The sequence below is a fragment of the Colletotrichum acutatum genome, assembly GCF_030867785.1.
Source record: "Colletotrichum acutatum strain CBS 112980 chromosome Unknown BDZ83scaffold_107, whole genome shotgun sequence".
NCBI classification, from domain to species: Eukaryota; Fungi; Ascomycota; class Sordariomycetes; order Glomerellales; family Glomerellaceae; genus Colletotrichum; species Colletotrichum acutatum.
The window spans coordinates 9438-74183 of NW_026849101.1; the positions used below are offsets into that span (position 1 = coordinate 9438).

Genomic DNA, 64746 nt, shown 5'->3' on the forward strand with positions numbered 1-64746 from the left:
CACAGAAGCCCAGGCCGCCCAGAGATCTGAAGGGTCGAACTTCCGTCAAGATTGGGGGTGCGTAGGATTGATGCAGATTGGCGGGACCGCCTACACAGCCTCGATCGGTCGAGGCCAGCACTTGTTTCCCGATTGCGACTTTATTCTTTTCGAGTCAAGGGAGGGTGTTGGCCCGGAGCCCGGCAGGTAGGGGGAGGGTGTGGTAGTTGATAATTTGATGGGGTGGTAATCAATCAAAGAAGGTTGGACTAAGGTTATATAGCGCTATTAACCTCCACGAAATTTCCCATGGCGTCTCCTATTCTTTCGATAGTGTCATTAAACTTATCAGCTTGGTCTCTCCATCCATCTCTGTGACAGCACACAGCTAGCCTCTCTTTTATCGACAACATTCGCTCTCACACAAAGCTCTTTCAAAATTCGACACGTCGCATATACACAAAAGTGCTCATATACATACAAACACGCTCTCTACATACATCCAACACAACCAATACAGCACAACACTCAACCGATATCATCTTACACAACCGATACACCTACAACACACGCAATCAAACACACAACTCACAAAACTCCAAACACCACATACACAACACACAAACCAGTCAACATGAAGTTCTCACTCCTCACCCTCATCACTCTCGTCAGCGCCGCGTCCGCAATCAGCGTCGACGCCGGCCTCATCAAGAGGCAATGCATCGCAGAAGGAGGTTAGCTCTTCTCTCTCTTCACTCCACACATTCACCAACGAACCCTATGCTAACGAATATTCTTTCAGGTCTCTGCTTCACAAGCACCACAGAAGTAGACAAGCCCTGCTGCGGCGGCCTCATCTGCAACACCGACCCCGCGCGCAATAATGCCAACGTGTGCGGCAAGAAGCCCGCCGAGAAGAGGGACGTCCCGGAGCCTCTGCCTGTACCGCGGGCAATGCCTGAGATTCCTCGCGATGAGCCCATCTGGGGATAAGTGGGAAACGACAAGACGATCAGGAGGGAAACAGTATGGCAGGAGAGGGACTTCTACCTAGGCCGTTGTTCTGGCCAACAAGCGTACGATTATGACTTTTATATTCTTTCTACTTTCAATCTTCTTCGATGACTCAACCATCACAACGGCTTGGTTGCTAGGGACGGGGACAACTTTAGACTTGATACCACATTTCTTAGCGTTTTTTTGAGATACCAACTTTTCGATATCATTCAAAGAATCTATTTACTTTGTACTTGCTCCTGGGGTACTTCTTGATGAGTCTTGTGGTCTGAATCGTGGACATGCCCCAAAAGCTAGATGACGAGATCGCTCTTATGCCTGCCATCTTGGAACACTACATGTGTTGAAGAAAATCATCTCACTTTGTCTTGGTACTTTCACTCCAGTAAACCTTTCCATTTGGCAAATATGACCTGCACACCGAAGATCCCCTCACCGCGTAGACGATAGTATTCATGTTGGATATAGGCCACATTTTGACACGACAGCTTTGCGTACGAATAAAGATAAAACTTAAACGTCGCTGTCAAGAGCAAAAAGAACAAAAGGGGGATGATCAAGTCACCACACATCCGTGTCCCAAGCAACAGATATAAACCACTCAGCCCCGTCTACCCACTCCCATCACACAAGCCAAGCCAAACTCAAGAACAAACATATAATTAAGCTAGTTTCATTTTTTCGTTGACACGTATAGAGTAGAGATGATATACTGTTCGTCTCATATGAAGGTATTCACCGAGGTACCTACTCATCTACATGTAACACGTAGGGTCAATGCCCACAACTGAGAGACGGCCCAGGCTCGGTCCAGGGACCATGCTCGCTAGATATGAACGATCCAGCGAATATCCAGTAGAGTCCAGTCGACGCTGATAGCCTTGCGTAAACGTATAGCTCTGAGAATCAATCGACATAAAGTCGAGGTCAAGCATCGGCGGCGATATCACAAACTGTGTTATAGGATTGACTGGTAGATAGTCTCACAGAGGCATGAGATGGGTGGGAATCGTATGCCTGCATCCAAGAACTCATCACTCCCAATCTCACACACATACAAGAGAAAATAGTGACATACGCCCGTCGACAGCAGCAGAGGGCGAATTTCTATAGAAATACTGGTACATGTTCATACATTGGTAGGTAGTCTAGTACAAAGTCCCAGGACAGGACGATTCTTCTCCCTCATCTTTTCTCTCTTTTCCCATCTCCATCTCCTCAATCCTCAACACTCACTTCAACCTAATTGCCCATCGGAGAACTTCAAAGCTCACCATCAACAGCCTTGCTCCGATCAACCTGCAACATCTCAAGCAACCTCGCCTCCTCGCCCTCCTCCGCATTGTGCGCCGCGTGCGAGGCCGTCGACTGCCACTTCTTTATTTCCCTCTCCCACGCGTTCCCCTGGGCCTTCATGAATCGTTGCGTCTCCAGCGGGGTGGTCCACTCCGACTCGCCATTCTCCGCGGCCGCGAGACGGCGCTTCTGGCCCGCCTCGCCCGCACGTCCGAGGACGCCCGCGATGACGGCGACGGATCGGTAGCTGTTTGGCGGACATTTTGTTAGTCAACGTTGAAAAGGAATGAGGTGGTTTGTGATTTTGAATGGGAAGTTTGACGTGAGAGAAAGGAGGAAGAGGAGAAAGAATACTAACCTGTCATCGTTGGCAGGAATGGCATACGTGACCCAATCCGGGTTCGCATCCGTATCAATAATCCCAATCGTCGGCACGTTCGCCAACCCACACTCGTACAGCATGGTATAGTTCTCCCTCGGGTTCAAACACACAATCAGATCCGGAACCAGCGGCCGCCCCGTCCTCTGCAACCTCTCAAACCCCTGCAGCGTGATATCCTTCTCGTCCACGATCCGCACCTCCTTCCCCTGGTTAATCACGTCGCGGTTCGTAATGTTGCCCGGCGTCCACTTGGTAAACAAGTGACACCCGCCCGCGAGCTTCGCCGCTCCCGTCACGATGTCCATCTGTCCCTTGCGCGTGCCCGCAAACAAGATCAACCCGCCGCGGTACGCCACCTCTTCAACCACACGCGCCGCACGACGGAGGTACGCAGCCGTAGTCTCGAGGGAAATAATGTGAATCCCCTGCCTCACACCGTAGATGTACTTTGCGTTGGCCGGGTTCCAGCGGGACGTATGATGTCCCATGTGCGTCTGACTCGCCATCAGCAGCTCCAGGCTAATGTCCTTCGGGTGAGGCGGGTTCTCGATGAGCTGCGAGGGCACGTACGGCCGTCCGACGGCGGCGCCGACGCGGGCGTTGAGGTTCTGCTGCCGGCGGAAGCGGTTATAGGCGTTGGGCACCGTCTTGGAGCGGGCCTCAATCGCCTCGGCGCGCTTGGCTGCCGCATCCGGGTCGTTCTGCAGTGAGGCAGCGGCAGCGTGGGGAATCTGGCCGAGGGCCGCGGAGGTGGTCAGATCTGCAAACGTCTCGGGCGTCATGGCGCCAACGAGGGCGTCGGTCGTGATGCCGGCGCGGTGGCATGATCGGGCAACTGCTGGCGCCAGCAGGGCTCTGCTGCCTGTACGGGAAAGATGATGTCAGCTACAATTCAATTGAAGACTTTCAGAGGCTTCACGTACCATGCCGGCTGACTATGCTTCTGACAATCATGGCGTTTTGGCGGGCGGCGTTGGTTGCTCAGGAGTCGTTACGCTGCTGCAGTTTCCCAGGAACAATTTTTGGAGCTCTCAGGGAAGCTGGACGGAAGTCTCCGCAACGCCCCTGCCGATGCGCCCCACATGTCATGTTAGGTAAGCACTCAATTGACAGCAAGAGGATCAAGACAATTCCAAGGCACGTTTCAAGACTAAGATTCATAGGTAGTCCAAAGGTTTAGATTTTCAGTAAATTGATAAAACGGATGTGCGGTGTATTAGTTTAACGTCGGGGTACTCAAGTCTAGTAAAGACAACAATACTCGATACATATTTACAATGCTTCGCCAAGGACTCTCGTAAAGTCGTGATTGAGATCCTCCTCTTTCCTGTCTCTAGCTTTCTCTCTCTGTAGCGCATCCCTTACCTACTACTGGTCAGGCGAGAGATCGTGAAAACACCGACAATGACAACCGCCAACGTCACAATGGCACCGGGGAGGAGCAGCTCGTTGGGAACACCGGCAATAACCTCCTTCTCCGCGGGTGCGTGGTGTTTCGCGCGACGCGACCTCCGGATCGTAGACTCATCCTCATCCTCATCCTCTGCCTCGTCGTCCTCGTCATCATAGGCTCTTCTCCTGCGCAGGTCGGGCGTGGCGGAGATGGGAGGGGTGGGGAGCGCAATAGTCTCGATGGTCGGGGGTGCGGCGGAAACGGGGGGCTTCTCGGGGTCGTGGACGAACAGGTCGACCTTCTCATGGCGGCTCTGGCGGGCAAGAAGAATGGATTCGAGCAGATCGTTGTCCGTCGTGATGGAGACAGAATCACCCTCATCGTCGAGGTAGCTGAGCGCAAAACCACCCGAGATCTTGCCTTCGTCGGCTACGGGAGCACCGCCAATGGCATCGACTTCGCTTCCCAGTTTGGCAACAACATTGGCAACCATCGCTGAGATTCCCTGGGATGCAATGACCTGCAGGCGGTGAACACGGCCGGACGGTGCCTTGAACTTGAAGGGGAAGGGCAACTCGGCAGGTGACTGCTGAGCTGGGCTATTGCCAGTGACGGCGGAGCGAGGCGGTGACTCCAAGCCAACGTGGGAGGCAGAGTCGCCGGGAGCCACGCTGTCGCCGATGCGCTCCCGGGTGATATCGGGAGACATGATGCGTGAGCCCAGATTTGTGTGGTGGGTGTGGCTTCCCTCGCCGGACATCATGGACTCGGTGCCGTCGTCGAGCGAGAGCCAGAACTTGTTCCACGCGGGTCCTTCGCTGTCTGAGGTAGACATGGTGTTGATCTGCTCGAGGGTGGCGTAAGTGAGCTTGAGAACGTCGACCATGCCGACGATTTCGCCGCCTTCGTTCATGACGGGGAGGTTGAGGTAGTGGCCGTCTACATGGAACGTTAGTTGCTGTTGCTTTCACTGTATCAACACGGGTAGCTTACCATGCATCTTGCGGAGAGCAGCCTGGATGCTCATCTCCATGGGAGCAAAGTCCGGGTGAGGCGTCATCACGCGGACAACGCTGCAGGTCGCGGGGTCGAGACCCGGGGCAATGACACGGAGGACGACGTCCTTGCTGGTAAAGATACCAGTAATGGCACCCTGATCTTGCACCAGGACGGCCGTGGTTCGGTTCTCCTTCATCATCTGTGCGGCCTCCTTGACCGAGGTTCTCACGCTGACCGTCGTCGGGGGGCGTCCGTCAAGGACCGACTCGAGAGTCGGGCCCGACATCTTGGAACGCAGAGCCTCGACGTACTGGATAATCTGTTGCGGCTGGCTCGTGCCGAGCTCGGACTGTACACCCTCGAGGGCATCGTACAGGCGTCTCGACGACGAGTAGGCACGCTCCAGCTTCTCCATGGCATCGTAGAAACACTTTGTAATATCGAGAATACCGGAAATATCTTGGTTCTCGTCCATGACGGGCAAGTGACGGAAACCCTTGCGGACCATGAGATCGAGGGCGTCGGTGGCGCTGGTATCGGTGCGGGCGCAGAGGGGGTTCTTGGTCATGATCTCGGCAATGGTGATGTGATTGGGCTTCTGGCCGGCGCCGACAACGCGGAAGGCGAGATCCTTTGCGGTGAAGATACCGGCGATGCGGTCGTCGTCGTCGGTGACGAGGACGCAGTCCTCACGCTTGGCGGCCATGAGCTGGGCGGCCTCGGCGACGGTGGTGGCGGGCTTGATCTGCAGGGCTTGACTGGGCTTCAGGGCGAGGACGGTGCCCGGCGGGGCCTTGCGGGAGTGACGGGCTCGGCTCGTGAGGTGCTTCTTCTTGGAGAGGTCGCTCTCCATCTTCTTGCGAATTGCCTTGACGTAGTAGTCAGTATCCATTGTGTCGAGCAGTCTGGCCCTTTCGAGCTCGCCGTAGGTAAGTCTGGCCATTTGGAGGTAGCGGGAGCTTCTGGAGGTTCGACTGTGGTAGACGCGATCGGATTGCCAGGAAGATTGGAGACGCGACGATGACGACAACAGAAGATGGACAAGCGGCGGTCTGCGTATCTTTCCTCCAAAGGCAAAGGAGCAGATAGAGGCAAAAGGTCGTGATCGTGGGGTACTATCAGAAGGAATGAAATAAAAAGGGCATCATACCTCATCTCTCTTGGTCTGCTTCTGACGACTGGCACTGACTCCTGATCCACCACCGCCGCCGCCGCCAACTTCGCTCTGGGTGGCCTGGGTTTCTAGGACAGGGCGCGGAATACCAGAGGATACGGCGGCGGGAGGTGCAGAGCCTGTGACAGAGGGGCTCTGGGTGAAGGGGATGCCTCCACGGGCCTGGCCGCGATTGGGCGTGCCTCTAAGGGTGTTGCCTGACATTGCATGAACTTGTCAGATTGCGATTAATGGGAGGTGTTGATGCGTGGTGTGGCTATTTTTTTCTCCTTCGTCTGCGCTTTTTGGCTTTTGGGGGGCGGAGAGCTGCTGGGGTGGGTGCCGAGGACGACGCGTGCGAGCGTGCGAGCCGGCGGTCGGGGGTCAATAACGGGGCGCAAGGTAAATTGTCGTAGCTCCGAAGTTCTGCAGGAAGAGACGAGACGAGACGTGGGATGAAAACAGGTTTCCGAGACAGGGTGAAGTGAGATGGATGAAGAGAGTGAGAGAGAGGGACAAAGGGAGGGCCGACAAAGAGGGACCAGATGACAGCAGATGGGTATCCAATGTAGCCTGGTGTCTACTGGTCTGGCGTCTGTCTATTCGTGTCTTGCAGCCTTGCAACCTGGGTGAGGGATAATTATCCGTGGATAGACGATAAGATGATAATATCAACCGTTGGAGAAAGCTGGAATTGGTTCCTTTCAGAAGCTTAAGCCAAAGATATTATTGATGGGAGATGGGAGGAAACCGGCTGGGGTCGGGGCCGGGTTAGTTATTTCCAGGTCCCAAGATCCACGTTCACTGGTCCAGCAGCTGTCTTGGTCCAGTCATTTACAGCAATCGTCAACCTAAATGGAGCAGGTATGATGTGGTCATGGGGCCTCACAATTCTCCCCTTTCCTTTCTACCTCGTACCTTTATCGGCCCCGATACTTTGGTTCCATCTTCTGCTGCATCTGCTGCTACTGCGCGCTGCAAATTGTCTCCAGCCAATGTCACCGCTGTGAGCTGTGAAGAATGGACGGCAAGAAACATTGCATCGACTGGACAGCAAAAGACACAAAAAAAAAAAAAAAAAAAGACCCTGGTTGTCGCGGTGACAGGGGAGCACGATGCACGGGCCAGAACCGGCACCCGCGACGTCGCTGACCGTCGCCTTCAAATCTCGTAAGCTCCAGTTCACATCGCTTCTCTCCAATCACGTATCGTATCCGATCTAAGTGGATCCCTAAAGCCCACTTGGTCGGTCCCTGAAGCTCCCGAGGCCGTCCAGAACTCCTCGGTGACCTCACTCCGCCATTTCATCTGACAGCTGTAGCTTTATACCATGAGTGATTTCTATCATCAAGTACACGTGTTTGATTGAGAGATGAAATACAAACTCTTATTTTACTTACCTACGAAAGCTCATCCGATGCTGCCAGCTCATAGAAACTCAATCATCATCAAAGCCTGCAGAAAGATTCGGTGGAAACGTCCCGACTCTGGCCCTTGCATGAACCTACCGGGCGGCGGTGAATAGCAGTCTCGATTAAGACAGCTGAACCCTGTCGAGTCCAAAGGTGCATGTCATCTGATCTCTGCAGCGCTGTTTTCTCCAACCTGTGCCTACCTTACCTGTTGCCTTTTCTTCACATAAGACCACAAGCACCCAGTGGTGGTAGCTGGATTACACAGCTCGAGTTTAAACAACCACATCATTATCGACCGATTCTTACACCACTCACTCCCCGTCCTTCCGGATTTCTCCTCGAAACCAACAATGTTCCCCAGCTTCTCCAACATTGTGCAACGATGCCTGAGCATGCTGCGCACATGGACCTGACCCAAGATGGCGGGTCTTACCGTGCGGTGCCCCCTTTTTTAGCCTCACCTGAGAGTCAAATATCGCCTGACCTTCGCTAATTCACCAGTGCCACCTCCTATCAGGGCAGTGAGGCACTGATGAGATTGGATCCGAAATTCCGCTGGCCTGGTCCCGAGGCTTTCTTTAGAAGTGCTGCACTTGTGCTGTGTAAAGCTGTTTAAACCTTTACTGTGTGCTATCGTGCTATGTAGGTGGTCAGGCCTTATTCGGCCCCGGACTTCCCTCGGCTCCGATCATGAGCTTGCGACGTGAACTGCATCCCTGATTTTTCATGATTGCCAGGCTGAGTTTACATCATGTGATCACACGCAGATGGCCTTGGGACTATGAGACAATTCGCTCTGCATATAATAGGTAGTGCTTCACGACGATCCTGAAGTAGCTCCAACATGACCTCATGCCTTTGCTTTGTGACGGAATGTAGGGCTTCAGAATCCCTGACAACCCCTCAATGAGCCCGCACAAGTCCAGTTGCATATGTATATCATCCTATGATACCGCCGGCATTTACTATACACCTTAACAGATCTCCGTCTATGCGTGTCAACTTTAGAATCTTTACAATGTATTAATACTGCACAAAGAAGAGTGTTCTACTGAATCCCTTCTGAAAGGTTCCGAAGCAACAGTCTTACGACTTGAATGAGTGCTCAAAAGAGCAATCTCTCACTCGAATGTATTCCCGGTGCGTCGGCTATGAACAGGACTGCAGAAACCTTCAAGATACATTCTTGACAAGGCTGAAAACGGTAGGAGGTGCTGGATGCAGGATACCTAGGTCAGACAAGAAGATTGTGAGTCTAGAAGTAAGTGGGTCAGCGAGTGCCACGGCTTGTCCATGATTCCAGGAGAGTAGTTCACAGGTATGCTCCAGGTATATTTACTTGTAGGGCTCCGTTCGTGGCACAGAAGCCAATTACATAGCTCTTATATGAGCTGCTTTTGACTTTCCTAGAGACACCATCACTCGATCACCCATTATGCGACCTCATTGTCAATGCAGCAAAGGTTCTTAAACCGCCCATATGATTTTTTACAATTGTTGAATCCCAGGAGTAGGAGGAACGATGACATGCGAGGCAGTCTCAACCCAGTTTACTCCTGATCGGCTACGAGAGGTAGAATCAGTCAACAGTCACTTGGTGGTCTCGCACAAGCTCACTTACAATCGTTCACCTTGTGAACTCACAGCATCATCCGATGAACCTTTGAACCACGAAATAGCTGATGGAAATGTGATGGCTAGATAATGAGTATTAGTACTTGAAGCCGACACCTGGTATCATCCAGTCTGGATCCTAGAGCTTCTAAGGCCAGGTACGCGTCTCAAAAGAGATATAAAAGCAGTGCTATTTCCAATGCCTCGCTATTTCGAATAGTTGCGGAGATCGCCATAAGGTTCGCGCGGAATGCGGCGTGCTAGAAGAAGTTATCAGAGATAGATCTCAGATGTTGGTCGAAAGTCTCGTAGGCAGCACATTGAATGCTGGTAGCTGGGCCTGGCTTCTACCAAGTCCTTGGCCGCTCGCTGATAACACCGGCCTCTGCATTCAATTGTCCGCAACGCTAGATCTCACTACCTCTCTCGCAAGACTGCTGTATCCAAATGCCAATGGCCCGGAACCTTATCTTGCGCGTATATAAGAGGCCGTCAAGATTCTCAAAAGCGGCCGATTCGTGATGCTTCGTGGTTGCTTCGCTATAAAGGGCAGCCACGGAACATGACTGTTGACTTCGCTAGGCAGAGTTGAGGAAGCCAATCAGGTTGATTGGCGTCAACCTGATTGGCGTGAATTCAAAGACCAAATCATAAATACGTATTCGTGCCGCCTGTCAAAGCTGCTGTTACTTCGTAGAGGTTCCAGCAAGTTGGTTTCGACGCATCCGTGCAATGAGCCAGCTGAACGGTAGACCTCGAGAAACGATGTGAAAGTGAGTTTTGGTAGATGGAGTACTCGAAGCTCAAGAACTTAGCCAGCAAGTCTTATCCATTTGGCATCCATCTGGTGCTAAATCTTGTCTTGAGAACAGTGGGAAGAAGTGTTGTCAGCTTCGCGTGAATGGCGCAGTAAAGAAGCATGGCATGTTACATAACAAGCTCATTGATGAACACGGGAACAAGACGGAAAGAGATTCATCGAAGAAGATGGTGGGAACAGTGACTAAAGGAAATGAGAATAGACTTCTGTGTGGCCTCTTGAAAACATGCTGTCTTTGGTGGCAAGCGGCGGGTGAAACATAGACTCTCAAGTGTGGCTGCACCAACGCACGACGGCGGCTGCTGCTGTGCATCGTCGGTACCGCGTGGTTGGCAGCCGGTGGGAAGGTGAGACGTCGCGCGCCTACACCACAGCACTGCAAGCGATGGCAGTCTTGGGTGATGGATGGACGGGCTATCGGCTGTCCTCCACACGTCGGGCTTGAAGTCCGGTTGCCAGGGTTGTGCGATCGGTGATCAAATCGAGGTGCTGGTTGGACGAGTCCGGGAGGAAGCACGCACGTCCTTGGTTCGACTTCTTGACTGCGGAGACGGAGGTTTTTTTGATCTGGGCGGGGATGTTTGTTTCTGTGCCCACTTTGCGTCAGGTATAGCAAGGAACGACACGACGACATTGTTGCGGTGTAAGCGTATTCTGGAGCTCGTGTTGATATATCTGGATGGGAATTATGGGATTATGCCTCGACAAGGTTGGCAGCGACGGCATTCGCACGGAATGGTGTCCATAAACTTGAAAGAAAAATAAAATCGAAATTTGGATACGCTGCACAATAAGCAACTAACTAGCATCAGACTTCAGTAGTCAGACTCGACTTGAAGAAAACCTGGCCTCGATGCGATGCGACCGCGAAGTGCGGCAGGGTGCAGGACCAGGAGGTCCTTGTCTTTGAAAGACATGTTTTAAAGATTGCTCATGGCCGTGGCCGTGGTTGATGGGCCATCTGGGAGGAACCCGCAATGACGGGATCCTCACGATGGGGTACCTCAGGGTACGTGATGGCGCTATATCGAGATGGGAGGAAACGTGGGAGACAATGTATCAGAAGTACAGAAATAGTAAGCTTGGAAGAGAAGGAGCGTGGGAGGTCAGCTTGGGTACGTATCGGAGCGCATGCCTTTTCTTGTCGGTACGTACGGATACGTACTTGGTAGCGCCGTCGCAGCTGAGAAGGTGCAGCACTGGCACATAATTGGATTGGGTGGCAAGAGCAGGTGCAAGGGGGGGCACTGGACAGACAGGGGGAAGGTGCCGCTGCCTTGCAGGTGCGGGAGAGAGAGTACCTGCCCTGGGGGAGCTTGAGGCGCAAGTTGCTCGTTGCTGTGGAGACGACGTCAACAAAGCCCATGACGCCGGCGGACGCCTTGGTAACCACCACCACGGCCCATCGCATCGCCTGTCGCCTGGTCTGAGATGGTTTCCTCAGTTACAGCTCCCCCCTCCAACCCGCCAAACCCACCAAAGGCCAGGCTTATACTCCCTTGCCTGTGGTCTGTGTCTGTTTGACTGCCGCTCTCCTCCCTCGTCTTTCCTGACTACTACTACCTCTCCTACCCACCCAGATTATCTCCAGAGTGGAATCTTGAATTTCCTCCCCTCCCCTCCCGTCAAATCCACTACTGCAGGAAGACTACCATCTATCAGTCCATCGCGCGGCTGAATTGCCAAACTTCCTCCAAAACCACTCAAACCAACAAACTCTTACCGCTTACAGCTACTCAAGAAGGTCCAAAAGAGCTTCTTGCGTATCTAACCAAAAACTTCTCTTGTTGCCAATTGACAATTTTACCTTTGCCTAGGTAGAGAGCACGCTCTCCGAGCTCTCACATCTTTCTTACCTCGCCTGAATAAGGCGTATAGACCAGATATCATCTGTTTAACCCGCAAAGTCTACCAAGACTGAGCACAACCTCTCTTACCCCCTAGCCCGGCACTTCTGCTTGCGCTGCGTGAGGTGAGTCTCGCCGTGCTCTCGCAACAACAATATCACAACCAAAGCTGACTTACACTCCTCCCAGTTTCGGACCCATAGGTTCCCATCGACAACAACCGACCGACGACAATCCCTTCCGGACTCAACCTTGCGACACAATGCTGTCCAATAACCCCCAAACCAGCAATCTTCATGCCCGTCACAGAGCACACCGACGCCAAAATTCGACACCGACGGCATTCGAAGCAGTGAAGATCCAGCCCTTGCCCCCAAATGTCCAGCGTCAACGAGCTCTCGGCCACCGCCGAGGCCTCAGCCTGGACACAAGAAGGCAGGACTTTGCACCGGTAAGTATGACTACTAACACAGGACTAGCACAACCGCAGCATGTACTGCGAGAAGCGCAGCAGCAACGCATTCAAGCACGCCCGGGCCCCCGCCAGCAGGCACACCTTCGACAACACTCACAACAACAAATTCACCGGAGACAGCAAATGTACATGGCCTCCAATGACCATGAAAACTACCTCATGTCCCCCCATGGAACGCCTCAGGCTCAGCGCTTCGACGCCACATGCTTCGACTCATCGCCCATACAGTACAACCAGTATGGCCAGCAGATGAACAACATGATGGCCAAGGGTCAGCAGGTCTATGGCGCGAACATGGGAGGCAACAAGGACTTTGAGCTCTTTGGCTCTGACAGCGCTCTCTCGACCCCTTCTTTCATGAACTTTAGCGACACTCCCAACACCCCTCAGGGCTGGATCTCTGAGGATGAGACTGCAAGCACAAGACGGTCTTCGCGGAGAATTAGCAATGGCATCATGGACAGAGTCAACAAATTCGAGACCATGGGCGTTGAGCAGATGCAAAGACCAATGACGCCACCACACCAGGATGCAAACAGTACGTCTTTCCGAATCTCACCTCCGCTCAGTCACTTACACGATCTAGACTACTTCCCCCCGACACCAATGGAGACACCCCACGACAGGGCCGTTAAGCACGAGCCCATGTCTGCCAGGCCGAGTCGATTCGCTGAGGGATACGACGAGTCCATGGAGGAGACTCTCAAGCCCGTGAGGAAGTCGAACCAACGCACCCAGAACATCTTTGAGGAGATGCGCAAGCAGTCGGAGCAGAACGTCATGACGGTTCCTCAGCAGCCCTCTCAGATCCCCCACGGTCTGTACGACCAGGTTGTGCCGACTGCCGACTTCATGAACATGAACAACTTCAACAATGAGTTCCTGAAGATTCAGGAGGTTCCTGGCTACGACGGCCTCTCTGATGATCTCCAAGTCTCTTCCGACATGTCCCAGCACTCGACTCCTCACACTCCTCTGATGAACTTCCACAGCGCTTTCGATAACCGCCCTGATCTCCACCACCCCAACATGACCATCGGTTCTATCTCGCCTTCCAGATCCTTTGACGACAGATCCTTTGATGATTCTCGCCTTTCTTCACCCCATCGCCGTACCGAGTCTCTTGCCAGCATTGCCAGTGCCGCGAGCATTGCAAGCATCAACATCGAGGAGACCAAGACTGAGACCGGCGTCACGCTTGATGACATTGCTACTTACATCACCGGACCCGATCCTGCAGATGGCAAATGGACTTGCACTTTTGAGGATTGTGGCAAGAAGTTCGGACGCAAGGAGAACATCAAGTCTCACGTTCAAACCCATTTGAACGACCGACAGTACCAGTGCCCTTCTTGCAAGAAGTGCTTCGTTCGCCAGCACGACTTGAAGCGCCATGCAAAGATCCATACCGGTATCAAGCCTTATCCCTGCGAATGCGGCAACAGCTTTGCCCGCCACGATGCTCTGACCCGCCACCGCCAACGTGGCATGTGCATTGGAGCGTTTGACGGCATCGTCAAGAAAGTTGTCAAGCGCGGCCGTCCCCGCAAGCACCGCCCCGAGATGGACGAGCGCGTCAACAAGTCGGCTCGCACAAGGACCAAGAACAAGTCGACCGCCTCCACATCATCGCAGTCCGGCTACTCAGATAGCTCTGCAGTCAACTCTCCCGAGAACGACTTCATGATGTCGGATGACCAATTCGAGATAGGCGATATTGACGAACGTCGAAACTTCGACATGCCCCTTCAAATCACCACAAGCTCATCCGCACCTATGCCTTCTTCGCCTCCACGTCTTCACCGGGATTCGCACTTGGAGACTTCCCCGGCTGCGAGCCACCATTCCGAGTACGTCTCCCCAGAGGCCCTGATGGAGGCACCCGTCTCGTTGCCCCAGCAACCAGAATCACCAGCAAAGAGCGAGTACAACACCCCACCGGAACTTTCCCAGTCTTCATCGCCACCACCCAATCAGTTCTTCGACGCCGAGCCCAATCACTCTGGTTTCAGCGACGATTCACTGCTGGCTGGAATGAGAGGCAATGCTGGTCCCATCGGCAGCACCAGCATCTCGAGCCTGGGCCTGGTCGATGCTGATGATGAATTGCTCATGAACATGAAGGCTTTCACAACCGAAGATGGTCTAGTTCAATTCGACCGTGAGTCCAACATGCTCATGATGAGCAAGTTTGACGAAGAATTCGAAGACCCAGTCAACATGTTCACCAACAACGATGATATTTTCTTTGGCAGCTCATGATGGATAATATTTTCTGGTGAAACGGTTCCCTTTCCGAAAGGTGTAGGACGGTGTCACGACTTCTTCTCTTCAGCAATGTGTACGTTATGACGCTTTACGCTTGTGCTTGATCTTGGTCTTTCTCAGCACCCACCACGGGACCATGTAATGACGACGGGTTATCGCGACGCTCTTCGTTCGCTGGACGGATGTACTATCACAATGGGGTATCAAAATGTTCGGTCTATAGGTGTTTTCGGTAATGATTCGGGTATTTTTGGCGATCAGCGGCGGGTTCTGGCCTTTATTTTTCTGGTATACGGCAACGGGATTTGGAATGAACATGAACCCGATGTCTGGCGCTGGGCGACCGCGCGTGTGCCTTACGCCTCGGTTGGGTTCTGGGATTACGCGATAGAAGAGATAAGATGAATTGAATTTGGGATGGATTTCAAATTGTTTGATTTACTGTGACTGTGACTATGACTGTGACTATGACTGTGACTATGACTGTGACTATGACTGTGACTATGACTGTGAATATGAATCAAATGTGTTCGACGTGTGTGACTGCTGAGACCATGTGTATCGCCAACAGCGGCTATGAGGCTTTTGCTTTGAGACTTTACTTTTTCTTTTCTCCCCGATTTTTACATCACATTCCTGAGTGGAGGAAAACTTCGTCATGGGAGCCGGTGCGTGTGACCTCGGGGTTCCACCTGTTGGAATGCAAAACATCTTCAGCAAAGGTGGCAGCGTCGAGAACAAGTCGGCTTGCCGTCGTGCCGTCCAAGTTCTAAGGACGGAGAATTACGGATACGTAGGTACTCGATGCTGAGACTGGCTGCTTCTAGGTTCTTACGATTGTGCTTGCAGCGTTGTATAGCTGAATCTGTTGGGGGTGTACATTCCAGTTGTGGCCCCGAGTGACGGGCGTTGAGGAGGACGGTGCTTGGATGATGGATACATGACTTTCATATTCTATTTTAATAAAGGGACAGCCTGCTCGGCCTCTGAGGCCTCCATCGAGATCAGATGGCGGTATCTTGGTACTTGGGGCTCGTGATTGTTTCAAGATCTTGAAGAATTCTAGTCAAGGACTATTCTCTAGGGATTGAGGCACGGCAAGACGGCGTTCATCGAGAAAGCTGAGGTATCCCTATGAGGGTCTTTCCGAGCCCTCGAATGCTCCTTGGATAGGAAGAGGTGAGGTCCACCTGTGAGGTACCTGAGCCACTTTCTCCCTCTCTCCTGCAGTTCTAACCACCCCCAACGGCTTCGATTGTCCACTATTGCGGCGCCACGCATGGAGAAAATCGAACCAAAGCCCGTCTTTGCTGCGTGTCCACACCCCTCCAGGCTGTAGCTGCCTTCCCTCTTCCAAGTTAAGCCAATGACCGCTACCTTGTAGAGTAACTGAAAGCTTAGCGCCCATGATCACGACCTTCACTGCATTTTGAGGACCTGTCAGGGCTTCAACATGGCGCATGGGTCTGGGCATTTTCAAGTGACAGCTGCGCTTACAATCACACCAAGTGAAATCACACACAGAAGATTAGAGAGCAGGTGTTCATGACAGACGACAAATGACCCAGTCTATTCGGACTTCTTAAAGCCAAAGCCCCTGGGGGCCAGTTCTAGGTATCATACAGACGCCATTTCATCGATTCCTGAATTTTGATTTCCTTTTTTGATTCTCATTCATTTAACCCGGTCATAAAACCCCCCTTCTTTACCGACGAGGCATACCCCGTCCTCTTCCTCTCAGAGCGCGCTGTGCGGCGCCCGGGGGCAGCTGCTGACCAGGGGCCTGTGGCTGCGCGCTCTCCTCGTTGCGGATGGTCTCGTCGACGCCGAGGATGAGGCAGCTGGCCTCGGTAGCGGCCTGAATGGCGTTGATCTTGACCAGCGCCGGCTCCCACACGAAGCGCTCCATCATGTCGGCGATGCCCTCGTTGATGAAGTCGACACCGGCCCAGGTGCTGCCCTTGCGGTGCTCCACGCGCAGCTTGTTGAGGATGTCGGTCGCGTCAAAACCGGCATTGTCGCAGAGCTGGCGGGGGATGATCTCGAGAGCCTTGGCGAAGCTCTTGATGATGGCTTGTTGCTTGTGGGGGATGTTCTTGTCGGCGAAGCGGTGGAGGTATGCGGACACCTCCATCTCAGCGGCACCGCCACCACCGACAATAGTGTGGTTCTTGATGGCGCGCTTGACGATCATGATGGCGTCGTGCAGGGAGCGCTCGACTTCGGCGATGAACTGCTCAGCACCGCCACGGAGGACGAGTGTGCAGGTCTTGGCCTCGGGGCAGCCCTCGAAGAAGTTGAAACGCTCGCCTCCGATCTGGCGCTCGTCGAAGCTTCCGCAGGTACCCAGGTGCTCCGCAAGGATATCTGAGCATGTGGATTGAACAGTGGCACCGGTGGCCTGGACCACGCGCTCCATGTCCTCGGATGTGACGCGACCAGCGCAGAAGATGTCGCGGTCTGCAAAGTACTGGGTAGCCAAGTCGCCAATGGGCAGCTTGCTGAGCACAACCTTTGCGCCCGTCTTGTAGATAGCCTCCAACTTCTTGTAGATAATCTGCCACTCAGCGTCGACAACAGCCTGGTAATCGGACACCTGCTCAACGCGGACCTCGGCGTTGTCCTTCTCGGCCTTGAGCTCCAACTCGACGTTCAAGCACACAATCTTGGGCTTCTCGAAAGACTTGGGTTGTTGCTCGAAACCGGCGTAGGAGAATGTCTTCTTGAATGCGACACCGTTGACGAATAGTGACTCGGTGAGGGAACCGCCGGGAATCTTCTTCACGCCGATCAACTTCTCGTTCAGGTCGTCCTGGTCCAGGGAGAGGACGGCGTCCACGACCACTGCGCCCGATTAGCATTTGTGTCACTGGAGGAGTGCATCCAACGTACTCTTTGTGAAGAACTCGGTGTTGCGCTTAATCAGCTTGCTCGTCATGGCGGTAGCCGCCAGTTTGCCGAGCGTTTCCCTTCTGTTGCTCTCGTTGGTGTCGATGGCAATCTCCTTGATCTTGTTGACGGCCATCATAGACGCTCTCCGCAGACCCTTGATAATAACCTGGGAGCTGACGCCCTGCTCAACGTGCTCCTTGATCTCCTTCAGGATCTCTCCGGCCAAGACGACGACGGACGTTGTGCCGTCACCGACCTCAGCATCTTGTGATCTCGCGATATCGACAAGGATTCGGGCTGCGGGGTGAATGATGTCGAGGAGCTACATGCGCGTCAGTATGCCTGAGTCTCCCATAAACAGTCCTTGCGGTCCTTCCAACCTTCATAACAGTAGCACCATCGTTGGTGATTGTCTGTCTGCCGTTGGCATCGACCATCAAGAGGTCACCTCCATAGGGACCGAGAGTAGACTTGATCGTGGCCTGGACAGCCAAGCAGGCGTTGATGTTGGAGATAATCTGACCCTTGCCCTGAGAGGTATCGGTTCCTGCGCAACATGCTCGTCAGTCACAGTTTCCAGGTCGGCAAGGGGAAGGCGGTGGGGTAGCGCACCCTCTTTCAGGACAATAATGGTCGGGGTCTGGCCTCCGAACGACATTTTGGGCGATTATTTCGATGCGACGAGTACAGCGGTAGGGGTGACACTCGACGGTATGTTCAGGATTCGTATGTCGTCGCGGGGAGAGGCTGTACTTATGCTGTTCGTGGCCCAAGAAGCTTCTGGAGCTCCAAAAAATTATTGCAGCCTTTCGTGATGTTCCCCGGGCACGGACCAAGGTGTGGCTGCCTTACCTTAGCTGGATTATGTAATTGAGGAGGGGTACTCACGACCCCTGCGACTTCCCCGCCAAAACCCAGGCGAAGTTTCAACATCACCAATTCCTCGGAAATTCTTAATGTGTGATCAGTCAATCTTCGGCCACCAAGTCTGACGATGGATACCATCCTGGCTTCTTGCTATACATCCATGTTGTAAATGCTAATTCTCACATGGTTTCATATCGGTGCTTACTCTCGACATGGTCGACAACACGGCATGTATCTTCAAGCTGGTCAAGGCAGTTCGAGACAATGTTCTCACGCCAATCAGCGGTCTCGCGGGATGCAGGCTGACTTGGCTGCCTCCCCCGTGTCTACCTATTTCATCGCCTTCATCCGACATTTTTGAATCATTCTGGTCATCGACCACGACTTAGCCACTAGAGGGGCTTGTTCATTACTTGCGTGGCTCAGATGATGTCGACCTTCACGTACGACGAGAAACTTGCCCTCGACGAAATTCGATTGATCCAGCTTCTCCCGGGAGAATGGCTCGACGGTCTCGAATGCAGGCTATATCTGGCCCAGCAGGAGCACAAGTATCAAGCCTTGTCCTATACATGGGGGAGCTCGAAACGATCAAACCAAATCACCGTCAACGGCAAAATCCACAGGATTACTTTCAATCTAGACAGGGCATTGCGTTCTGTCCGAGGACAGACAAAGGCAATCACTCTCTGGGTCGACTCCATCTGTATTGATCAAAATGACGCTGCCGAAAAGAGTCACCAAGTTGGCTTGATGCACAGTATATTTCGTAATGCAACTGAAGTTATTGCTTACCTGGGGGATGGCTTGGATCGGAGCCGCAGGGACTACGCACGTCGCTTTGAAAAGCTAGGGAAGAGCCCCCTTATCAATTTCGGCTCATTGAGTGAGGCCAGCCTTGCAGGAGTGAGCGAGGTCAGTCTCAGACGAATGAGTGCGTCCGGCATGTATAAGGGGACCCCTATATATGAGGACACCCTCTTCATGGAGGTTCAGGGGCTCTGGGACAAATGGAAGGACTCTCCACCGGAGTCACTCACGGAACATGAAGAGATCATATGCTTATACGGCCTTCTCATGGAACTTTCTGGTAGCCTCCAATACCACATGTTTCCGGGCAAGCAGTCGCCAGAACAAAATGGTATGTGGCTCGATCTCAGCGAAGCACACCGACGAGTGCTTTCTGAAAGAATGCGACATTTTGCGACAAGCGACTGGTGGAATCGGATGTGGATTGTCCAAGAGGCATGTGTCGCTCGACAGCTTACAGTTGTTTGCGGTCGTGCCTCTATCCCTTTTCTCTGCATCGGCCACGCGGCTCAAGCACTTCTACACTCACCCGTCACAAAACACTCGGATTTGGCCAAGGTCATGATCTTCGTGGCGGGCAAGATAGACGCAATCAACACTTTACGCCTCGGATTCGGCAGCTTGACGCACTTCACTACAAGCAATTCCCTGTTGTGGCTTCTCAGAAGATTCCGCAGCCGCAAATCTTCAGAGCCGCGAGACAAGATATTTGCTCTTTTACGACTTGCCGAGGATCTGAAAAGGACAAAGCCATTTCGAGATAACCATTTATGCATCACGGTCGACTACGGCATTGATGTTGGTGAAGTATTTTCCGACGCTGCATACGATATCGTACGCGACACTGGTCTCCTCTGGATGACGACAACAGATTTGCTCGCCAAGACCCGCATAGACATTCCTTCTTGGGTGCCAGATTGGTCTTCCGAACACATGGTTCCTGGGTTCAACCAGAGACGATACCGCCTTCAAGAAGAAACCCTTCTGCACTTCAACGCAAGCCGTCTACGATTTTGCCACTCACAACTTCATTCGTCGAATGATCAACCAAGATACGCACTACCTCAACAACACTTCGAAGAATTACTCAAGGGAGACGACCGAGACAGGTGGAAGCCTGTGCACTGCCTCCCGAGTATGATCAAATACACATCAAGCCCTCCATTCCAAAAGGACCGGCAGCGTTCTGCGCTGATTCTTCAAGGCGTAACTTGTGGCGTCGTTGCATCTGCAAGCGTTGTCATTCTCAGTGATCTTTCGAACATTGGTCTGGCCATTCTCCAGGTTCGAGAAAGCTACGGGGGACATGGAGGTTGGCAGATTGGCCAGAGATCGTTTTTCGAGACTGTCGTAACCTGTCTTTCCTCATCTGTACAGATCCTGTGCGAAAATGGCGGACATCCCGAGAAACTCGAATCACAGAAACGACGCGAACTCGCCATATGGGCCTTCAATCGATACAAAGAATACCTGGAGCTTAAAGGTGATCTGCCAGACTTGGAACAGGAATTCTCGCACGAGGCCGCAGCTTGTGCCGACGGCTGCGATGTTGACGCCCTTGGCTCAGTGGGAAGTCCCCTAATACGGTTCCTTTGCCCAGTACAACACCGCGATCGGCAGCATATAAGAACTCTAGTGCCCCAGGCTGCTGCGTTCAGGCTAGTTGCTCTACCTAAGGATCACGATCTACGAGCACCGTCAAATCTGCACGTTCCACCGTGGATTGAGGACACCGTCAGGACTATGGCCGCCGGAAACCGACTATTCGTCACTAATAGAGGCCAAGTTGGGCTGGGTCCGGAGAGCATGCACGTGGGAGACTCGCTCTGCGTCCTTGAAGGTGGACTTGTGCCGTATATTTTACGGAAACACGCTGGGACAATTTATACCGAGTCTTCGATGGTCCATCAAACAGAAAGCATCATGGGCACGCATCGGTTTACCATGGTCGGAAGCTGCTATGCTGACGGCATCATGCACTGGGGTGACGAAGAGCATGGTTGGGGAGATAATGCTGATGACATCGAGAGGCTGGAATCGAAGCTGAGGCGAAAGCTCAAAGCTCCTGAACTCGTCGAAACCGCATTTCTTCTGGTCTAAGCTAAGTACGCAGCGTGGTTATATACAGCGTCATCTCTTTAGATGAGCTGTGAAGGTTGAGGCTGAACAGAAAGGAAATTCTGATGGTATTTATCTCAGTCTCTTACCTATGAACATAATAGACCCCTATCCTACTACGCCAGTCATGTATATCAACCCCTGAGAAAGCCGACATGTCTTACCAAGAAACACCTCGATCCTCTATTTGAATCTCCACTCAACATCCTCCCATCCAGCTCGCCTCGAAAGAGTCGCCTTGCTAGACTTGCTTCCATAAATAGGCGACCGCAGACCTGAAGTAGAGAACGGCATCTCGTGATCCGGTACCTGCACGCCCTCGAGCTCGAATCCGACAGCCAAGCACGCCACCGCGCCCAACAACTCGGCAAACGCGAAGTTGCGGCCAGGGCAGAGATGCTTACCGCCACCAAACGGCACAAACGACTCCTTTGTGCCCTTTGCAATGTCGGGCGTGTTCTTGAGCCACCGCTCCGGGTTGAACTCCTCGCCGTCCTCGCCCCAGACAGGCTTCTTGTGCATCACGGATGCGCTCCACTGCACCTCGACGCCCTCCTTGAGAAGGTACTGCCGTCCCGTCTCGTGGTCCGTGATCGTCGTGTCCTTGCTCGTGACGGTCCGGCTGCCGGTGACGGTGTTCTCCGAGCGGAGCGTCTCCCGGTAGCACGCGACCACGTACGCGCACGACTTACCCAGCTCCGTGACGTCGATTGTAGCAACGCGCTTCCCGCCCTCGGCGGTGATGGCGAGCGCTGCCGAAGACTCGACTTCCTCGCGGACGCGGGCGAGGTACTTGGGGTTCGCAAAGACGTTGACGATGAGCCAGAACATGGAGGGCGCGGTGTTGACGGTCGAGGCGGCGGGGAGGGAGTCCATGGCGCCGAGCATGATGTCCGAGAGGCCGAAGCCGCGCCAGAACTCGGCGCGGCCGCGGATGGTAGCGGAGACGGTCGGGCCTTGGTCCATTTTGCGCATGTAGTAGCCTACGAGGCCCGTGACGATCTTTTTGCGGGCTTCGAGGGCTTTGCCGGCGATGATTTTGGAGATCCAGCCGTATTGCATCTTGCCCATGCCGCTTTCGTATGTCCTACGCCGAGGGTGTCAGCAACTTATAGACTTACAGGGAGAAGATGTGAAGAAAACATGGTGATGAGGAGAACGGGAAAAACATACCAAATAGCGTCAACCAGCTCCAAGTTGTTGAACGGGCTATGCTCGCCATACAAAGCCCTCGTCGTCGCAACGCCAATCAACCCCCGAGCCCAGTAAAACACATCATCAATCTTCTCGGGGTTACCGGGCTTCACCTCGTTGAAGCGGCTGCTAATGTAGTCGAGCGCGCTCAGGTTCAGTTTGAGCAGGTTCTCGCCGGACAGAGCCGAGATGGTGACGCGAGAGATCTCCTCGACGGCGTTCTCCTTGACGAGGCGGTGGGTGACTTCCGGGTTGATGCCCATGGCGCGGCCAATCTCCTCGATGCGGGCGCCGAACTCGAGCGTCTTGTTGCGCATGGCGCTCTGGACGAGCGGAGCGCTGTTGATGACGTACATTTTCTTGCCGAGGACTGGGATTGTGCAGATGGGGAGCTTTGTGCGTTTACTGTTGGTGTAAGATTTAGTTGTTAGTGATGTGATTTTGCCATGATGTCCTTCATGAGGTCCTGCCTCTGAAGGGCGTATCTAGAATGTCTAAAGCGTTGAGGGGGTGTTGTTCGACTTACGCCAGCTTCTCGTAGACACCAGGGTACGATGTGTTCACGGTGATCCAGTGGCCGATGATGGGAAGAAGGCCCTTGACGACGGGGGGCTCGCGGGGATCCACGGGCGCGGCGACGAACTTGTCAATGACCATCAGGACCGTGACGACGAGGGCCACGGCCGAGGCGATCAGCTTGACGGAAGATGTCGAGCTGAAGCGCTCCAACAGCGTAGCGACCGCAGTCGCGGCGGCGCTTGAGGAATCCGCCATCGCGAGGCTACAGAAGAAGAGATCAAGCGTCTGTCGAAAGGGAAAGTGAGAGCTGTGTCAAAGAGGAAACAAGCTCACAGTGGAAGGGGAGGTAAGGTAGGGTAAGGTAGGTGGAGTGAAAAGTGTCGTTTGTTCCATCGTCCGGCAGTGAGAGACGTCCCTCGTGGTTTTATATAAGTCGTTTGACTGCGTTTCGCCCAAACCCTTCGCTTCCCTTGCCTCCCCCCCCTCCACCTCCTCGGACTCAACGTCCAAGCCGTCTCATCAAAACATAGGGTGACAGGTACAGGTCTTGTTCGACAAAACACGGTTCAGATGAGCTTCCCTAAACCTTCTTTTCGCATATGCAACTTGCACTGCCCTTGCCTTTTGCTCGTTTCCCCATCCATGAGTAGGAAACTAGGTAGCTTAAGCAAGCGGGGGATCCTAGGCACAACGCGAAAGGGGGGTAAGGATTACGATTCCTCGCTCTCTCATTGGCGTACTATCGTCTAACGAGACGGCATTTCTAATTGCTCATGCTATCCGCGTATAACGAAAGATGTGCAATTAGGGTGCCCATACATGTGGCCGCAGCATGGCATTGGCGTGTGTTCTGCGAGCATTATCTTGCAGGAGTCAGTCAGGGGAGAGCTTCGCGAAGCTTGGAAGCATGGTGAGTTGGGGATCGTCTCCCCCGCCAAGCCTTGGGCCGAACGGGAAAAGGCGTTTTGTTAATTCCCCGCGCGCCAATGAAACCGCAAAGGCCTAAAGACTGCCCCGGTCTCGGTTTCGGTTCCGCATTACCAGGGGGTTAACGATGCGATCCCGAGTCCGCCTTGCTACAGTTCCTCAAGCTCTAACATGCAGCACAGGTTGCACGGTAAGCTGTGTTTAGCTCGTACAGCTGTACGAAATATGAGCTTTATAGTTTCGATGAGGTTGGGGAATCGACGTATAAGAAAGCGATAGCTGAATCCTGGAAATATGAGTGAATGAAAGAAAGTTGCGTCTTTAAACCACTGCTCTCACTCTATCTCTAAACCGAAGTCTCGATACACCCCATAACCCCCCTCTCTCTCAAACAAGCAGAAATCATGGCCAGCGTCGAAGGACTTCGCGTAATCGTAGCCGGCGCAGCAACAGGCGTCGGCGCCGGCACCGCAAAGCTCCTTGCCGCCCGCGGCGCCAAAGTCGTCGTCGCCGACATCAACATCTCCGCCGCCAAACAGGTCGGCGAAGAAATCACCGCCGCCGGCGGCAGCGCCCTCGTCGTCGAGTTCGACCTCTCGGACGAGGAGTCCATCAAGAACCTGATCGCGCGGGGCACAGAGTGGCTCGGCGGCGGCCTCGACAGCCTGCTCAACATCGGCGCCGACCTGAGCCCGCAGAACCTGGGCAACGACAAGTCGGTGCTCGATATGGACGCCGCCGTGTGGCAGCGCACGTTCTTGGTGAATACGACCGGGTATGCTCTTACGACCAAGTATGCGCTGCCGCATTTGAAGGCGGCGGGGGGCGGTACGATTATCAACATTTCTAGTGTAAGTCACTCTCTCCCTATCCCCACCATTTTGGCGGCAAACATGTGAGGAGAGGAAGAAAATTGACTGAAACAAAGATGGGCGGCCACTACATGGGCACGCCGGAACCGATCCGCGTAGCCTACGCGGCGTCCAAGGCCGCCGTGCACGCCCTCACCCGGCACACGGCGGCGACCTACGGCCCGGACAACGTGCGCTGCAACACCGTCGCACTCGGCCCCATCCTGACGGCCGCCCTCGAGAGGGGCATCGCCGCCAGCCCGGCCATGCAGGAGGGCTTGAAGAGGGTCCCTCTGCGGAGACTTGGTAAGCTGGAGGAGGTTGGCGCGCTGTTGGCGTTTATGATTTCGCCCGACGCGGCGTACATTACCGGTGACATTTGGTCTATCAACGGAGGAACTCACGTCATGACATATTAGTGGAATTAAAAGTAGTCTATGCAGGCGATTACATAAATTTGAAAAGGAGTTTCACGTTTTTCGCCGTTTTCCTTGCGTTTTCAAAGTAGAGACTGTCTCTCTAGGTTGTTGATTTTGACTTTGGTGGGTAATGATGGAGTCGTGGAGACTACGTTTTTGCATGAGTCTATTTCATCCCGGTCTATCGACTTTCTGCCTACTAGATCTAGCTGAAGAGTAATACTGCCCAGATCGCAAAACTCAAATGAGAAAGCCAAAATATAGTAAGTAGTACGAGCTACTTCTGACATTGGGGGTATCAAAGTCGAACCTCATGTTCAAGGCAATTTCGTACAGTCTATAGTGGAACGTATGACGCGCGTTGTACGTTACTATCCGCGTATTACATAGTACAACGGTAAATGAGACACGAAGCCCGACCAATAGCGGCCTTGTAAGTCGTACAGACTAGGCAATCAAACAACCTAGTAGTCTCGTAGGATGTAATGGAAGATGGCTCAGTGGGGTTGCCTTTATCCGTAGACTCATGCTGCTCGTCTACCTTACCTAGTAGATATTTCGCCCCTAGACCTTGTATGCCAGACAACGTCACTACATCTTACACCGACATCGTAGCAATCAAGAACTCAATATTACGATCGACTTTATGAAAATACTCACGTACAGTAATGGCCAAAGACTAAACGGCTGCTCACTACTTTCAACTGTGGCACTCGCCCCGGGGGTACGTCTTTTGGCACAAGTCCTGGCCTACATTGCCAATGCGTCGTTCACCATGACTTACACTACAGCCCACTCGAGTCTCGCTCAACACGAACTAAATAAGATAAGATATCAGAAGGCGGTGCCGCAAAGAGAGCCTCTCCCCCGGTAATAACCAAAGCCAGAACCGGAAGCCCTCAAGTTTCCCCAAACGCCGGAATCAAGCGTACGATAATCTTACAAACCGAGTGCGTGGACGTCTTGATGCCCACGTGATTGCTTGCTTTAACGTACATTCATCTTCACAAGATGATCAATGCGTCACGAGAAGAAGCGAGGCGATATCGCACAACCTTGTGCGAAGAGGTGGTGACATCAAACGTGCCGTAATTTGCAGCCAACCCCCCCAAATCCGAGAGTCTTTCGCAAGCAGAGGTGTCACGTCCGCGTCCTCAACGACTGTCCCCTTATGCGTTTAGTTGTTGCTCAAGGAATAAGAAAGGGCCTTCCTAGGTAGGCAACGATAAGGTCAAATTTCTATACATTAACACCCATCACAGCCTAGGTCCTACCGAAGCTTCTACTACCTTACCCGTTCAGGCTTCCTTGACGCGCGAAGGTCGTCTCAATCACATCTGTCATCAAAGCGTATTCTCATTTTCTATAACCTTAGGGTTGTCTATTGTCATCATATTCTCTACAACACACGCCAGCACTCACTCTCTCAACTTTTGTTTCTCCCCTATGAAAACCCGCTCGCCAAAGACACACCCTCACCTCAACTCCGCCGTCAGCCGACAATATCCCGCCCAACCCAAAACATGAAAGTAAAAACAACAGTACTTCATTTATGCCTTGGACAGCAGGTTCGCGCCAGTCATCTCCTCAGGCTGGGGCAGACCCATCGCAGCCAAGACGGTAGGCGCAACATCACCCAGGACGCCGCCCTCCTTCTTGAGGCTCCAGCCCTCGGGGGCGTTGGCCATGATGAAGGGCACCTTGTTGGTGGTGTGCGACGTCTTGGGCTTGCCGTCGGCAAACTTCATCTCCTCGGCGTTGCCGTGGTCGGCGGTGATGAAGAGGACGTAGCCCTCCTTCTTGCAGGCCTCGTAAATCTTGCCAATGGCCTTGTCTGTGGCCTCGACGCCGACGATGGCGGCCTCGTACACGCCCGTGTGGCCGACCATGTCCGGGGGCGCAAAGTTGTTCATGACAAAGGGGAATTTCTGCTCGCCCAGGCGCTTGGCGACCTGGTCGGCGACGCCGTCGGCCGACATCTCGGGGGCCTGATCGTAGGTGGCGACGGACTTGTTGGAGGGGACGAGGTCCTGGGACTCGTCGCGGGTCTCGAGGGCGAACACCTTTTCGACGCCGCCGTTGAAGAAGAAGGTGACGTGGGCGTACTTTTCCGTCTCGGCGATGTGGACCTGCTCGACGTTTTGCTTGCCGAGCCACTCGGCGAGGACGTTGCCCATGTGCTGGGGCTTGAAAGCGATCTCGAAGGGGTAGTCGACCTTGTACTGGGTCATGGTGACGAGGTTCTTGATCTTGGGGAACTTGAAGTCGGGGAGGACGGAGCGGTCGACGTCGCCGAGCACCTGGGTGATTTGGCGGACACGGTCGGAGCGGTAGTTGAAGAAGAAGACGGTGTCGTCGTCTGGGGATTTCTGTTAGTTACGAAGGGTGCTTTTTTGGGGGGATAGAGGTGCTCACCCTTGATGCGGCCCTCATCGCCGCCGACAATGATGGGAGTCAGGAACTCGTCCTTGTCCTTGTCACCGCCCTTGGCGTAGCGCTCCTTGACGGTCTTGACGGGGTCGGTGCTCTCCTCGCCCTTGCCGTTGATCAAGCCGTCGAGGGCGATCTGGACTCTCTCCCATCTCTTGTCACGGTCCATGGCGTAGTAGCGGCCGACGACGGTGGCGATCTCACCAATGCCAATCTCCTTGGCGGTCTTGACGAGCTCCTCCATGTAGCCGGCGCCGGACTTGGGGTCGGTATCACGGCCATCGCCGAAGAAGTGGATGTAGACCTTGGGGACGCCGTATTGCTTGGCGGCCTTGAGAAGGTTGTAGAGGTGCTCTTGCTTGGCGTGCTGGGAGGATTGTGTGTTAGACTATCATACATCTTGAGGGAAGGGGAAGATGGGCTCAGAATCTGGAACTCACCACGCCACCGTGGGAGACGAGACCGCAGAGGTGCAGTCTGCCGTTGCCGTTCTTGGCACCCTCAAAGGTCTTCTTAATGACCTCGTTGTCGGCGAACTTGCCCTCCTTGATGGTCTGGTCGATGCGCACAACGTCCTGCCAGACGACACGGCCGGCGCCAATGTTCAGGTGACCGACCTCCGAGTTACCCATCAGACCCTCGGGCAGGCCGACGGCAATGGAGGAGGCGTCGAGCTCGCAGTATCCGGTCTTGCTCTGGGCAAAGTCGTCCATGACGGGGGTCTTTGCGTTGGTAATGGCGTCGCCATCCTTGGGGGAGTCGGCGCCGGGCACACCCCAGCCATCAATCACGACTGTAGGAGCGCAAGATCCACAAGATTAGCCAGCCGACTTGGAGATAGAGGATGATGTAGGCAAGGGTGAGGACGTAATCGGGATTGGATTTGGATTTGGGAATTGGTTGCGGTTGCTGGGGGAGAGGCGAGGGGATTGTTTCTGCTGGCGGCGCGTTCTGGTGGGTTTGGTGGCCAGCCTCGACAACACTCACACCACCACCATCTCCATCACCGCGGGGCTTTGACGAGGGGCACGGAGGGTCTGGAGGGAGATCTTTGGACGTACTCAGGCAGGCCTTCTGGTCGGTCTTGGCCATGGTGAACTAGGTTATTTTCTGTGCAGCAATTTCTTTACAGAAGGGGGTATATGGATGAAAGCAGAGTTCTAGGAAGTGCGTGATTTTTTTCTGTTCTGGGAGATGGAGACTTTTATTTACGGCGGCGGCGGTGGTGGTGAGAGGTGCCAGGCTGGTTGAGGAGATTTGATTGAATCAGCCAATGTACCACCTTTTCTTAGGTACAGTGAGCTTTCCCGGCGCTGGGCTGTTTTATCGGTGTCGGTGGTTTGGTGGGGGTTTATGTCATAGTATCGCCGATAATAGATCCGTGTCGTTGCACTCCGTAATCACACTGTCTCTAGCCACGATATTTGATACGGAACGTACAGTGCCATCTCCGTCAGAAACGGTGCGGGCTGCCCGGCTGCCCCTCTGTTGACTTTCAACAATTTTTAGCTACCAATCGCCGCGCCGCTAAAACGCCCGTGGAAGCTCCTTGCCCCGGCGGAGCTTCCCCCCCTCCCTTGGCCCTTGGCCCTTGCCGTTCCAGCTTGACAGACCCTGGAAGTGGACGGACCTCACCGAGCAACTCACCTCACCTCACCTCATCTCACCTCATCCCACCTACCTGCACCTCTCCCGTGGCGCTTTCATTGACTTTCCAAGCCTCGACCACGCAGCCAACGAATGTCCTTCTCCATCACGCACCTACCGCGAGGCTGAGAATAGTCCGATACCTCTCCACAAAGCACTCGTTTCACCTACACTCCTCACCACACATCCGTCAACAACGCAGAACGTCTCCTCTCGAATCACACAAGGCCCCGAAACCAAATCAAACCACCCAAAATGCCGCCTCACCCCCTCGAATTACCCCCAACCCTCTCCCCAGACGCCCTCGACACCCTCACCGAACTAACAGGCATCCTAACCCGCCTCCGAACCGCAATCCAAACCTCGGGCTCCTCCTCCTCCTCCATCGGTGGCGGCCTTACCACAGGCGCAACCCCAGCCGGCGCCGGCGCGACGCCCAACCCCCTCGGCGGCGGTGCAGCCTCCGCAGGCAGCCCCAACGCGCCGCTCTCTCTCAAAGACGTCCCCGCGCAGACCGACGCCCTCAAGCACAAGCTACAGCGCGCCCGCACGCAGATGCGTACCCTGCCGGATATGGAGCGTACCGTTGAGGAGCAGGAGGAAGAGATCAAGGAGCTCGAGGAGAGGATACGGATGCAGCGCGAGGTGTTGGATCGGTTGAGGGAGGCGGGGGTTAAGTTTGGGCACGAGGAGGGCGGGCGGGGGGATAAGATGGAGACGGAGTGATGGGAGGGATGGAATAGGCGGCCTTTACGACTCGCTGCGAGGAAAGAAAGGCTTTAAACGAGATGGAGGAAAGAGGAGAGCTTGGGACGAAACGTTTTCGCCAGATTGACATTCCTATGATACCCCGAAATGCGAATTATCAAACGAAGATATTTTGAGAGCCGAGAAAGGACGCTGTGTTTTTCGCGCCGCATCACATGCATCCTTTGCGATAGCAAAACCGCCCTTCCTTAAAACTCCAACCCGGGACTCGACTCAGGAAACTTCAAGCAGCAACGGTCTCTCACTTTCTCTCGCATCCCCATCGATTAACACCAACCTTCCATCTGAGTTCAATGCTTCTGAACCCCGACTGCCTTGAGGATGTCGTGCAAATCCTTGCCGCGCTCCCCCGGCACAACCTTTGTCCAAATCTCCTCGGGCAGCCTCTCCTTCTCAGCCAAGACGCTCCAGTTGGGACTGGGTTCCGACTTGAGCCACTTGAAATCGTCTACCTGGTCCCACTGGTTCTTGGTGGGGTCTTCTGTGGTGTCCTGCTCAGCAGTCAGCAGCTGGTATCTTGATATCTAAAAAAGAAAAAAAGAAGAAAAAGAAAAGGAGGGAGAAAATGAGTATAGACGCGTAGGGGTTTACTAACAAAGCTAGGCGGCAACGGCGCAAAGCGCATATTCGAACAATCCTCGATGATCGGGTGACTCGAGCAGTGCAGATAAATATCCACATTCCTACACTCGTGAATGCGCACCTGCCGTGCCGAAACGACGATGATACTATCCGACACGCCCGTGATATGCGCTGGCCCAGCCACGTTGCCCGCAACAATCAGACTCCTCTCGACGTTCTTGAGCGCCAGGTTCGCAAACGAAGTTCGGCCCGAGAGCGCAATGGACATGTCCACCACACACCCTTTCAGATCCGTCAAGCGGCCCGAAGTCGTCGCCCTCGACGCCGAGGACGGGAGGATGATGTGCAGGCCGTCCTGGCCGAATATGGCAATGTCCTTTGCGGTGGAGAAGCTGGGTTTTCGAACCTTTGTGGCGCTGGGGCGGGCCATTTCCTCGTTGTAGTTTTTGGGGAAGTTGGGGAGGTCGCCAAGGCCGTCTGTGTCCGTCTCCGTGGCGGCCTGAGTTACGGCGGAGGAGGAGGGGGGAGCGGTGACCGGCCCGCCACGGGATGGGGGGAGGGGGTCGGCGAGGCTTGCTCCTACAATGAGACGGGGGTCAATTTTGGGCGCGGCTGGGTCATTGGTGGTTGATGTTATTGCTGAGCTGGCTCCGCGGGGCTTGAATTGGAAGCGCGAACGCGGGGCCAGCTTTGCTGTGGTCTCATTCAGCTTGTCTGTGAGAGCTTTGACGGCCTGATTGAGCGAAGGGTGTCAGTCAACTGCTTTTGGCAATCGCTGAGTAAGTCATGGAATCCAACCCACCTGGGCGTAGTTGCGCTGGTCGTACGAGGGGACATAGTCGGAAGCGTCGGCGACTTCGTTGGAGAGATTCGATATGCCAGCCAGGATGTGATCAATGGCGTCCTGTCTCTCACCACCGACCTGAGATATGGAGCTCACATTGTCGATCTGCTCTTGTAGACCTGGGTGCGGGGTTCTTGGTCAGTATACGGCCCAGAAAAGATCAGACGACCATTCGGTCCTTGTTTTACGGGGCCAACATACTGATAACCTCTTCTTGAAAATGGTGATAAAACTTCTCTTTCGGATCCTGCATCTTGGTTACTGGGAGTCCTCCGCCTACGGCAAATTGTTGAAGTACTTCGGGTGCCATTGTCGTCGTAGTGGCGGGGTACAGGAAATGAAAAAGTGGAAATCGTATCTGATTTTATATACGAACGAACAGAGCCCAGCCAGAAAAGAAGCTCGGGACTTGTGTTTCAAGAAAGTGAGGAACGAAGATTTGGGCCTACCTGATGAGAGGTAAGGCAAAGTAGACAAGCTTGGTGTAAGACGATCCAAAAAGTGGCGTGTCTTCAGACGGTGGGGTGTGCGACCAAGTCTGTTTTTAAAAGTCCCGTTGTCTACTCAGTAAGAGTCAAAATCAAACCACGCCACTTTCCGATTGCTCGCTTTGTGACAGTGTACGCAGTATCAGCGTAGCCGACGAAGCTGAGTTTGTTGTGACGTCGCTTGCGCAGTGGCTGGCGGGGAAGAGCCAAATGGGGGACGAGGTGACAGGAACGAGCTGGAAGATCCGGGGATGGCTCAGGTTTTGCAACTCCCGAAGTGGGTGTGGTCGTCCAAAGTGAGGTTGTTTTGGGGTGTCTAGAGTGCCAGGGGTGGTTGGTATGTGTGGTAGGAGACGGAAGCGAAGAAAAGCACGTTACTTTGGTGTGCGAAACAGGTGTCGAATCGGACGATGAAATGCAGGCAAGAGTGAGGTGATGGCTTCCTTCCGTACCTACTGTGTATGGTGGTGGGAAGACCGTAAAAGACGGCGTGAGGGGCACGGAAGGGACGCTTTCCATTTGGCGCTTGTCCCCCCGGTCGACGTTGGGAGCCGGCCGACGCGGATTGGCCGCTCGGTCGATCGGTCGGGTTTTCTTCAGTACCACTGTATGTACTCCGTACCAGTAGACGGTCCCTAGGCCGGCACGACTGTGGGTCTTGGTACCTTCTTTTCCCTTTTCTACACAACAAGCTCAATGTTCTCGTCATGCATATCAGTCACGCGAGTGGCAGCAACATCACCACTGAGCAGCAAAACGTACTGCATTAGGCCCTGACAAACAATCGAATCAAGTGGGGTGTTGGTGTGTTTGCTGTTCCATGCTGCTTATGGCTTAAGGTCATGCTGGAACGGCAAACGAACGCTTCGCCTCCCCCGCATTTCCCGGATACTGACGCTCTGCCAAGACATCCCGGGACCCTGGATCGACGATGAGCTTGGCTGTCTGACGTCGTCTCACTGTCCCAAGCTACCAAAGGGATGAGTTGGGATGAGGCAGTGGATGAAGAAGATAAACACTGAGCGAACACACTTGTCAGGATCTGGATTAAAGCTGGGTGAACAGGCGAAGCCTCGGAAGAACTGCCATTCCCTGCACTCATACAAGCAAAACCAGCCAAAGCACATCCGGTCTTTTAGAGTTTTGGGGTACAGGAGGGAGCAGGCTTACCATCGTCATCTTTCCGTCTCTCCCTCATAGGTAAATGGACATGCAAGTCTGGTATGCCGGCGTCAGACGATACACCTGTTGTACATGCAGGCACAACTTGAGACGACTTTATAGCATGTGGATCATTCTGCGCAACGACATACAAAGGTAAACCGCTTCAAGGAGGCTCGGTATCAAACCACATCATAGACTGTTGACAAAATGGCTGCCTTTCGTAGACGACTCCAGGAGGCCAGCGAATACGAGACGAACCGTATCGAGGCAGATGTAGCAGCTCTTTCGTGGGAAAATGCTCGGCAAGACCTATGCCTGTTTCGACAACTCCAGATTAAAACCACGCAAGGCTTACGTGTTAGTGAGGCTTTTCGTGGACGATGATCGTCAAACATGACGAAGCGGCATTGAGTGACGGGTGAAAGTAGGTGAGAAAGGGAAAGCGGTAGTCAATTTATCAAAACAACTAAACGCCAACACCAAGGCCCTAAGTCCTGGCCGCCTTCACCGTAAATTAACCAGAAGGACACGCCGGCGGTAACCAAGAAGAGAGAGGGAAGAGACAGTATGCTCATTCTTCAACCTCACTCTTCTCCCCGCAATCCCCCTCAAACATCTTCTCAAGCTCCCTCCTCAGCACCCTAAGCCTCTCCTCCGCCTCCCCCTGCTCCCGACCCATCTTCCGACTCCACGCAGGGAAATCCCCCGCCACGCCAATCTTCTCGAGCGCCTCAACCTTGGCCTTCCTCTCGGCCACAAACTCCTCCACCTCCACCTTCTGCAGCCGCCAGAGCCGCTCCGCCTCCTCGAACTTCTGCTGTCTCGCCTGGCGCCGTTGGCTGCGCTGGTTCACGCGAGCGAGACGCTTGTGCCAGCTGCGGCTGCCCTTGGAATATGTGGATTCCTCGCGCTGGTTGGCCTGTAGAACCGGGTCTTCTTCTGGCTCAGGGCGGTTGGCGTCGCGGACCTTCTCCCAATGTCCCGGGCAGAGTTGCGTTTCTGCGTTGGCGGCGTATTGCTGTTTAATACGGCGAGTCTCGCGGGACTTGTAAGCCCTCTGACCCTTCAAGATCTCGTCGCCCGTGAGGACGTCGCCCTCGGGGGTTGTGAGGAAGATCAGGGGCGCGTAAAGCTGTTGGTGCTCGCGCAACGCGGCCTCTGCTTTTTCTTCCTGCTGCCGCTCTTGCTCCAGCTGCTGGTCATACTCTTGCTGCTGCCACAGGCGGAAGGTGTTGCGGAGCCGTCTCCAGTCACCTGGGCAGAGGAACGTCTCTGCGTTGTTGATGTGTTTTATGCGCAGATCCAGGGACTCGCGGGACTCGGTGCACCATGTTCCTTCTGGGATGGCACTGCCGAAGAAGATGTTGCCTTCCGTGGTGGTGAGCATGACGCTGGGAACAACAAGTTTCTGTTGCGTGCGTTCCTCAGGTACGAAATCCTGCACCATGTCGTATTCGTCCTCGTCCTCGTCTTCAATAGCAGAGGAGTCTTCCCACCATCTCTCGTTGTCGTCCTCCTCCCCGTCTTCGACCGTGCACAGGTCGCAGTCGCCGCCGCTCTCATCGGCGTCGTCATACCAGCTGGTGCCGTATTGACGACGCCGATAAGAGAGCTGGGCGGCGGCAGTGAAGAAGAGTGCTGAGCTCGCTTGGATGCTGCTCGCGGCGACTGACTTACACGCCGTCATAGTGTTAGTAGTGGCGGCGGCGGCGGCGGCCTGGGTATTCATGATGGTATACATGACTACGGTTGATGGATGATGAGAGGTGAAGAGGGATTAAGAGAGCAAGGTAGTGAGAAGAGAGTGGGTTCAGAGAGTAGAGTAATGAGACATCTATAGAGTGGTTGAGAAGAAGCGATTGTTTGTGGGTTGTATGTGAGGTTGGAAGCTGACATGTGCCGATGCAGTGAAGCAGAGATGGGTTGTGGATAGGAGATAGAAGAGAATAAGACTGCCAAGACGAGAAACATCTGTCTATTATATATCTATCAGAGGGAGACACGATCACCAAGGCTGAACCAAAAGGTAGCGGAGATGGTTGATTTGATGCTATCTCCGAGCGCTGTCAACCTTTGTAGTCGACTGAACCTCGGGCGAGATGAAGTATAATTGAGAAACTTGGTTGAGCGACTGACACTGTGAAAAGCCTCAATTTCTTTCAACGCACTCAGAATATTGGCTCAGAGAAGAGCACGCCCGGTACCAACCACCAAGAAAAGGCTGTGACAGTCAATTACACTTTTGATTGGAACACCTCAACCTCTATGGACTATTACTGATTCTACCCTACAAAAAAAAAGCATGGCGGAGGCATTGTATATTTGCGTCATTTTCGTTGTAGAGAGACGTTAATCACACCTTGAGCATGTACCGTTGAGTTCCCAAGGCCCTCGACCCTCTGCTCCACAGATCCCAGGAACCTGTATGACCGTTGCAAAAGCTTGGTCAAAGTAGCGGGCCGTCAACCTGGTGAAATCTGTCCCGTAACCATGGTACCGGGATAGCAAGGTCCTCTTTCCACTGGAATATCAAGCTACCCACCTCACACCACAGGGCTATGCTCATGGTTCAACATGGCTACCTCTGTCTTCACTGAGGCACTCATAAAAGGGGGGATTGTAGATTGTGTATATGCATCTAGATTCTCAACACGCTCAAAGCAAATAACGACTACCAGAGGCTACATGTACCTAAACATCTCAGGTAGACGTACACTTGACGCCCTTAACCCCATCAACAGTCGTCTCCTCGCATTTAATCGCCGAAGTCGAAGTAAACACCAAGCTCACGGTGCCGTTGGTCGAAGCCTCGTAGCTGACACTGTTAAAAATCAAAGTATTAGCATCGTCTTACTTTTCAAGGAGTAGGAAAGCAAGCAAACATGAAAACTTTGGGCCAGGCGTGGGCCTTCACTGCCCCCCTTCTCAACCCTCCCGCACTTCTGGTCCAGGTCTCGGACAAAGGGGAACCCAGGGCGGTAGTGGCCAAGCCCGCAATGAGGTGGTTTGAGTGGTTTGAGTTGGTTTCTGCTTACCTGGAGTTGAAGTTGATCGGGTTGATGCCGATGCCCAGGCCAATGTTCATCGTGTCCTTGGTGATTGTGAAGCCACCGCCGAGACCAAAGGCTTCGGAGCCGGATTGCAAGCCACCTGGTGAAAACAAGATACGTCAGCTTTTCATCCTGTGTCGAAAGAAGATAGGCACTCTATCGCCCTCAAGTTCCGCCAAGTCAGTCCTTGCCCTCCGTTGAGGATTCCAGATCATGGCAATCCCCTCTCTTGCGTGGGCTCCTCGCACAACCATACCCCGATCCCATTTACCTATCTATGTCCTCGCTCGTTCTCGGAAACCTCTGAATCGCCGGTGACTCCCTGAAAGCCATGCCTCCCTTTTCATGATGCTCAAGAACTCACCTCCAAAAGACTGCCCCTCGGCCCAATTAATCCCACAACCAACCCCAATCCCGCCAAACGGCGCCAGCGTCCCCGCGGCACTAACAGCGCCCGATCCAGCGGTCGCCGAGACGTTCTTGTTCAGCGCCGTGATGTCGACCGCCGGCTTCGTCTCGTTGTCCTGGCGCGGGGTCAGGAGGCTGCCTGCCGATGCGAGGCCTGCCACGGCGAGGACGGCGAGGATTGAGCGAGCCATTGTAGTTGTTCGTTTGCGGGGGAAGGTTGTTCGATTGTATATGGGGTGTCGTCAGTGTCGTAGATTCGCGGTTGATGTACGTTGAGTGAGCCGATGCTGGGGAACGAGTGACTGTGGTGAGTAGAGATGTGTAAGTAATTGGCGAAACCTCACAATTGCTTGCCCACCCCGCGAGTACGAGGTGGGACGGAGACTTATATCTCACCGCGCCTCCACGGCGCGCGGGCCCTAGTATCTAAATCGTTGGGATGATCATGATCCTGTAACCTGGTAAAGGGGGACGCGGGCACTCCATCACCAGAAACTCTAAAAGATGAAGTCCTGCAAGAAGTGGATCGCGGCGCGGCTTCCCCGGCATTGCTGGACATGGACAACCCCGTCGACGTTCGTCTCAAGTTTTCTCGAGTGACCAACGCGCTGTGTTACCTGTGTTGAGAGCCTTATCGGTCTTTCTTCATTTACATCCGGTGATAGAAGCGTATTTGCGATGATGCCGGCCCCTGCGGTGGGAGAAGACAGGTCCCCTGTGCCCGACAGAGTGGTTCGCACTTAAACTCCGGGAAGCATCAGCGCCAAGAGAACCTTGAGCACGTCGAGCGCTTTGATGAGCAGAACTTCTAGAGACTGCCTGCGGTCACCAAGGTGTGCATCGCGACGACGGACTGAGGGCGATTCTACAGAGTACAGCGTGCTTTACTTTCACGGTTGCTACCCACGTTTTACTATTTACAAGAGACGGAAGCGAAATACTCTTGAAAGTGGAGGGGTGCTTTAAGCACGATCTCACGAGTCAGGTCGGGCTTTTGTCCAGCTACACGTCGCAGGCTTCAACCCCCTCGACTGATATCGGGGAATTCTTTCCAAAATCTTTCCGTACCCGAAGCTCTCTAAACTCTAACCCGAGCACCTCCCAAGTTCTAGAACCCGACGCTGCCAATCTACGAATACATACCAGCCGCAAATTCTCCGGCCGTATGTCAAACGGTCTCAGATCGCGTAGCAGGTCGCATATCCGATTTGGCACGTGATGAGACGGGATGTTCATTCCTCACACGGTAAACTTCGACTAAGCTCGGAGCTATGATGCGATGTGTCCCATCAGACAGCTACGGACGTAAATCAACATTCCAAGTGACTCACTCCTGCTGTTCGCAGAAAAGGGGGAACCGAGAGGGAGGAGACCAGTCAGAGAGTTCAAGACATGCCTGGCGTAGTGAAGATCTAAATGATATCCGTGTTCCTAATCTGAAATTCATCAAGCCATTTGTAGTACATGGAACAAGACCGCGAGGACGTTGTTCATCATGAGTGTAACACCACTTCTTTCTTCCCATCCATCAGGATCCTGCCGTCTGAGTTGGCGGTTTCGCTCAGCGAAAACCGCATGATCCTGTTTGTCTCTCTATCTAAAGTTGCCTCTCCTTTCAAAAAGCGGTGCCCTATTTCTAACAATTGTTTTGTATCGTTCGTTTCATTTTCCATTTCACATAGTCCATTTCTCATAAGCCCGTTGCAGTTCCCCGTTTTTTGTTTCCCGTGTACACATATGGTAATAATCCCGTCTAAAAAGTCTCGAACCCAACAACAACTGTGCAGAGTGGAATGCTGCTGCGCGCAGTAGAGAGTGCCCTGCCCCCTGTGTTCTACAGGCCACTTATTCCACACACACACGAATAGAAGAGAAGAAAAAACAGAAAACATAAGCTACATGTAGTAATGCAGGAGCGAAAGAGCTGGCCCCAAGAGAGAGACCTCAAACCACAATCGGGTTATGAGAATCAGCCCCCTGGTCCTCAACCATCTCCAGGAACCGCGAGCATGGCGGCAGCCTCACTCGCGCCCGGTGCGAACTAGCAGGCCATGCCCGGATCGAGTCGTAAAACTCGAGCCGCGTCGGCGTCGAAGAGGCGTGCAGCCGACGTAGGTTGTTGGACTTGAGCAGCGAGATACGCGGCGGTGTCAGGCTTAGGCGTCGGACGGCGGGCTCCGAATGCTGGCGTCTGCGCGTTCGGATTTGCGCGGCTGTTACGGCCGCCTGAGGAGGAGGAGGAGGAGGAGACTGACGGGTGCGTTGCTCGGGCAAAAGTTGCAGCTTGGGTGGGAGGATCTCTGTTGGTGTCCGAGGGGGCGGTGACCCGGATGCCACAGAGCTGCGGTCCCCTGCTGCTGTTTCGAGATTGCCATGCTCTGTACCGGCGAGGTTTAAAGATACGGGACGGGAGTCGTAGGAGTGGCTATAGCTGTGCTGATAGACCGCGCCTCCGCGTCCTCCTCTTGGTCCCCCATGCTCTTCCGCCTCGCGTCTGTTGAAGGCTGCGGCGGCGCGGGACTGCACTCTCCTCTTGCGCGCGAACTCGGAATTGAGAGAGCTCATTAGCCTTTCGAGCACCTTCCAGGGGAAAATGACGGTGCCCACCTCCCATGCCCTCCCGGCACCGAGTTCCGTGGAGAAGAAGCTCGTCCACGCGCGGGCGTTGGAACAAGGTTCGCCGAGAATCATGGCGTCTGGCGAGGTTCGCATGCGGAGCATCAACTCGGAGCGTTCCCGTTTACTAAAGGGCACATAGGACATTGATGATGCGTTCACCATGTGCTGCAGCAGAACTAGGGCCTCAGACGCCTTGAAGAATTCGGCGTAGGGTCCGCCTAGAGCCAGGGAGGTTTGGCGGTAGCAGGTGATGGTTGCTTGGCCTTGTTTTATGGGGCGGCCTTGCTGCAGGATGAGGGTGACGGCGCGGTTGTTGCGGGTGAGGGTGACGGTGTAGTTCTGGTGAGGCGATGCTGCCTCGCGAGACTGCCGTCGGTGTTGAGAGTTATCCCCCAACCGAGATGCTGCTGCGTCAAGATAGCCATGTTGCTTGGTATCGATCCCATGGTTCGACGTTGCTTCACCCCCGAATCGATTTTGGCCTTGGCTATCTGGCCAGAGACTTGTAAAACTGCAGCTATCCGAATGGGAACGCAGATGGCCATGGACAGACCGACTCGGTGTTGGAGGCTGAACGGCCGGTTCTGGCGCAAAGTATGAGTCGAACTTGGTAGGAGGCGTCTCTGGCCCAAAGGAAGACGTCCGTGTCCGCACATCTGAAGGGGTGTCTTGTCGTAGCTCGGGGGTCTGGTCTAGACGTAGATGTTGGATATCAGGGGAATATCTGGATACTTCATCGGGGGATGATCGAGGTGGTTGCTTGGCGTAGACGTTTGGCGGCCGGAAACCAAAGACACAATTAAGCTTGCTAACGGTCTGGGCCGTCGAATCATCCACATCCCACGGTGACGCTGTCGATGTTGAGCGGAAGGCGTCGACTGTCGGCCACTTGGCGTGGGAGACTGGCCCATCCACGTTTCTGCGTGGCATGGGAGCAAACATTGGAAAGGATGACATGCTGAACTGAATAGGGAAAATCAGACGAAAGGGGAAGAGAAGCCTTGCTTTTCGGAACGCAACAGCCTCAAACCGTGAGAAAAGAGTGAACGTAAGGCGCTCACTCGTCAGCAGGCCGTGGGCATATATACGGAAAGGCTTCTTCCCGCAACGCAACAATAGGACGAAACCAAATAATCGGACCAAAGGGGGAGCGGTCAGCCAGCTCGACCACACACCGAGACAGGTTGTCTTGCATCTCCCCGCGCAGGCCAATCCCTCTCCGGCCAACATGCCAAGGGCAGAGTATTTTCTTCTTCGTCGTCACATCCAACGCACAACACACTTCAGAGGGCTGTTGGTAGGGCTAACCTCGTCTATACAGCTGGCGCTGCTGTCGAGGGTGTTGGAACGAAAAAGGCAAAAAAAAAAAAAAAAAAGCACCCCCGCCTGACCGGGAACTTGGGAGACACACCACCATCTTGTTTTCTTAGCGTGCGTAAGTGTCTCCCACAGCCTCGATGGCTTGCCCCTCCCTGCATGCCTCCCGAAGAGATCGCCATTCTGCTTATGCAGAAAAGCAATGTGGACTCCAATCACGAGCTCCGGTAAGCACTCCCGCATGTCGCTAGCCGATTCAGAGCCTCGTGTCAACCGGCCGAAATTGTGGCATTGCCGATTGATCGCATGCGTCGATGCCCGAGGGAGAGAATTCATGACGGCAAAAAAAGCAAAGCGGTCCCGAGGGTCTGTGAGTGGTCGGCTGCTCGCATCAGAACGGGCTGTAGCCGTGGGATGCTGCACGATATATCATTTTTTACTTCTCTTGCCCTCGTCTGCTGTCGCATGGGCAGAACGAAACGAGACAAGTCCAAGCGAAGATGAGAGCATTGGCCAACGGGGTGGACAGACAAGAAGAAGCGAGACCATGCTGCAGTCAGCGGAATTGTTTGCTCCCACGGAAGTTTATTCGCTGTTGGTAGAAACTTGAGATTCCTTGCTCCAAGCCATCCGAAGATTCACGAAAACGGCTGGAATGGGTTACGGGCGGTTGACGAAGATGAGAAAAGTACCGGCGCACTTCGCTGTCTGCTCACCGCTGCATGGGTACATTGTGACATGGCGTGAGAGAAAGAGTAATAGTGTGGATAGGTATGTGTGTGTGTGCCGTCGAAGAAGCAAAGTGAGAAAAGCAAAGTGTCTCGTCCAAGCGCGAGCGATATAAGACTTTGAGAGACAAGGTCGAGACAGGTGCAGCCGACGAATCACAAATGTGCTAAATTAATAACCGCAGGGAGCAGGTTATATAGCAGAGCTGGGAACGTCTGACGGGGTGTGGTGACTGGTGACTGGTGACAGTGTGCTGTGGTTGGCACACACACACACATAATGTTTGGCCCTTGGGCGACGTGATGGGCGTTTGTTGACGTGGTCTGCGCCGTGTTACACAGATTGATTGCGGTGGATTCCTAGACTCCGCGGTCAGCTGTGACTCCGTGACAGAGTCAGACAGAAAGCAAATGGCAACGAGACAGGGCTGCAATGCGGGCGGAGAGACAAGGCCTGGGCAATGAATGTGAGCCGTCATGCGATGCAACATTGGAAAGGCCGGGGGACGAGGTGACGGGCAAGGGATAGAGACGTTTGATGTTGCGCTGCAGCTGAAAAGCTCCGAGATGTGAGTGAGGTGCCGGTTTGGTGCTTGCGAAGGGGGAGAGGGGGGAAGAAAAGAGGTGTGGGTGGGTTGGTGCTGCATCGCAGCCAAGAAGCATCGTGAGTTGCTGGTGAGAAGTGGAGGTGTGGTTCATGATGTGTGGCTGGTGGAGTTTGCAACATCGTAAGCCATAGCTCCAGCCACATATCTTGTTATGTCATCAGCTCACCAGCCACCCAAGTCATGCAGTCATCTCTGCCTGCCGTTTGCGAAACGTGGAAAGAGCAGGAGGTGCAGTATACGTACCTTGGGTACGGAGTACAACAGACGGAACGAACCAGGGGCTTCCATCTTCGGTTCCTGCCTAAGGTGTTATCTGCCTTGCCTGCGTCGTCTGATGTTGTGACTACTTTCGGCCACCTCATGTCAATAAGATTCGACATTTGCATGTCAAACTCTCGTCAAGTACGCCCTTGCAACGACATTGACATACAGTACGGAGCACATACAATCATGACAGATGCCATTCTGGGCTACCATCCGCACGTCTGATTCGTCAATCAATTTTGGCACTTGCTGCCTAGAAGCTCTACCCTTGGCAAAGCCATAGCCTCATTCAACGGCCCCAGAGTAAGCGTAAATCGATTCGGACTATGGCCGTGCGGAGAAGCGAATGGAAGATGCCCTCAACTACATGCCTTGAGGCACTCACCACGAGCAGTCAACAAATGGTACAGTCACTTCGTTCACATGGGAATTACGATGCTCAACATATAAGTGTCACGTCTGCTTCACGCCGAGTTTCTTACCTGGTCCGGATTATACTATCAACGCAAGCATAGTAACGTCAATACTTTGGCCATCAGACACTACCAATATCTGTCCGCAACTCCAATCCTTGACACGAAAATGGCTTCCGCCGCAACACTCCAGCTTACATCGACCAATTCAATATTGGGTGGTTATGGCCACCGCCAGCCCTATGCCTTAACCCCAACCGTGCTCACCAACAACACGGTTGACGGCAGCAATGCTACTCCAGATGACTTGGCAGAAGCAATTCACCTAGCCGCTCTTTGCCGAGAGGCTTTCAATCTTCTCGATGCCGAAATGCCAAACTTTGATCACGCCAAATCGTACACGGCCGATGAGATTCTTTCACTACCCATGGACAGAATTCGCGTGCCAGACGAGCTATTCAGTCTACCGCGCCGGAAATCTGCGCGATCTCGTCTCGCCGAGGCCGTTGCAACGCTGTTGTATCCCGCCACCCACGACAATGCTGTGTCACCCGTCATTCGGTACGACGCGGCGAGGGTCAAGTTGCGTGCATGGGTTGCCCTGCAGCGGAAACGCGACATCTTTGCCGCCACCAAACGGAACGGCCACAGCTTCCGCGGCTTGACCGGCGGGGCTGCCCCAGGCGTGCATGCGCCTGTGTGGGCATCCCGCATCCTTGCCCAGGGCCCGTGGGACCCGTCCAAATTCCCCGTGTCCCTCGCTGGCACTAAAGCCATCCCGATGCCCGTTTCCGTTGCCGACGCCGCCGACCTGGCGCCGTTCTTCAACCACCTTGAGCGTGGCGGCACCCACGAGCTTGACGAGGCTTCCGCCAACCTAGGCACACATCTCGATGGAGGCAAAGGCGAACCCTTCTATGGCGTCAAAGGAGTAGAGTTTCGTAAAGGTGTCGTCTACCAAGACGGTCGCATGGATCTGTGCAAAATGGTCGTTGGTCCAGACCACATTGGCAGCCTGATGGACAGCTTACGGCCGAACCCCTTCGTACGACACTTTCTGTTGGGTAACAACATCATTGGCCCGGTTGGGGCTCAGGAGATCGCGCGCTTCGTCCGCGAGTTCCCCGAACGCATAGATGCTTGGTACTTGGCAGGCAATTGCATCGACGCCACCAGCTTCAGGGTCCTCGTCGATGCCTTGGTAGACTCGGACGCAGTGACGAACGTCTGGCTGAAACGAAACCCGCTAGGTCCCGCGGCCGCTGCAGATGTATTCCGGCTCATTACTGAGACCAAAAACCTCCGCACTCTGGATCTCGACCAGACTGAGCTGGGTGATGCGGGCATCGCAGAGCTCTTCCAACGTCTGACGACTTTCTCCTCTGCGGTGGTTCCCGGCCGTAAGAAACTACCCCTGCGAAATATATACCTCAACGGAAACGGCATATCGACCAAGGCCGCCTCTGCCATCGCCGCTTTCTTATCCTCCCCTGCCTGCGGAATCGCCTCGCTCTACCTGTCATGCAACCCACTGGGCGATGAAGGCGCGCAGGTGCTCGCTTCCGGAATCCGCCAGGCCACCCAACTCCAGCGGCTGTCACTCCAATCTGCTGGTCTGACTACTGAAGGCGCCATTGACATCTTCCGGGCTGTCACGTCGCATCCCGGTATGCGCATGCTGGATGTAGGCCAGGCATATGCGACCCTCGACCTCGGCCAGGCATGGAATTACATCCAAAATGCCTCTGCGCCAGTTCTCTGCGAGCTCTTGTCGACAAATCAGACTCTCGAGTACCTGAACCTCGGCCACTGCCCGATCACACCGCCAGAGCTGCGAGAGATCGACACCGCTGTCTTGAACAGCTCCTTGCTGTACTACAACGCTGACTCCATTCTTCCCGAGCCGCATCGCAAAGAGCCTACATTCAACCCGTCGGCGGATTCGACAATGCCAGAGCTCCACTCGATATGGGCGCCAACGAAGGACGACAAGGCCCTTGAGAAGGCGGTTGATGCCCACCTCGAAGCCAACGTTAAGACCAAATTCGGTAACAACATGACTTATACGAGGTTCCTCGATGAGGAGTTGCGGTGGATGACCAGTGACAAGACTGACGTACGCAAAATCGACTCCGTGTATCGTAACCGTGACGCTGGCTTTGCTCGGCGGAAACAGCAACTCCTGGTTAAAGACTGGGACAGCAACGACGACACGCTGGACCGAGTCATGAACGCCAAAGGTCCCTTCTGCGCGATGCGCAAAGACTGAGGTCTCTCCTACTGAGGCTTTCAGCGAGGTCTTCGTGAAGATTGAGAGTCTCAGCCAGGGTGGGCCGGAAGATGCCCGTCAACGAACCGAGGGCCTCGTGACGGAGGCGACGAGAGGGGGGCCATCAGCGTCAGGACTCCACCCGGGGCTGAGGATCATGGGCGCCGGAAGCTGCTTCTCCTGCAACAGTTAATAAGCCGTTTCAGGTCTATTAGTCTAGTTGGTTAGGACGTCGGATTCTGATTCTCAGAACCTTCCGTAGGCCCAGGTTCGAATCCTGGATGGACCTCATCTTTTGATGTCGGCGCATGTTCTTTTGCGTGGCTTGATATTATGTGGTTTTACTTTTTTCGGGGGATTTTGTTTTATTTTTCTCGCGGAAACTTTGCTGCTCATGCACGTAGCGAAGGCTGTGTGGCTGCCCCTCCGATGGCTTGGGGTAACTGCCTATCTGCCGATAACGATGAGGATAATGATAAGGACACCTAAGGATACCTACCTTAAGGTAGACGAGCTCATGTTACGTAAGCTCCAACGTCATTGCTTCCAAACGGAAGGGACGCAGAAGTCTCGGTCGCAACTGAATCAACAACAGATCGCCGATTGAAACACGAATTGCGCCCAGCACATTCCCATCGCAGCGCGCCTCCAAGCTCGTGACTCAACCCATCGCTCTTGACCATGTGAGACAGCTTTTCCCATGCTCCCGCACTGAAGATTTGCACGAAATTGTCTTAGTCCGACGGTCGTAGGACCCATCCAATTCACCGACCGATCTGAATCTATCTCTCTCTTTCGCAAGTCTCTCGACCCTCAACCCCTGCAAGGTCACTCCCACCCACGAGGCCCCAAAGTTTAATTGATTCCATTCGCGCGCTCCGGAAATCTCACCGCATACCTTGTGAGTCGCTGCGTAACATCATCGTCCACCACACACGATCCTCGCCTCGCTCTCCCCCGAGCATGGCGCCGGCGAAGCGCAAGCGACCCCACGACGAGCCCGAACCTCCCATCCCCGCTGCCGCTGCCGGCGCAACAACCGCCGATCCGACGACGACGCGTCGCGCAACGCGTCAAACTCCGATTCTGCCCCCTCCGATCCCGACCTCCGCCACCGCGTCGCACCCGCAACCCTTGCACCCCTCCGCTGCCGCCGCCGGTGCCGCTGAAGACAAGCGTACCAGCGGACGTCGTCCTTCCAATTCCAAGCCGTACCCTCCATCCAAGATCTCCGAGACGCCCATACCGATACCCGTACCGCCAACGTCTGCGTCGTCAGCATCACATCCACCACAGCAGCAGCAGCAGCAGCCATCTATACCACGAGCGGCCGGTCAACCCGCAACACCCACACCACAGGAACCCCGCGTAACCCGTCAGCGACGCGAGAGTGCAAACGCAAACGACTCATCGTCGCCCAAAATGGCGTTCAAAGACGCAAAAGAAAATGTCAGGCCCGTGACGCTTGTCGCACCAAAGATCACCTACCAAGCACCCCAGACACAAGCTCACCGCAACCGCACCGGAGGCAGCCTCGTCCGCCCGAGTCCTCCCACAAGCCAGCCGCCCATAACGCAGCACTTCCGGCCCATCTCATCGACAACGACGACAACAACGACGACGACGACACGCCCCTCCTACCACCACACCATTCCCGCGACCGTCACCGCCGTCCCTGTGCCTGTACGCCCGACTTCGACATCGATACCCTCCAAGCCTGCACCAGCTGCGGCGGCGGCCCCGCCTCCTCCACCCCCAGCTCCGAGAACAGCAGACAAGTCCGCTCCACGGACGGACCGGAACATCGACAAGGTGATGCTCGGCAACATCTGCTTCCGGGCGTGGTACCCATCCTACTACGGCAAAGAAGTCCTCGGCGAGGCCGCGAGCGCAAAGACGGGCGGCGGCGGGAGCAAGAACCCCCTCGCACACGACGCTGCCAGCGCGAACAACAACAGTAATGGCGGCGGCGGCGGCGCCAAGAACCAGCACCGAAAGGGCGGCGACGCGCCCATGCTCGACAGGTTATACGTGTGTCCCATGTGCTTCAAGTACTCCAAGGAGCTCGTGGCTTGGTGGGGTCACGTTCGCATGTGCGAGCGCAACGGGGTGGTGCCGGGACGGAAGGTCTACCGGCACCCGCGGGGTCGGAGACTGGTGCGCAAGGAGATTGCGCGGACGACGGGGAAGAAGACGAATGTTGCACCAAAGTATACGGAGGAATATGTTACTGATGAAGGGGAGTGGAGTGTGTGGGAAGTTGATGGCGAGCAGGATGTGGTGAGTACAACCCTCTCACTTCCTTTTTCTGAGTCTTCTCATGGCGAGGGCAGCAGAGGATCTACGTTTTCTGCGAGTGAGGCACACATTTTCGACTAACGCTATTCAAACGCCAGCTCTTCTGCCAGAATCTCTCCCTATTCGCCAAACTCTTCCTCGACAACAAGTCCGTCTTCTTCGACGTCCGCGGCTTCAACTACTTCCTCTTAGTCTACACACCCCCGGCCCCCAAGCCAAACCCCTCCGCCCAACAAGACTCAACAGCGACAGCAACGGCAACAGCGCAGTCACCACGACCGCCCGCGTCAGCACCACCACGTCCGCACATTGTCGGCTTCTTCTCCAAGGAAAAGATGTCGTGGGACAACAACAACCTAGCTTGCATCCTCGTCTTCCCGCCCTGGCAGAAAAAGGGGCTCGGCGCACTGCTCATGGGCGTGTCGTACGAGATCTCGCGGCGCGAGGGCGTGCTGGGCGGGCCGGAGAAGCCTATTTCGGAACTGGGGAGGAAGGGATATAAGCGGTTTTGGGGCGGGGAGATTGCGAGGTGGGTGTTGGGGTGTCCGAGTAATGATCGAGTAGCAGGTGACGCGGATCCGGCGTTGTTGGTTGACCTCGAGGACTGCAGCCGGGCGACGTGGATCGCGTTGGATGATTGTCTTGCGACGTTACGGGAGATGGGTGTTGTTGTGGAGGCTGGACGGGGGCCTGGGAAGCCGCCGGCAAAGAAGAAGAAGGCGAAGAGGATAGCGGGGGAGGATGGTACGGATGAGGAGGCGGTGGAAGAAGACGATGAGGAGGATGAGGATGTTGAGATGGAGGACGCGGATACTGGGCCGCGACCTGATGTCCCGAGGGTGAAACTTAATAAGGCGTTTGTGTGGGAGTGGGTTGCTGCGAATGGAATTAGTCTTGAGAGGATATGTGATCCGGAGGGGTTTGTGGAGGGGTATGCTATTAAACAGCCGGATGTCGAGGAGGAGGATGACTGAAGCAGCTATACCGAAGAGGTTTATCAATGACATGACGTTAAATGCCCGGGTAATTCTGCGTTTGTGCGTGCTGTAATTGCAACCACTGACAGCGTTGCCTGCTGACCGATAAGGAATTAATTGCTCAACTTGAGTTGAAAAAGTCGCAAGCCTTTTCGGCCATTACACTTCTGTACTCTATGGACGGACTTGCGATGACTTGCCGACGATGCCGATAACTGTAGCCATCTTCATCTCACAAAAGTAACTTGTATCTAGGGTACTCAAATTACCCATCGCTACCCCTGAGTATTTCCCACCCTTTCCTAAGTTAGTTCACTTCCAATTACCTCTTTGTGTTCGGCGTATTTATTCCCTTCTAATTTGGGATCAAAAGTGAATTCCAGCTCGTGATTGAGAATCATGAGTGAGCTTAAAGGAAATTAATCCAAAATAGGATATATAACAACTACTACAATAGTTAGAAAGGAAGGATCATAGCAAGAAGCAACAAGAACTCTCTGGAAGTACGTTCAAGGGGATCTTGACAATAAAGACCTTTCAATATTAAATCATTCACAATTAAATTTGGTAGTTTTTCATATGCAAAAAGTCAGTCATTTTTTGTGAAACTTGTTTACCTTTTAGACTAGGGGTATATCACATTTTCAGGGACTTGAAATTCATCAGTCAATCTGATTTGGGTAAATCTCAAAGAAAGTAGTTGACCGTGATAAGCAAACCTGCCTTCCACAAAATTCCGCCAAACTGATGCCACAATGAAGTAAGCTTATCGACTTCATTAAACCCATGTCTCAAATTATTCCTCTTGGCTTCTTAGTGACTTAGATTGCTCTTAAATACCTGACCAACATTCTTGACACTCACTATTTGCCTTGATGACCTTTCAGACCGACCTGCCCAGCTGGTGTCGCCTTATTGATAGATGATTTGCCCGAAATCCCTAATAGAATCGAGCACTCTGATTGAGAGCACCATGTTCTGTCAAGCGTGAGTCTAGAATGAAGCGCTAGAACCGTCTAGTAGTATTATATGCATATCATATTGCACGATCCTCCTCAAAGGCCCGATTCCGTTTGTATTGATCATTTGGGCCAAATGAAGCCGGAGAGGATCACTTGCGCCATCGTTCATATCACAGCCATTCTTCATTCGCAAAAGTCCTCATTGAAACATGATGTTTCTATCAGAGGTTGTCTTACATGCCAAATTGCATGGCAAAATCCAGAACATCGAAGGCGGGAAATGTAGGCTCTCTATTCCTGTTTCCTTCTGTATTGCTCCACTACGGGTTATATATTACGACCGAAGGCTTGGCAAGGTAGTTGACGTATGCATAGAACCATTTGACGAGCTGCAATTTAAGTGACACGGCAGGCCCCGCTCTATTGATTGTTAGGTTTTCCAACATCACAAGTAGGCTCGGATGCCCACTCGTTAAAGCTTGACAGGCTTATTCACTAGCTCGCCGACGATTTTTAATCTTTATGTTGTTTCTCGGGATATGGCCAATTCTAGATGGCCTTTGTTCCACTCTTGTCTTTGCCATCGCAAACATCTCAATCAACTATCACGGCGAAATGAATGCATATATATGGAACTTGAACATCCTTTGCCTTCAGGACTTGAAAGCTGTATTCGAGAAACTGATTGCCACTCAGAGCCACTTCGCACGGATTTTGCTAATATGGCGCGTCATGCACTACATCTGAGCAGCGAAATGCCGTATTCTCACAAACTTGACCATCGAACGTGTTCCTCGATCGTTCCCCTTACACATCTGCGCCTTCTGAGGCAACCATCGTCGGCTCGGCATGCCCGAACCTAGCGGCTTTCATGGGCATACGTAGCCTCGGGAGGCTCTTGTAAGTCGCGATGATCATAATTAACGGTGTTATTGTTGCTGCACATCATATGTTGCTCTCATGCCCCTTACACTTCGGACCTTCCATTGGTGAGGCGGTGCAGCCCAGCCACCTATGATTTTCCAACTTGGATGACGAACAATATCCAGAATGTTTGAAGAACCGAGTCTCGTTCAATGCGCTCACGTTACAAGTTTTTTCAGCCTCACCACCTCTTGGAGAGATCTGGAGAAAAATGAGCTTCTAAAAATCCCAGAAGTTTCCGCATTTAGCCATCGACGCCGGGGTTGTCTCCCACATCACGTTGTAGATCGGGCCGCGCAATCAATCGGTGCGGCTCCCCCCTGCCCCCCCGGTAGGCATGTCACAGCATCAGTCGAAACACGAAAATGCGGGGACCGCAAAGGCCCAAAGAGGATTGCGAATCTACATGGCAACGTCAGAGCTCAGAAACCCCCAGCTTTCCGTGATGCGACTCCTTGTTTGAACCCCTTTCAAGTCTTTTCCCACTACTGTTACTCTTTTCTCCGAACCGGATGGGTCCCCGAAAACAAGCTCCCGCTCCTCTCCCCACAAGGCTTCCCGGCAGGACCACAACGGCAAGAGGGAGCCAAGCCTCAATAGAGAATTGAGGCTCAGAGCCACATTCCCGGGGGGGGGGGGCCTCTGGGGCTCTGCCGAATCTGTTATTCTCGTTAGACGTCGGGCTAGTCTCCTTTCTGTTGACTTTTACCTAATTCAAGCTTCGTAATCGTTCGATTGGGGGCTGGGTTCATCCTCCCATGAGGCCCATCGCAGGCCCTCACACGCCTTTGCAGACAACGTCAATGCTCGTTTGAGGTTTGGTGGACGACGACATGCCATCTAAACTCCCGATGTTGCAAGATGCTGGGTTGGCGATGTCGTGATGCCCACAGCCCGTCAAGTGTTCGACATGCCGGGCTATGCTTCGACACGGCGTTCTAGACATCGGCAAACACGGCCCTGGGGGAAACGTCAGCTGAATGGCAACATGAGACGAGCTGGATGATGGGATCGGTGGAGCTGAAAGTTTTCATATTGCTCGCCGATCGTGACAAGTCTTGGGAATCAATCTGACTATAAAGACTGATTCGACCTCGATGGAAAGCGAGTCTTTTTTTTCTCATCATTCTCATCAACAGTTTCTTAACTTTACCTCAACATCCTTTCTAACTCTTCAACCTTCTCCCGTGCTGTGCACATCTAACTTTAGTCATATTCACTATTTTCTCTCGATTCTTCACTTCTTCGATTCTTTCGACGATACCCAACTCTCTCTCTCACCTCTATACTGTCATTACTCGACTTTCTTGATCTAGTCTTCAATACCTAGTCAAAATGCGTTACACCACTCTCACCGTTCTCGCTATTGCCCTTCTCACGGGTAATGCCTTGACTGGTAAGTACTCTCATGGACATCTTACAAAATCAGTGACTGACACTCTTGCTTTCAGCTCCCGCTCCTCAGGGCGGTGCTGGTGCCATCGGAGGTGGTAACGGCGGAGGTGCCGGCAATGGAGCCGGAGCCGGAGCCGGAGGTAACACTGGCAACGCCGGTAATGCTGGCAACAACAACAATAACAACAACGCCGGCAACAACAACCAGCAGCCCCCTCCTCCTCGTCCTACCAACACCAACAACAACCCTAATAATGCCAACCCCAACAACGCAAACAACGGAAACGGCGCGAACGCTGGGAACAACGCCGGCAACGCCAACAATGCCAATAACGGCAATGCGAACAATGTGAACAACGGAGCTGCGGGTGCCAACGGAAATGCGGCTGGCAACAACGCAAACACCGCGAACAACGGCAACAACGCTGGGAACGGCAACTTTGCCAGAGCCGTGGCCCCCAACCAGCAACCTCCCCCTCCTCCGGCGAACAAAAACCAGCCTCCTCCTCCCAAGCCCAACAACCGCCGAGCTGTGAACCCTCAGGTTGCTCCTCCCCCTCCTCCCAAGGACAACACGCCTCCCCCTCCTAAGCCCAACGGTGCCAGAGCCATCAACCCGAACCAGCAGCCTCCTCCCCCTTCCGCCAGCGATAACACTCCTCCTCCTCCTAAGCCTAATAACCGCCGGGCGGTGAACCCCAACCAGCAGGCCCAGGCTCCTTCTCCTCCTCCCGCTAACGAAAACACTCCTCCTCCCCCGAGGCCCAACGGAGCGCGAGCAATCAACCCCAACCAGCAGCCTCCCCCTCCCCCGGCCAACAACGAGCAGCCTCCTCCCAAGCCCAACAACCGCAGAGCGGTCAACCCTCAGGCTGCTCCTCCTCCTCCCCCCAAGGACAACAACACCCCTCCTCCTCCTAAGCCGAACAACGCCAGAGCCGTCAACTCCAATGCGCAGGCGCCTCCTCCTCCTCCTCCCGCGGAGAACCAACAGGCTCCTCCTCCCAAGCCTAACAACGCCGCCAGGGCCGTGAACCCGAACCAGCAGGCTCAGGCTCCTCCTCCCCCGGCCAACGACAACACCCCTCCTCCTCCCAAGCCCAACGGCGCTCGGGCTGTCGACCCCAACCAGAGACCCCCTCCCCCTCCTCCTGCCACCAACCAGCAGGCTCGTCCCCCTGCCATCTAAGCGTATCCTGTGACAAGGTCGCCGATGATAGTGGCTGGTAATCTTTCGGGACTTGAGAGAATTAGTCGTGAATCATGTGGGACTGAAACCTATCAGAGCTTTGGCGACAGAAAGATGATTTGGTAGCAAAACGGTGCGAATGGAGAGGTGGCTAAGGTTAATGAATGATATGTAGCTCAGATCTGTTTTGCTTTGACTTGGGTTTAAGGTCAAAAATCATAGCAAGTGTAACTCTAAAGAAATCAACAACAGACCACTATTGTCTCAAAGAAAATTTCTCCTTACTCATGACTGATAGATTGCCGGTTCGGGGGACTTGCTATGAGAGACTATTTCCATAGTTATCCCCAACTCAAGTGAGCTCATAGTAATTACTTCTAGATTCAAAGTATCCTTAGCGTAATTCGAGACTTGCCGATAGAAAATGTAGATAAATTTTGTCTCAGATGATAAGTCATAGTCACTCAAAGCTCCCAACTCAATTCCCCTTCAACATCGCAAGCAATCCATTGAAAGCCTTCTTCCTCTCCTCCTCCCCACGAGCATAATGCTTTGCCTGCCCAATAATAATATCATCCACCTCGCCCTTCTCCAACTCTTCCCATGTCTCGTCAATGAACTGCTCCAGCGGCATGCCCACGCCAGCACGTCCCGCCGCGACTAGGTCTGCCTGCCGCGTATGAAGCTCCGTCTTGACAGCCGGCGGAACGATCTCAATGACGCGGGTATTCTCGGCGCGAGGCCCGCGATCGGCGAGCTGGGCGCGCAGACTCCAGGTCAGTGATCGGAGTGCGGCTTTGCTGGCGCAGTAGCTCGCGCACCGGGGCATGGGCACGATGGCCAGGCCCGAGGTCACCAGGATGACGGCGGTCGGCTTGGGAAGGGACTCGAAGTGGGGGAGGATGTGCGTGGTTGCGATGAGCGGGGAGAGGTAGTTCAGGTTTAGCTCGTTTTTAGCTGTTTCTAGGAGGGCGGGCGTGAAGTCAAAGGTGTTTTGAACTCCTGCGTTGAGTATAAGGCAGTCTATCTTGGGATACTTGGTTGTCATTCTGGGCGATATGCATAATCAGTCGATATACAACATAGTAGGTGGGGTGTTTGAAGACTGCTTTCTTGACGAGACAGGGAAGATCGGTTTAGGAGTTGAAGCGGACCAAGGCTCTCAGACCCACTTACTCTTTGATCCATGATTCAATGACATCGATATCAGAAACATCGTAGACCTCGGTGGCAACCTTGGAGCTCCCGTGCTTGGACAGCATTTGCTCGAGGCGATCTGCGCGGCGACCTACCGCGATAACAAAGACGCCGTTCGCGATCAGGCGCTCTGCCAAAGCATAGCCGATCCCGGATGTGGCGCCAGTGATGAGAGCTGTCTTGTATGAAAAAGGCATCTTTTCGCTTCTGGAGTTTTGAGGCTTGCTTTGATTTCGGCGTAAGAACTTGAGAAGGCGACGTGGTATGCTTCGAGAAACGTGTGCAGCAACCACTAACATCACATTTGGAACGGCAAATGCTAAACTTCTTATGCGACTTGACTCTGACCCGACGAGTTTAGAAAGGTTTTCCCGAGATACATTTTGGCTCAAAATGTCGGAGTAAAAATGCAACAAAACACCGATGAAGTTATTCATGTCGCCCTCAAATTCGCCCGCTTTTGGCAAGCTACTTGTCTTGTTCGCTCCAGATAGACAATCGCCAGGCATGTGCCAAAAAAGCCGAGCAACGTTTGAATCGAGACATGAACCCTGCAAGTGCTCCCGAAGTCCTGGATAAGCACTTAGTGATACTAACCCCAAAGGGCTAGCGTTCCGTTATTGTAAACTCTAAAACTCTACTTAGACGGAATATCATCTGAGCTTCTGAAATTAAAGGGAACGATTGAAGTTTACGTTTTCGGGTTTACTGCGATTGCCAACCTGTAGGTCATCATGAGATCTGTTGCAGCAACCCCCGGGATGGATGGCACTGTCATGCAGCGGTAGCAGCCGGCCGGAGCCTTTGGCAGTCTACGAATCGGCCCGACCATCTCGGACAATTCACACATAGGCCTCCACCGAGCTCCCGTTATTGTGGATAATGCTGGCATGCTGCAACGCTGAATTGCCCTTACTTCAGCTAATCTCTTGTTCTGTTGGGCCACAAAGCGACTGAACAAGAGGCAGATCTAAGAGATCCTGGCACCACCCGAGGTTTCCATGTTGTGGATCAGCGTGTAAACACAGAATGTTAATCTATGTACAAACTACGTTCTTCTTCCCAGCTTCAAGGACCTGTGGTCACCAAAAGCAAGCGCAATTTTCTTTCAAATGATAGAGTGTCCACTCGCAAACATCTGTCACAGTACTAAAGTCATGATTAACGAGCTTGGCTGTATTTTCATCAAGCTGCAATGGCATAGCTACCAACTATGGCATAAAGAACCCAATAATCTACAAGTCTACCTGACGATATCACCTGGAAAACGTCACTCGCCAACTTGACTCCGTGTTCCGCCATATACAGAAGAATCTGCGAAATCCATTCCTTCATATACGAATCTTCTGTGAGACAAAAGGAAAGGTACAGTGGCGTCAACATTGTACAACAGTGTAGCCTCTGTAGCGGTGGTAGGGTGTATACTGGTAAGCTGGTTGCTTCATCCCCAATCAACAGCAAAAACTGGGGCACGGCCGCACACAAGTGCCGAGTGAGTTCCTGGATAATCTCTCGGGTCAGACTCGCCATGGTGGGCTCTTCGTTGTGGCCCACATCTTGAATGATGCTGTTCAACTCCAAACGCATCATCCGAACAGCGTTGGTAACCTGCGTCGCATGGTGACTCGGATAGACGTCGTAGTAACGCCCAAAGATGAGCGGGTTATACGCAACCGTGAAAGTCCGCGTAGCTTTCCACGAGCGCTGAAGCCGCTTCTCCACGAGAGCCATGTGCTCGTCCAAGATCTTGGCCCGGCGCAGCACCACGTTCGGACAGGCTGCGCCCGAAGCCAGGCCCTGCATGTAGGCGCGAAGGTTGACGATGCCGACGACGAGACCCGTGAAGCTCCACTTGGCGTCGCGGACGTAGCTGTTGAGGTCCTCGCGCAGGGCCAGCAGCGAGGGCGGTACGGGGACGCCAGCGATGCCGCAGCTCTTCATGAGGACTACGGTGGCGTTGTTGGCGAGTTGGCAGGTGGTCGGATTGGAGAAGTCAGTGTTAGCGCGGTCGCAGACCATATGGAGAGCGCCCCGGGCGTGGCTCAGCCACGATGCAGATTGGTGCTCATGGCGGTTGGCAATCTTCTCGTATAGGTCAAGGAGGAGTGCTGACTGGATGACTTCGTCGTTGTTGTTGCCATGTTGCAAGTCGCTGTTGTTGCTAGTGTTTAGTGCCGATCTGATGCTCCGAATGGCAGCGACGTATTTCTTGCTGGCGAGGAGGAGTAGATCGTGCCGGTTGAGGTGGAAGGACATGAAGGCAAGACCAGCTGCGCCGAGGCTGATGTGTAAGTGGCTGCTGGGCGGGGAGTTTGTCAGGAGAGCGGGGAGGGTATCGAAGGTGTGGCTGAGCCCGACGACGTAGAGGGAGAGAAAGGTGTCGCGGGAGATGTCCTCCCATGTGGGATTGGGAGTATCCCGTATCGAGACGTGAGAGCGAGCAGCAGCAGCAGCAGTTAATCGGGCCGAGACCTTGGAAGCCGTGATTTTGGTCTCGTCACGGAAGAGAAGTTGGATAGAGTCGCGGTACCCATGACAGTTCAGTTTGGCTCTCCGACACTGCCCGCATCCTCCAGGCGCGAGATCGCACTATAGATTTATCCCGTCGATTAGCTCGCAGAAACTACAAGTGCCGAACACAGTTACGTGCTGATCCAGGGGGGGTTATCGAGGTATATCATACCCGGAGCTTCCTTTTTCTGCAGGGGAAACAACATCTCGATGGTCGCCCGTTGTTGACCATTGCGCGGCAAAGCGAACACTGATGATTTGTTTCTACCAAACTTCCAAAAGGAGGAGGTGTAAAGGATAGAAAAGTAATCGACCGAGTGCGTCATGAACTCCAGTTCGTATCCTGACCATTGTGTCTTATGAAGTGTCTTGGTGGCCAGCTGGCGGCCAGGTGTCGTTCTGGGCTCGCTCTCGGTCTTTTACATGGCTACTGGGTAGTCTGAGAGAGTGTGATTATCGACGAGTCAGCCGTTGCATGCTAAGTTTGTATGGCTTAACATCTGATGGATGGTTTTTTTATTACGTATGGACTAATGTGTTTGCCATAATATCAGATGGTGAGCCGCCTCAAAGAGGTCAAAAGGCTCAGAATTGTAAGGCCGTAGCATACCCCTGAAAGCTCATTGTCATTGTGTAACATATTAGCGCCAAATCAAGCTCTAGAATAAGGTAGCCACCACTAGCCGTACTTCTCACCCAAGCCACGACGTCTCTTTGTTCACGTATCCGGCATAGCGGCACGGTGGAGGAACGAGGAGATGAGGTACAAACCTTTTTCAAGGTTACAAGTATTTGCACAGTTTAGTCATGATCCATCCCACACGCTCTCCATTACACACAAGACTTCAACCCCACCGGAGATCTGCATCGAAAACTGGCGAAATAAGCCGTGAGGACAATGTTAGCCCCGAATATCCAGCCTGTTCTTACCTACATCATCAGAACAGGCTCAGTGCCTCAGCCTTGATCATCATAACTTCATCTCGCAGGCGCGTCACAAGAGGAGGCTCAAGCAGCAGAACTCGATTGCCCAGAAAATTCTCCGCGCGGCGACTCCACGCCACGATCAAGAGATTCGCCAGCGTCATATTCTCCTCATCCTTGAGCTCCCACAAGTCCTCGCGGCAAGCATACATCTTCTCAATGACAGCCCACGTCCTGTCCGCCAAGGATCCGGATACCCGGTTCTGAAGCTGCGCGCCCAGGTAGTAAAACGTTTGAATCTTGAAGTCGAGGTCGACGAGCCACGCGAACTTATGGCCCGCGAGCCGCCGTTGCTCAAGCAAAATTTCGAGCACCATCAGCCCCACGCTGAAGAACTTGTCGTCCGGGCCGTGCATCTCCGTGCCCCATTCCGGCGCGGCGTCTAGCGGCGTGATGACCTTTTCGACAATGGCGGCGAGTGAGGTGCGGGCGTAGAGTGCCATTGCGTGGAGCGGGTTCGCGGCGGAATTGGAGAGCAGACGGCGCTCGAGGGGCCCCAGCGTCCGGTCGAACCTTTGTAAGGCGTCTTGTATGGCGGTGACGAAGGGTGAGTCAAAGGGTTCCGGCGGACGCATGGCGGCATGCGTCGAAGCCGGGCTTGAGGATGCCTGGCCCCAGAGTACCTCGTCGACGGACGGGATCTGCATATCCATGGCGAGTGATTCCGCTTCGTATGTATGTACACAGTAAGACATCTCTGAAGGACCTTTTCGGGCACTAGGTGCTTCCTTCATGTACGGATGGAGGTCTTCGTCGTTGACATTGAGCGGGATGCACGTGTCCTGACTGGATGGTAGGATCCGGGCACTGATGCTTGAGGCGGCACTCGTTTTTGCCTCTATCAGAACGGTCTGCCACCAGAGACGTCGTCTCATTTCTGTTTGAAAAGGTTTGAAGCGGAGGCGCGTGCCGTCGATGTGGAGGCCAAGGTGATGAGCTATATTCACGACGATACCGTTGAGAATCCATGGATCTACTAGATCTCTCAAAGTTCGTTGGTGTAACTACGTTTTGGTCAGCCACGTGCAATAATTGGAAAAAAATAAGAAGTGAGACATTGTTCATATGAGGTACTCACTGAATAAAATATCAGGCTCCTTACTGTGTCTTCGTTGAACCGTCTCAGATAGTTGTATCGTGCCATTGCAGTCTTAAAGCCTTTAGACAGAACCCTCGAGGCATCCTTCTTGGACCAGTGTAGCATTTCCCAGTGCTCCTTTTGCGAAAGAGAACCAGATGCTGCCAGGAAGATGGAGAATAAAAGCCCTTGTGTGACGGGCGGGATGGCGTGGAAGTGGGATACTGCATCTGCAATGTTGGCTTGGAACGTCGGTACGTGAATTATCTTGGTGACAGGGTTGACTCTGTCCAAGAACACTCTCCACAAGATTATGATGTTGGGTGAAGATGGGACACAATTAGAAGAGAGCCCCGAGGCGGGAGGAATGCCTATGGAGTCATGGTGCTGATTGAGGATGGCAAGAGCAGGAAGCCATGTTGATTGCTCGCTTTCCACCTCAAAAAGGGCACGTATGGTCTGTTTCTGTATCCATGTTGACTGTATGTCAGTATGACTCAACCTTGATCTGTCGTGGGTATGCACTAGAAAATGATCAGAGCAAAGAATGGTTTTTAATACCAAGTGTCATGGAGCCATAAGATGGAAGGCATTGACTTACATCCTCACGAGTCGCAGACGCCGTTTTGCTGTCCCGAAATTCGATCCCGTTTTTGGTGTTTACAAGCCATCCTGGCGACTGAAGCATAGGTCTATGGTCATCATGGTTCCGGCTGTCCGTTGGAGATTCTTTGTCGATCAGGACGGGCGGCGTTTCATTGGCAAGATCGATTGGCTTCGATCCCATGCATTCCTCTAAAAGGGACTCGATGCTCGCGAGTTTGTCGCGTAGCTCATGATGGTTCTTCCTCCTCGGCTTGCGTGGACCCGAGGGTGGCGGAGCAAGGCAATGGCGGCCGTGCTGCGTGAGAGATCATGTTAGTAGAGAGAGGGAAACGGTAGAGGATGTGCAATGAGGATAATGGTGCGAATGAGATGCAGGTAACAACCATAAGAGCTACAAAGAAAGGGGGAGGAGGTTACTAGAGACAGCACATACGATGATGCATTCTGAGCAGGGGTACTTTCGGTCGCATTTCAGTTTCCGTTGCCGGCACTCTACACATGCAGGGTCGCGCTTCAGGGGCCTGTCACTCAGGGCCCGGGCAGCCACCTCATGGCTGCCTTGTTGCTGGCTGTCGGCTACCACCATCACGGGGTTTTCCATGTCTTTTCGGCACCGTGGACAGCGGGGCCTTGGCGCCGAATTGAAGGGGTATTAGGCGCGGTAACGGACGGGACGTGGAGGCGTGTTGGATTGGGATGGGAGAGCTGTACGAATCGGAACGATTTCACACAAAACCTTACGAAAGAGAAGATTCGGAAACAAGGTGCATGTCGTGGTCGAAAGATCCGTAAAAATAAAGCAAAAATCTGGGACTTTCGCTTGACGTTCTCTTGCTCCCGGGTTCTCGTAAGGCGGATTTTAGAGGGTGGGGAGGGAGACATCCCGGGTCCGGAAATCTTTCGGGGTCCGAGGCCCCGCCTCGAACCGGCAGATGAGTGGATCCTCCCCAACGCCAAAGCCAAAATGGATTCGTATGAGTATACTAAGAACGTCACCACCACGTAAGCTCTTAGAATTAACCCATGAGCAGCTGAGGCTCTTCAGGTGGCGCATGTCGGATTTACTTCTTTTGTGTTTGCATATGTAGTACATGATTGGGGAAAAAAAAAGAAAAAAAACTACCTGCGATAGTTACGAGTGATGGGATTTGACGTTCACGCCGGTCGTATCGGGCAACGGTACTAAGCGACAACAATTTTATCACCAGGCAAAAGTATGAATGAGGCTAATCAATGCCTTGTCGATCATCAAAACCCCTTATTGTCTCAAAGAATCCCGATGCCTCAGAACGCTTGAGAGTCTTATTGGTCACTAGATAGATCTTCGGGTACAAATCAGGTACAAGAAGTGTAGCAGGCACACCATGAGTCCAAAATTCAACATGCTTTGACAGAAGTCTGTCCTGCCCTAAAGATACTCGTATTTCCCGATGAGAAAGATGTTGTTGTGACTTCTTCGTGGATTACCCCTGAGACTAACACAAATAGCTCCAGTCTAAGCCTCATTACTGAGATTTGGAAATCTGTATTTGGATTAAATGTGTCATAAGTGTCTTCAGATAGGAATGATAGATCTAACATTCCCAAGTACTCAAAGTCCTCTTCTCCTTCTCCTTCTCCTTATTCTTCTTCCTCTTCGGCTGCTCCACGATTCATAACGTTAAAATGGAAATTCAGTTTGATGCCTGGGTTTCGTCAGCTTACCTTATCCAGTAATTACCCATCCTCACACCCTTCAACGGCAGCCAACGACACCTACTTCGCCTTCTAAACAACCAACAAGTCCCTCTCCCCAAAAAAAAGAACCTATCCAAGAGAGTACAACTTCCACATCACGCCCATTCTCTCGAATCCCGCCTCAACCTTTCTCGTCCTCGCTCCCCAGTCCTACTCACGTAATCAAAGCCCGCATCTGGTCCAACTTGCTTTCGCTCGGTCATAGGCACTCTCTTCGAAGCTTTAGGCTACTTTGCCCGCGCCAAACTTCGCGCTATACCCCTGGTCCATGAATGCCCTCGTCATCCAAATCCTCATCGTTCTCCCAGCCCCCACAGCCTTCGTCGCCGCAGCAATTTTGGTAAACTTCAAGTAGCTCGCCATATGGGACGGGCCCCGCGGGTCAGTCACGAGGCCGTCGCTATACCCCCGGGTCTTTGTCGGTTCAGATTACGTATCGATTGTGGTACAGGTTTCCGGTGGCGGTTCGATGGTGGCATCTGCTACCTTGACACGCAATGAGACTTACAGTCAAGATTGCTGAGAAGGCGATATCGGACGATGTGGCCCTCCAAGCAGGTTGTATAGTCACTTGTCTCGGCGAGTCCAACCATGGTCAATAATGAGACGAACGTTCTGCGCTTAAGAAGGGACACGGGTCATGGGCTCATATTCGTTGCGGTTCTTCCTTCACAAGCAGATGACTACACCAGGCCTGTGTGTTTATTCTTTCCAATGGGGGTTTCCAATCCCCATCAGAATCGTTTTGAACCTTTCGAATGAACCCCCAATTTTACCCGCCGAGCAGAACACCTAACCAGAAACGTACCTGCGATATCCAAAGAGATTAATTCGTAATGAGCTGATGGTTCTCAGCTTGGATTGGGCCAATGTCGTTGATTTAGATCCGAGGCCGTCACGTCGGTAACAGCCACGCGACCTCTTCCCTATTTCTGGAGTAAGGGGCACAAGCCAAGCAATTATGATACCGTGATAGCCGTGGGGAGGGCTTTCAGGTGAGAAATATAAGATCATAGTAATTCTATGGGCAGGGAGCTGGAGATGATTTGCAGGAGTTCGTGCTCTCTGGGAAATTAGAGCCTTGGCCTATGATGTTGGCATAAGTATTTCCACGTTCCATGTGAGCATGGTGGCGGCCCTCAAGTTTTTGTTACTTGTCATACTGGATAAATGCGAGTGCGGGAAGATTGTGTAGAAGAGCTGTTTAGTTACCTAGGATTGGCGCACAGATAGGCTACTTGATAATGTTTCCTACTCGACCGAAATTACATCTAGAAATCGGCCTATAATTTAAGTGTAAATGTCTCATTTTGAATGGATCACGGCCAACTTATTCCTGTTCGCATGATACGATGGTAGGATATTCAATATTACGACTCTTTGGAAAAGCTGCCGACGATAACCATTTTACGGTCCACCTTTGGAGATTGATAAATTGACATCAACTGTGCAGGAAGCAAAACCGAGGGGCAAGGCAGTTATACAAGTTGGGAACGTAAGGTTGTAACTCTATCAATCTGATTACCCACCTGCAACGCACTGAACCAAGTTTTAGCTGATGCGGACCCACCGCACCGGCGAGCTATGTGCCTATGTCCCAGTTCTAGACTCAAGCTACTTAGCCGCCCATTCCCTCTTTCATCTTGTGTTGTCCAATCACACCGTGCTACGGATAGACAGACGCTTGCCCTGAACTCGTCTTCCACTCCGGCGTCGATCAGAGACACGAACATGTTACATGCGAGGTTGACAGTTGCCACATCTCTGCTCAGATGGGGGATTCGGAAGTCGAACGAACGGACCAAAAAAAGATGTGATCGCTACCGGGATCTCAGATCTCGGGTCGAGGCGATCGTGTTCTAGAAGGCGGGAACATACCTAAGGGGGGTCGCACCGCGGCCATGTCAGCCATCATGCCACCAACGCTTGTTGGACAAGAACCAGAAGGGTGCCACAATTTGTCGTTCGTTGCGGCCGCGCCCGGGACGCCGTCTCTTCCCCACTGCCCACTGAGTAATTCACGGGGAAGCGTTGCGGCACGGTGGCACCAGCTCCTCGCCCCAACACTGACCGATCTCCCGAGAGCCCTCAGTGGCTAATGAGGACTGAAACGGATACCCCAAGAAAGAAAGATGGGCGGCGAACCTGAGATAAGGTTGGGAAACAAAGCTTCTCCTTAGCGCGCCTCTCTGCTCTCTGCAGTGAACCCAAGCGAGCAGTCTTCCACACGATTTGCTTTTCCTGCCTCGTTATGGGCAGATAGATGATGGTGGGGGGGGGGGGGAGATGCGACAGCCGACTGAGTTTGGCAACGCCGATCCCAAGATCGGGCTAACTTGCTTGTATGTGCTTGTCAGCTTTGACCAGGGGAAGGGTAGGTAAGGGGTTGTCCCTGGCAGCCACGGAGTGTGAATACCACTCTCTGCCGGATCTGCAAACTTCCAGTTCGTCCCCCACACGAGGAGGGAATCCCGGCCAACACACGACCTTTTGGTGTGTTTCTTCTCTGGGTGGGGGGCCTTTTCGCCCAGATGGATGGTATCCAGAGCACATCCCGAAGCCATTGCAAGAGGTGATTGGTTGTGACTTGTCGATGCGAGTGTGCCAGGACAACCCTAAGCTCCATTCGCGTCGGGAGGAGCCCGCAGTGTGTAGACCACAGCAAGGAAAGTGGTAGTGCCCCAATTGGGCCACGACTGTTGCTTCGCCACTGGGCCAGCGGGAAGATTGCCTCAATTCTGGTCCATCTGCAAGATCGAACTTTTGATCTGTCACAAATCTGGCGGGTGCCCTTGGTGCCTGTCAAGTTTGCTCCGAGCTGAATCTCCAGCATATCCTCATCGAATTGGAGGTGGGGAATGGCCCAAGCAAAGCCGTACATAGTCTGGCCTACAGAGGCCGAGGTGGATGATGAGTAACCTCGTCGCTCGCTCAGCATGGGTGAAAACCGGTCGCCTAGAACGGATTAGCTGCCAAGCGCCATGCAAGCGCTGCTCTCCTCACGTTCTCACGAATGACAAACGTCCGCGGAGCAGAAGCACCGGCACAGGGTGAAGGCCACATGGGCAACGAGGGTGGAAGTCTGGCTGGCACGCGACAGCTCAAGCCTATGTAGTACTCCGTACTCCGTATTGTCTGTATCGCCAGGGGATGTCTTCGCCTCCGATCCAATGGCCTAGCTCTTGGTGGATTTACTGCTTTTCGAATTACACTCCCCTCCATGTCGTGCGCGTGCTGTCCAGGACGAGGGTCTAGGCGGCTAGATCCACATCGATGGTGAATCGAGACATTGTGAAGGGTATCGATTGAGATTCTGCTAGATCTGCATAATCCTGCGATGCTGAAAGCTGGTGCTGGGAATGGGAATTTGAGAGGTTTCGCTATCATTTCGGACCGTGAGTTCGAACAAGCCTACCTTTCCTCCTTTGTTTGTGGCATCTTTCAAGTGGCCGGAATGGGCGATCAAAGTGCGGTCGGGGGAAAGTGACGGCGAGAAAGGGGCGACGACCCTGCACGAAGGGTCCTTGTGTGCTCCCGATCCACGCTAGCGATGCGGCTCGCGAAGGTCGGGAACGTAAAGCTTGTTCCACAGTCGACTGGTGGCGTGACTGATTGGCTGTGTCTTTCCGGGCCGGGCCGGCGAAGCCGAAGGTGGTGTCCGGTGCCCAAGACGGCGCTGCCGGGGTGGATCGCTCCGTGTTGTGGTCCGTCCTTGTAGTGATTTTCCCGTTGACGATGTCCGGCTGCGCCGATTGACCACCGGCGGACCCCATCTTCTTAGACGACGACTGCCTTCCAACTCTGGAAGAATGCTGATGTTTCTCCATTGGTACTTTGCAGCACAGTTGCTGAAGGGCCGACTGACGTCACACCGCTGCCAAAATCGAGAAACAGGCGAGGGGTTTCTGGAAAGCAGAATCAGGGTTGCATGTTGCAATGCGAGTCTGCCTTGATTTCCGTCATAATCGTGGGTCGTGGGAATACTGCGGTGGGCTTTCCTGATCGTCGGACCCTGAAAAAGGGACGCAGCGGCA

The 64746-nt window shown here is 53.5% G+C and overlaps 20 protein-coding genes and 1 non-coding gene across 21 annotated transcripts; 9 read left to right on the forward strand and 12 right to left on the reverse strand.

The window, feature by feature from the left end:
- Positions 1–308: 308 nt before the first annotated feature.
- Positions 309–1439, forward strand: BDZ83DRAFT_707154 (uncharacterized protein). Its single transcript, XM_060511541.1, has 2 exons — positions 309–713; positions 782–1439. The coding sequence occupies exons 1-2, from the start codon at positions 614–616 to the stop codon at positions 970–972; spliced, it is 291 nt and encodes a 96-aa protein (XP_060360900.1). The 5' UTR covers positions 309–613; the 3' UTR covers positions 973–1439.
- Positions 1440–2201: 762 nt separating this feature from the next.
- BDZ83DRAFT_27052 (ribosomal protein S2) lies at positions 2202–3748 on the reverse strand. The gene is made up of 3 exons (XM_060502050.1): positions 3598–3748; positions 2651–3536; positions 2202–2539 (listed from the first exon to the last, which is right to left on the reverse strand). Exons 1-3 carry the CDS (start codon positions 3626–3628, stop codon positions 2260–2262), a joined length of 1197 nt encoding a protein of 398 aa, XP_060360901.1. The 5' UTR covers positions 3629–3748; the 3' UTR covers positions 2202–2259.
- A 1-nt stretch (position 3749) lies between these two features.
- Positions 3750–6109, reverse strand: BDZ83DRAFT_27051 (uncharacterized protein). Its single transcript, XM_060502049.1, has 2 exons — positions 5061–6109; positions 3750–5006 (listed from the first exon to the last, which is right to left on the reverse strand). Exons 1-2 carry the CDS (start codon positions 6007–6009, stop codon positions 4036–4038), a joined length of 1920 nt encoding a protein of 639 aa, XP_060360902.1. The 5' UTR covers positions 6010–6109; the 3' UTR covers positions 3750–4035.
- Positions 6110–11930: 5821 nt separating this feature from the next.
- Positions 11931–15089, forward strand: BDZ83DRAFT_27153 (uncharacterized protein). Its single transcript, XM_060502058.1, has 3 exons — positions 11931–12040; positions 12105–12928; positions 12977–15089. Exons 2-3 carry the CDS (start codon positions 12178–12180, stop codon positions 14650–14652), a joined length of 2427 nt encoding a protein of 808 aa, XP_060360903.1. The 5' UTR covers positions 11931–12040; positions 12105–12177; the 3' UTR covers positions 14653–15089.
- A 1274-nt stretch (positions 15090–16363) lies between these two features.
- Positions 16364–18208, reverse strand: BDZ83DRAFT_722537 (T-complex protein 1; the record flags this gene model as incomplete). The annotated part of the gene is made up of 4 exons (XM_060512477.1): positions 16364–17502; positions 17551–17872; positions 17931–18097; positions 18163–18208. The coding sequence occupies 4 exons, from the start codon at positions 18206–18208 to the stop codon at positions 16364–16366; spliced, it is 1674 nt and encodes a 557-aa protein (XP_060360904.1).
- A 638-nt stretch (positions 18209–18846) lies between these two features.
- BDZ83DRAFT_586572 (heterokaryon incompatibility protein) lies at positions 18847–21327 on the forward strand (the record flags this gene model as incomplete). The annotated part of the gene is made up of 3 exons (XM_060505964.1): positions 18847–19323; positions 19408–20598; positions 20848–21327. 3 exons carry the CDS (start codon positions 18847–18849, stop codon positions 21325–21327), a joined length of 2148 nt encoding a protein of 715 aa, XP_060360905.1.
- Positions 21328–21528: 201 nt separating this feature from the next.
- BDZ83DRAFT_722538 (prostacyclin synthase) lies at positions 21529–23313 on the reverse strand (the record flags this gene model as incomplete). Its single annotated transcript, XM_060512478.1, has 3 exons — positions 21529–22432; positions 22519–22944; positions 23066–23313. The coding sequence occupies 3 exons, from the start codon at positions 23311–23313 to the stop codon at positions 21529–21531; spliced, it is 1578 nt and encodes a 525-aa protein (XP_060360906.1).
- A 1076-nt stretch (positions 23314–24389) lies between these two features.
- On the forward strand, positions 24390–25255 carry BDZ83DRAFT_755710 (short-chain dehydrogenase/reductase SDR; the record flags this gene model as incomplete). The annotated part of the gene is made up of 2 exons (XM_060514653.1): positions 24390–24836; positions 24914–25255. 2 exons carry the CDS (start codon positions 24390–24392, stop codon positions 25253–25255), a joined length of 789 nt encoding a protein of 262 aa, XP_060360907.1.
- A 1550-nt stretch (positions 25256–26805) lies between these two features.
- On the reverse strand, positions 26806–28777 carry BDZ83DRAFT_755711 (2,3-bisphosphoglycerate-independent phosphoglycerate mutase; the record flags this gene model as incomplete). The annotated part of the gene is made up of 4 exons (XM_060514654.1): positions 26806–27614; positions 27671–28052; positions 28126–28478; positions 28747–28777. 4 exons carry the CDS (start codon positions 28775–28777, stop codon positions 26806–26808), a joined length of 1575 nt encoding a protein of 524 aa, XP_060360908.1.
- Positions 28778–29587: 810 nt separating this feature from the next.
- On the forward strand, positions 29588–30058 carry BDZ83DRAFT_722540 (RNA polymerase II transcription mediator complex subunit 9-domain-containing protein; the record flags this gene model as incomplete). Its single annotated transcript, XM_060512479.1, has 1 exon — positions 29588–30058. The coding sequence occupies one exon, from the start codon at positions 29588–29590 to the stop codon at positions 30056–30058; it is 471 nt and encodes a 156-aa protein (XP_060360909.1).
- A 332-nt stretch (positions 30059–30390) lies between these two features.
- Positions 30391–31836, reverse strand: BDZ83DRAFT_722541 (tubulin binding cofactor C; the record flags this gene model as incomplete). Its single annotated transcript, XM_060512480.1, has 4 exons — positions 30391–30591; positions 30696–31415; positions 31485–31645; positions 31728–31836. The coding sequence occupies 4 exons, from the start codon at positions 31834–31836 to the stop codon at positions 30391–30393; spliced, it is 1191 nt and encodes a 396-aa protein (XP_060360910.1).
- A 250-nt stretch (positions 31837–32086) lies between these two features.
- On the reverse strand, positions 32087–34865 carry BDZ83DRAFT_655270 (uncharacterized protein; the record flags this gene model as incomplete). The annotated part of the gene is given in 5 exon segments (XM_060510790.1): positions 32087–32330; positions 32467–32619; positions 32637–32694; positions 33185–33290; positions 33915–34865. The coding sequence occupies 5 exon segments, from the start codon at positions 34863–34865 to the stop codon at positions 32087–32089; spliced, it is 1512 nt and encodes a 503-aa protein (XP_060360911.1).
- Positions 34866–35777: 912 nt separating this feature from the next.
- Positions 35778–36919, reverse strand: BDZ83DRAFT_27487 (uncharacterized protein). The gene is made up of 3 exons (XM_060502087.1): positions 36593–36919; positions 36214–36328; positions 35778–35999 (listed from the first exon to the last, which is right to left on the reverse strand). Exons 1-3 carry the CDS (start codon positions 36825–36827, stop codon positions 35879–35881), a joined length of 471 nt encoding a protein of 156 aa, XP_060360912.1. The 5' UTR covers positions 36828–36919; the 3' UTR covers positions 35778–35878.
- A 1661-nt stretch (positions 36920–38580) lies between these two features.
- BDZ83DRAFT_722543 (uncharacterized protein) lies at positions 38581–40197 on the reverse strand (the record flags this gene model as incomplete). The annotated part of the gene is made up of 1 exon (XM_060512481.1): positions 38581–40197. One exon carries the CDS (start codon positions 40195–40197, stop codon positions 38581–38583), a length of 1617 nt encoding a protein of 538 aa, XP_060360913.1.
- Positions 40198–42552: 2355 nt separating this feature from the next.
- On the forward strand, positions 42553–45003 carry BDZ83DRAFT_27543 (leucine rich repeat protein). The gene is made up of 2 exons (XM_060502091.1): positions 42553–42576; positions 42624–45003. The coding sequence occupies exon 2, from the start codon at positions 42755–42757 to the stop codon at positions 44852–44854; it is 2100 nt and encodes a 699-aa protein (XP_060360914.1). The 5' UTR covers positions 42553–42576; positions 42624–42754; the 3' UTR covers positions 44855–45003.
- A 56-nt stretch (positions 45004–45059) lies between these two features.
- On the forward strand, positions 45060–45143 carry BDZ83DRAFT_t241. Its single transcript has one exon. It is a non-coding gene; the product is annotated as a tRNA-Gln (tRNA).
- Positions 45144–45817: 674 nt separating this feature from the next.
- BDZ83DRAFT_755718 (acyl-CoA N-acyltransferase) lies at positions 45818–48126 on the forward strand (the record flags this gene model as incomplete). The annotated part of the gene is made up of 2 exons (XM_060514655.1): positions 45818–47134; positions 47251–48126. 2 exons carry the CDS (start codon positions 45818–45820, stop codon positions 48124–48126), a joined length of 2193 nt encoding a protein of 730 aa, XP_060360915.1.
- Positions 48127–51350: 3224 nt separating this feature from the next.
- On the forward strand, positions 51351–52599 carry BDZ83DRAFT_733799 (uncharacterized protein; the record flags this gene model as incomplete). The annotated part of the gene is made up of 2 exons (XM_060512927.1): positions 51351–51411; positions 51467–52599. The coding sequence occupies 2 exons, from the start codon at positions 51351–51353 to the stop codon at positions 52597–52599; spliced, it is 1194 nt and encodes a 397-aa protein (XP_060360916.1).
- Positions 52600–53077: 478 nt separating this feature from the next.
- On the reverse strand, positions 53078–53993 carry BDZ83DRAFT_707189 (short chain dehydrogenase; the record flags this gene model as incomplete). Its single annotated transcript, XM_060511542.1, has 2 exons — positions 53078–53648; positions 53776–53993. 2 exons carry the CDS (start codon positions 53991–53993, stop codon positions 53078–53080), a joined length of 789 nt encoding a protein of 262 aa, XP_060360917.1.
- Positions 53994–54965: 972 nt separating this feature from the next.
- BDZ83DRAFT_679201 (uncharacterized protein) lies at positions 54966–56769 on the reverse strand. Its single transcript, XM_060511185.1, has 2 exons — positions 56480–56769; positions 54966–56385 (listed from the first exon to the last, which is right to left on the reverse strand). The coding sequence occupies exons 1-2, from the start codon at positions 56537–56539 to the stop codon at positions 54982–54984; spliced, it is 1464 nt and encodes a 487-aa protein (XP_060360918.1). The 5' UTR covers positions 56540–56769; the 3' UTR covers positions 54966–54981.
- A 43-nt stretch (positions 56770–56812) lies between these two features.
- Positions 56813–59787, reverse strand: BDZ83DRAFT_633685 (fungal-specific transcription factor domain-containing protein). Its single transcript, XM_060509050.1, has 4 exons — positions 59409–59787; positions 58971–59270; positions 58370–58834; positions 56813–58295 (listed from the first exon to the last, which is right to left on the reverse strand). Exons 1-4 carry the CDS (start codon positions 59574–59576, stop codon positions 57246–57248), a joined length of 1983 nt encoding a protein of 660 aa, XP_060360919.1. The 5' UTR covers positions 59577–59787; the 3' UTR covers positions 56813–57245.
- Positions 59788–64746: the final 4959 nt, after the last annotated feature.

Bases quoted from the DNA above. Each gene is read 5' to 3' on its own strand.
- BDZ83DRAFT_707154 (XM_060511541.1), top strand. From the start codon at position 614: ATGAAGTTCTCACTCCTCACCCTCATCACTCTCGTCAGCGCCGCGTCC. The intron at 714-781 runs GTTAGCTCTTCT...ATATTCTTTCAG, and splicing joins GCAATGCATCGCAGAAGGAG to GTCTCTGCTTCACAAGCACC.
- BDZ83DRAFT_27052 (XM_060502050.1), bottom strand. From the start codon at position 3,628: ATGATTGTCAGAAGCATAGTCAGCCGGCATG. The intron at 3,537-3,597 runs GTACGTGAAGCC...TTTCCCGTACAG, and splicing joins AAGCATAGTCAGCCGGCATG to GCAGCAGAGCCCTGCTGGCG. The intron at 2,540-2,650 runs GTTAGTATTCTT...TCCGCCAAACAG, and splicing joins ATTCCTGCCAACGATGACAG to CTACCGATCCGTCGCCGTCA.
- BDZ83DRAFT_27051 (XM_060502049.1), bottom strand. From the start codon at position 6,009: ATGGCCAGACTTACCTACGGCGAGCTCGAAAGGGCCAGACTGCTCGAC. The intron at 5,007-5,060 runs GTAAGCTACCCG...CGTTCCATGTAG, and splicing joins TGCTCTCCGCAAGATGCATG to ACGGCCACTACCTCAACCTC.
- BDZ83DRAFT_27153 (XM_060502058.1), top strand. From the start codon at position 12,178: ATGCTGTCCAATAACCCCCAAACCAGCAATCTTCATGCCCGTCACAGA. The intron at 12,929-12,976 runs GTACGTCTTTCC...TACACGATCTAG, and splicing joins ACCACACCAGGATGCAAACA to ACTACTTCCCCCCGACACCA.
- BDZ83DRAFT_27487 (XM_060502087.1), bottom strand. From the start codon at position 36,827: ATGGCTCGCTCAATCCTCGCCGTCCTCGCCGTGGCAGGCCTCGCATCG. The intron at 36,329-36,592 runs GTGAGTTCTTGA...TGTTTTCACCAG, and splicing joins CGAGGGGCAGTCTTTTGGAG to GTGGCTTGCAATCCGGCTCC. The intron at 36,000-36,213 runs GTAAGCAGAAAC...GATTTTTAACAG, and splicing joins CCGATCAACTTCAACTCCAG to TGTCAGCTACGAGGCTTCGA.
- BDZ83DRAFT_27543 (XM_060502091.1), top strand. From the start codon at position 42,755: ATGGCTTCCGCCGCAACACTCCAGCTTACATCGACCAATTCAATATTG.
- BDZ83DRAFT_679201 (XM_060511185.1), bottom strand. From the start codon at position 56,539: ATGGTCAACAACGGGCGACCATCGAGATGTTGTTTCCCCTGCAGAAAA. The intron at 56,386-56,479 runs GTATGATATACC...ATAAATCTATAG, and splicing joins GCAGAAAAAGGAAGCTCCGG to TGCGATCTCGCGCCTGGAGG.
- BDZ83DRAFT_633685 (XM_060509050.1), bottom strand. From the start codon at position 59,576: ATGGAAAACCCCGTGATGGTGGTAGCCGACAGCCAGCAACAAGGCAGC. The intron at 58,835-58,970 runs GTAAGTCAATGC...ACATGGATACAG, and splicing joins CGTCTGCGACTCGTGAGGAT to AAACAGACCATACGTGCCCT. The intron at 58,296-58,369 runs GTGAGTACCTCA...ACCAAAACGTAG, and splicing joins GGAGCCTGATATTTTATTCA to TTACACCAACGAACTTTGAG.